The sequence below is a fragment of the Orycteropus afer genome, unplaced genomic scaffold (assembly GCF_000298275.1).
Source record: "Orycteropus afer afer isolate SDZICR_OR568_19922 unplaced genomic scaffold, OryAfe1.0 scaffold00020, whole genome shotgun sequence".
NCBI classification, from domain to species: Eukaryota; Metazoa; Chordata; class Mammalia; order Tubulidentata; family Orycteropodidae; genus Orycteropus; species Orycteropus afer.
Window position 1 is genome coordinate 7,172,032 of NW_006921607.1, and position 52,718 is coordinate 7,224,749.

At 47.4% G+C, this 52,718-nt stretch overlaps 3 protein-coding genes across 3 annotated transcripts; 1 reads left to right on the forward strand and 2 right to left on the reverse strand.

Moving 5' to 3' along the window:
* Positions 1-4,311: 4,311 nt before the first annotated feature.
* Positions 4,312-5,403, reverse strand: LOC103191704 (putative testis-specific Y-encoded-like protein 3). Its single transcript, XM_007934540.1, has 2 exons — positions 5,029-5,403; positions 4,312-4,974 (listed from the first exon to the last, which is right to left on the reverse strand). The coding sequence occupies exons 1-2, from the start codon at positions 5,401-5,403 to the stop codon at positions 4,312-4,314; spliced, it is 1,038 nt and encodes a 345-aa protein (XP_007932731.1).
* Positions 5,404-12,181: 6,778 nt separating this feature from the next.
* PLAGL2 (PLAG1 like zinc finger 2) lies at positions 12,182-16,455 on the reverse strand. The gene is made up of 2 exons (XM_007934541.2): positions 16,196-16,455; positions 12,182-13,412 (listed from the first exon to the last, which is right to left on the reverse strand). Exons 1-2 carry the CDS (start codon positions 16,453-16,455, stop codon positions 12,182-12,184), a joined length of 1,491 nt encoding a protein of 496 aa, XP_007932732.1.
* A 5,761-nt stretch (positions 16,456-22,216) lies between these two features.
* Positions 22,217-46,337, forward strand: POFUT1 (protein O-fucosyltransferase 1). The gene is made up of 7 exons (XM_007934542.2): positions 22,217-22,349; positions 24,269-24,390; positions 28,838-29,020; positions 30,175-30,287; positions 37,824-38,016; positions 42,841-43,083; positions 46,149-46,337. The coding sequence occupies exons 1-7, from the start codon at positions 22,217-22,219 to the stop codon at positions 46,335-46,337; spliced, it is 1,176 nt and encodes a 391-aa protein (XP_007932733.1).
* Positions 46,338-52,718: the final 6,381 nt, after the last annotated feature.

The window sequence follows — 52,718 nt, forward strand, 5'->3', positions numbered from 1 at the left end:
CTACAGAAGTAGATTGCCCCATCTTCCTTCTGAGGAGTGGCTGGTGGATTTGAACCGCCAGCCTTCTGGTTAGCAGTGAAGTGCCTTAGGCACTACACTACCAGAGCTCCCTGTGTGAATATACAAGTGAGTAAATGCAGGCATGCTCAAGTAAGCCACAGGAGTTGGCTCCTCCTCCCTAGATGGGCAGCTGGAACATTCCCCTCACTGGGTGTGATGGAAGGTGCCATGCAGCAGAGACAGCAGGTAAGTGCCTGTTGAGGTAAGCACCGTTGTCCAGGGCCTGAGGAGGTGCAGGGTGCCTTTGGGCTCAAATTTGGGCTGCTAGGGCCAACACGCACCTGCCAACCACCAGGTACAGGGCAGTCAAACCATGCATACACCAACTTCCAGGATCGCCAGTTGCTTAGAGATTCACTTTGATTCCCAGGGGAGTGTCAGGGACAGGTGCTTGGCAACAAAAGAGAAACCCAGAAGGTGGAGCCTGGCCAGGCGGGAGTGCCCAAAACGCTGGCTCTGGATTGTATTGGGTAGTGGTAGAGGTGGTTGTGGCCTGGTCAGTCATGGAGGGCTTCCTGGAGGAGCTGCAGCCTGGACGGATGGATTAAGGCTCAAACAGAAGACACTAGAGATCTGGAGTTGTAAACACTTACCTCCCCTTGCCTCTAGCAGCCCTGTGAGCTCCCCACTCCTCTCAATCATACCTGTACCCCTCCCCACTGTCCACAGCCAGTGGCTTGGCATCAAGTTGTTATTCGTAGAAACGGGTCTCAAACAACCCACCAGCCCTGCCTTCCCCAAACAGCCACACTCAGGGCACGTGCTATGTGCCCTGAACACATCCTGCAGTTTCATTCCCTGGTCACTTTCTCATGTTTGCTGTGCCAAGAATTCAGTTCTCCAATCCTACTTTCTCAACGACTGCCCAGTCCTCAAAGGCCAACTCCAGTGCCCCGTCTTCAGAGAAGTCTCTGATCCCATAGCACATTCAGCTGGGGTGAGCTGAATGCCAAGCTGGACCTAGTCGGGTCCTGTCTTCTGAGAGTGACCATTACCAGTTCAGGCTGCTTGTCTTGGTGTAACTATTAGTAGTACCCCCTTTTCTTTCCCAGATGTGTTCCAGCTAGATGATAAGTTAATGGTCACTCTTCATCACCCTCCACCCTTCTCCACCCAACTGAAAGCCTTTGGGCAAGAATAACCCTTTGTTCTTTGGGACAAATATTGTATTAGTCCACTATTGTAGTAAGTCAAGGAAAGGTTATATATGGAAGGAAACTTTCTTTGTTGGTTACCAGGGGTGGGGGCGGGGGTGGAATTCCTAGATAGGTTAAAGAAAATTATATACACACACACACACACACACACACACATATGAACCAAAGATTATTAGTGGTTACCAGGGGTAGGAGAGGGGGGGCAAAGGGGAAGGAAGCTTTTGTTTGCAAGGCATTGAGTTTATGCTAATGGTCGTGGAGTATTTTGGAAAAGGATAGTAATAATGAAAAATGTCATCAATGTCCCTAGAGCTATAAACATGGGAGTTGTTATGTTGGTTGGTGAATGTCTTAGTGTGTATGTGTTCACCACAGTAAAAGTGAAAATAAATAAATAAATGAGGTGCTGGACACTTAACGTGGGGCAAAGCAGCAGACAGATGGGAAAACAAGATCATTTCAGAGAGCAGCCAGTGATAGGAGAAATCATGATGGGAACGGGAGATGGAAGGGGCTGGAGGGTTATTCCAGGCAGGCGAGGTGGAGGAGCCCTCTGAACTGGGGCCTGAATAAATGGGGGAGGCAGAGATGAGGGTATCTGGAGGAAGAAAATTTCAGAAAGCGGGAAAAGCAAGTACAACACCTTGGAGGCTGGAATGTGCTAGCAGAGAGGCCTGCGAGAAGCTGACAGGATGCAAAATGCAGGGCTCTGCGGCCCTGATAAGAAATTAGGGTTTTTTTTTTTTTTTTTTTAACAGTGAAGGGTTTTTAGACAGGACAAGAACATGATCCAAATTATTTTCCCCCCAGATTTAAAGGTTTTTATTTTTTAATCATGCACAGAGAAGAACTAAGTCCACCAATCCACTTCTGATTGGATAAAGCCACCTCACAAATATTTCTGTTTAGCAGCAGAGATGTCAGTCATGGTTAACGTCATCACAACATGGCCAGCCATGATTGAATCAACCAGACCATCTGGAGTTAGACTTCTTTTGGGAGGTTTTCTCACAAAACATGGTAACAATTCACAGTCTTAAGTCCTACAAAACCATCTTCTTCAAACTCCACTTCTAAGTACGGGTAGTAATAACAGGCCATAGCATCTTAGTTAACAATGGTGAATCGTTTCCAAACAATTTTCCAAAGCACAGAAAAATTACACTGATGTTCTTGTAAATGTTCACAACTAAAAGCAACAAGCAGGCCTGTGCAGCCCAACTTCTCCAAGGGAAAAAAAAATGGGAAAGTGAGAACAGAAATAAAAATCATTCAGTTGCCACATAGGAGAGAGGGAGGGAGAGGAAGAGAACCTTTAAAGTTACACTGTCTGTTAGTGGTTTTTCTAATTTACAAACCTACTGGTGAATCACGAGGTAGGAAAACTCCAGGGCTCTCCTCTCTCCACCCCTATGGTTCTCTGCCATCCCTGCCTTTCCAGCTCCCTCTGGCTTCTGTTGCCCCTTCCCTGTCTAGAGTGCCTTCCCCGTCACTGGGCTAAAGTCTCCCCAGGTCCATGGAAAGGACCAAGATATTGTCACCAGTCCCCCAGAAATGAGACAGGCACAACAGCCCCGTAAGCATATGGGGGCTGGGAGGGCTGGAAGGGAGGGAGAAGAACATGGAGTTGGAGCATAAATTAAGTCTCAAAACAAAGCATAAAAGAAAACAATGAACTCTCCCTGCCCCCCCCCAGGGGGAGGGGCTTGGAGCTCCTGTCTCTGTCCTTTAGCCCTGCCCAGTCCTCCTTGAAGGTTCTCTCAAACGAAAACTCACTGCCCTTAAGTTGATTTTGACTCAGACTGACCCCCATTGGGTTTCTGAGGCTGTAAATCTTTACAGAAGTAGACTGCCCCATCTTTCTCCCGTGGAGCAGCTGGTAGGTTTGAACTGCTGACTTTCTGGTTAACAGCCAAATGCCTAACCTACTACACCACCAAAGCTCCTTCTGAAGGTTCTAGACTTTGTTAAAGGAGTCGAGGGGACAAAGGAAACACTGTCAACACACTTTATAGGACAACCTCTCCCTCTCTGGAGACAGAGGAAAATGCAGCAAAGCCTGTGTCATTAGCTGTTCATAGAAACCTTGCTGCTTCAGTTGTTCATTTTCCAGGCAGGCGCAGACAGGCCTTATAACCAGAAACACCCCTTCCCAGCATCCCCAGCCTGACAGGTGGAAAACATTGAGGCAGAGGGCCTGGCTCCTGAATGGGCCCAGTGACTGGGGCCCAGAAAGGGAGACTTCTGTCTCCGCCTCAAGCACATGCCCAGATAAACCAGCTTGGAGGAGTTCTTGGGAGCTGGGTTTCTGTGCACTGGCAGGTGGCCCACCTGGGCCTACAGGAAGTTAATAACGTCCTTATAGACCAGGGATCAGATGCGGGGTTGATGGCAGCGTGGGCAAAATCTGACCTTCACAGCTGCTAGCAGGCAACAACGTAAGACAAACACACAGTAGAAAGAGCGGCGTGATCATGAAGATGCACTGCTTGCTGCTTCCTGCCCTTGGCCTCATCCATGCTCAGGAGCCATGTGCAGCTCCATGTCCCCTCTGCCGGATGCCCAACAGCCCAGCTGGTGGAAGCCTGGCCCATGGTGTTCAGGCCACGGAACGTCCAGTTGTGGTGGGCAGCCAACAGCAAATGCACCTGCTTCATTCATCTTGGGTGATGAGACTCAGGGAGGCCACCCTGAGCACAGCCAACATGACAGAAAGCCCAGTGTGTTGAGGTCTTGAAGTAGTACACTCCGACGATGCACTGGTCATCCTAACAATGAATAGGTGCCCGTGTCAAAAGCGGATGGGAAGGCCACGGCCACCGTTAGGTCCAGGCCATGAAGCTGATGACATGTCCTTCCACAGCACTGGGTGATGGCATAGAAGCAGTGGCATGTGATGGCCACATGATGTTGAAACAAAAGACCCCATGGAAACATGAAGGCCAGAGTCTTGGAGCTGAGCACACTTAACGCCCAGAGGAGCCAGAGTGCACAGAAGAGAACGCAGATGGCATAGGGTCCCTCACCAGCTGAAGCACAGGTTCACAAGAGACTGAAGGAAGTGTTATGGAGGGAACATGTCCCACGGCAGGATTTAGCCAGACTGGAACCCATAAGGCCTAGGAGGGATGTCAGCGGGCCACTGAGCTACGCCCCTGGCTCTGCACAGCCTATCCCCAAGCAGGTAGTATTGCAGCGGATTACGCCACAGGTCCTCTTTAATGATCTGGGCAACCCTGTCTGCCTCCGGGAGGCTGTGCTGTGAGAACCAGCTGAAGAAGCTGTGGACGGTGTCCCGGTTCCTGTGTACCAGGGCTGGGGGTTCCTGGCCCCGGTGCCACCGGATCCGAGTGGCAATAGACACCACTCGGCCCGAGGATCTGCATTCATACTCCTTCACAATGACTTTGTTCCGGAAGTAGGGGTTGCTCCAAAACCGGAACTTGAACTTGTAGCCAGTCCTGGCATGCCTCAGCTCTCTCACCTCCAAATTCATCAGGTAGCCAAGCATGTCTTCATCTCGAGGGCTGATCATGGCTGACAACTGCGGGTGGTTCAGGAAGGCCGTGACCCAGAAGCCTGGAATGTTCTGTATAATGAAGCTCCTCCTGGCTAGCTGCAACCTGCGCATCCGCCCGAAGCTGCGCTCAAGCCAGATGTAGGCCCTGTCGGCCTCGGCCCCCACGGCCTCCAGTGGGTTCACGACTGGGCCATCAAGGTTCAGGCGCCCCAGGACCGCCTGCTCCTCTGCTACCACCTCCATCTTCTCCTCTGCCCCCAGATTCTCCAACACCTCCTTCTCCTCCCCCACCTCCATCTTCTCCTCCCCCACCTGCTGCTTCTCCACCTCCTCCATCAAGATGGCGCCCTGCTCAGTCGTCACTTCCTCGGTCTTCCTCCTGGCTCCCGCCCGAGCCTCCCACCCCTCTGCGCCACAGGTTTCTGGGGCCTCGTCCTCGTCCTTGTCCGAGCCATTTTCCGGGATCCCGCCAGTGACCGAGGGGGCCACTTCTTGGCGCCCAGGGGCAGCTGGAGCGCTCCCAGGGTCCGCGGCGGGGCTGAGGCGCCCGCGCGCCCCTGCATCTTGGGCCTGGGCCTCAGGGGCTGGATTCCCACCCCGCTCCTGCGCTGCGCCGGGCGGCGGGCATGCGGCGGCTTGCAGGCCCGTCGCACTCGCGTCCGCCATCACCTGCGGGACTCCTAGCCTGGGGTTCAGGCGCGCGGGCGACCCTGCAGGCTCTGGGGAAGGGGGCAGCGGTACTGCGGGCAGGAGGCAGGGAGGCGCGGTCTCCTCCTCCGGTGGCGCTCCGCCCCTTACGCCCCCTTTTCCGGATGTGATCTGCAAAGGGTCCTTCTTGCTGCGACGGGCTAGGGGCCTGGAGGACTAGTGGAGGGATAGGGGGCTTCCTGTGGGGGAGGCGAGCGCCGGCGCCGGGCAGAACTGGCACCGGACTAGTAGAATGCTGGCCCCTGAGAGAGAAGTGAAGGGATGAACCGAGCAAGGGGCAGCTTGGACAGGTACCAAGGAAAAAACCTAAGGCCCGCTCGTGCACAGATAGAACTATCCTAGGAAAGCCACCGCTCCAAGTGATTTCTGTTCCGCAGATCAGAGTGGGCGGGTGGGATTCGCTAGGCTTCCATATTTGACTGTGGCTGTAGGACACTTGCTCCTTGCACAGGATAAGTTACTCAGATGGACGCAGAGGGCTCAAGGGGGTAACTATCCCAAAGACTGCCCGGACTCAAACTGGAAGCCACAGATAATGGTTGGTCAGACTGAAAAAGGTCTGGGGCAAGGAAGGACTTAAAAGGTTACAAACCAGGGAGCAAGTGGGTGTCTGCCTGGTTTCTCTTATGTGACTGGATCTTTGCCAGCTGGATGCTGAAAGAAGACGGGTCTTGCTTTACACGTAGTACTAGGCTCAGGAGCTATTGCTCTGTGCCAGCCGACTCGAGAGTTCAGGGTCTGTGCTTGAAGAAGCTGAAACCCTGGGTGGGTCAGCCCCTGCAGCCCTGACCCTGCAAACACAGCAGCACTACTGTGGTCTCAGCTCCCACGCTTGTGGGTGCAGTGGGGGTGTAGGTGCTCCCAATGGCCCCATCTCTGCCTGGAAGTCTCTGAGTCTCCTCCAGAAAGCACCCCACCTTCTCTCACCCAATGGATAAGGCAGTTCCCTTATTTGAGCCTCCCAGACCTCTCCTGGGATATAAATCCCCTTCTCTAGTGGGATTTCCCTAACTGTCCCGAGGTGGACAGCTAATGTTTGTCAAGTATAATGGAAGGCCAAAGAGATGAAGGACCAGTCCATTACCTTTTACACAAAATTGCTACCTTGCCATTGAATTGGTTCTGACTCATATAGCAACCCTGTGGACAACAGAACAAAACACTGCCAGGTCCTGCACCATCTTCCCGGTCCTTGCTGGGCTTGAGCCCATCATTGCAGCCACTGTCTCAATCCATCTTGTTGAGGGTCTTCCCTTTTGCTGACCCTCTATCAAGCATGAAGCATGATATCCTTCTCCAGGGACTGGTTCCTTCTGACAGCATGACCAAAGTAGGTGAAACAAAGTCTGGCCATTCTTGCTTCTAAGGAGCATTCGGGCTATACTTCTTCCAAGACAGATTTATTCATTCTTTAGGCAGTCCATGGTATTTTCAGCATTCTTTCCCAACACAATTCAAATGCATCCATTCTTCTTATGTCTTATTCATTGTCCAGCTTTCACATGCATATGAGACTATTGAAAAGACAATGGCTTGGGTCAGTTGCACCTTAGTCTTCAAAGTGACATCTTTGCTCCTAAACACTTTAAAGAGATCTTGCAGCAGATGTGCTCAATGCAACATGATGTCTGATTTATTGACTGCTGCTTCCATAGGCATTGATTGTGGATCCAAGTAATATGAAATCCCTGACAACTCCCATCTTTTCTCCATTTTTCATTTATCATTTGTATTGCACAAAATGCCAGCACACTGATAGCTTGTTGATGCCCCACTGGCAGTTCAGTTGGACTCTGGGAGTGAATGGCAGTTTGACTCTATAGCTCTGGCTCTGTAACTTGTTCCAGACCGCAGAAAAGCCAGTTCATTCTGTGCCCTGGCTGAGAGGATCTCAGCACAAGGGACAGGGCCCAGGATGGTGATGAATACCTATGTTCAGGTCTAACCTAGCAATGCCATCAGGTGAAGCCTTGTCAGCCTCTCAACAGTCTGCTTGAACCTAATGGTTGGACACAAGTGTGGGCAAGGTAAGTCCTAACTTTGCCACTTACCAGCTGTAGCTCTTAGGCAGTAGGTGACTATGGTAGACCTTTGTCTTTTTTTGGACAATGGACATCCACTCATCTTAACAGTACCCGGAATTTCCTTTGGAAAATCACTTCTCCCCTCCCCTTAGTCTTGTCATCACTGGATATAGGGACAGGTTCTAGAATGGTACAGAACTCCATCAGGGCCAATGGAACAGATGTTTACTGGGGCTTCTGTGAACAAAAGGACTCTTCTCCCACAGCCTGGATGGGATCCTTTCTCCTCCTGGAGAGCACTGTGTGAGAATGAGCAATCTGGAATCTGGCAGCACTCAGGGGGAAGCCACTCTGTAGGGCCTGAGGTTAAAGTCACAGCTGCGCACAACAGGCCAGAGGGAAAAAGGGATGCTGAGACCAGCCACGTTTGAGCTGCTGGATCAATCTTAGAGACCGCTGACTCTACCACTGGGCATTTTCAGTTACACAAAAGCTCACTATTTAAGCTTATTTGATTTGGGTTTTCTGACCCTTGCATCCAAAAGATGATTAACTGATAAAATGATGCCACCTACATCAAAGACAGCCAACTGAGTTATTTTCATTTAAAAGTACAGTTTGCAGAAGATGCTAACGGAGGAGTTGCTACCGTCTGCCCTACACTCGCCAATCCTGTGGACACTGAGGATGTCTGGACATTCCAAGTCTTCCCATCTCTCTCCAACCCTTCCCCATCAGAAAGGTTCACAACTTCCAAACACATCATTCAGAAGTTTTTAATAAACAACTTCATTATAAATTTTTTTTTTTTTTGGAAAATGTAATTCTGTAAAACATTGAAAAATCTACTTTAACAAAGATACGCCTTGTGCATTTTTCTAATGGCACTTATATTTTACAATAAAAACCTTGTTTTATATAAAGCCAAAAATACTCCAAGAGGTTATTCACTGTGTTTACAAAGTGCTAGAAGGTTTTTGTCTTGTATTTCACTCTCTTTAAATAATCTGGCGTTACGAAGGAGTGGCTCCAGAGCCTTGACCACTGGAAGGGACGGGCATGAAAAGTGGTTTCATGAGTTCTAGTGCGGAATATTCAGAGCTGGAGGCAGTGTGAGGACAATCAGCTAAGAAAATCGGCTGACACCTGAAGAACTAGAGTGGGCTATTTCCTCCCAACCCCTTCGCAGAGGCACTAGGTGATCATAGCGAGTCCTTCCGCCATCAGGACCAGTGCCGCCCTTGCCCTCTCCCCAGACCCTCCTCCAGTGGTGAAGGTCATGGCCAAGTCCTTCCACAGCAGGTTCAGAGCTCCAGGAGAGGCCAGGGTGGGGTCCCAGAGGAATCTGGACTTTTCTGGCCAACACCTGCCTAAGGCAAAGTTTCTTATTACATAAATATCCTTGTTAAAAAGCAAAATATTGATCCTGTACAAAATAAACTGTTTAAAAAAAAATCGTGCTTAAAAACAGCTCCTAGATAAGAGGGGAGGTGTAGGGGCAGAAAAAAACAGCTACCAAAAGGGGAGGAGCTAAAGGGTTACCAGGAAAGGTCAGGGCAATGGGAGATCTTCAATTTAGGATAATATCTACCAGCAAAAAATCAATCACACCTGCTTCCCAGATTTCCATTAACAAATTGCCATTTGTAAAAGGTTGAGGGAGGGGGCAAAAAAAAACCACCTTGGTGTTCCTTTCCCTGCTTCCCACTTCAACGGGGTGGAGATCCTTTGAGCTGACACATCTGGGCATGCCACCCCCATCCCCACCAGCCCCCAGCACTACACCCACCAAGCAGCTACTGTGTAGACTGGAAGGGGCCTGCCCCTACTCAAGGCAGCGCATTACTGACAGAGGCTGGGGGAGATGGCAGGGAAAGGGACCATCACCCCTTTTTTCTGGTCCCTATTTGGTCTTTCCTACATGCCATGGCTGCCTTCTGGGCAGATACCCCTCCAGCTCTCATGGCCTCAGTAAGGGTACTGAAGTGGGTTTGAGTACTGAGTGTACAGCAAAGCTAGTCTTATCCTTTGAACAACCAGGCCAATGAGGCTTTTTTTTTTTTTTTTTTAATTTTGGAAGGGAGGTTTAAGAAACAGTTGGGTGGCCATGGTCAAAAAAAAAAGATGAAAGCAGATGTTCCTGTGCACCAGCAAGTTCACAATGATAGGGACACTGAGGGAAGAGGAGTCACAGAATGCAAGTGAAGAGGGGAGGGGAGGGGAGGAGATGAAGAGGAGCGAGGCCCCAGTACAAGGTTTTAAATAGTTGCTTTGTCTGTCCTATGAGTTTCCCAGCATCACTGATGGAGGAAAAGAATTTCAAGAGACAGTAAAGAGCAGGCAGTGAGGAGAGGACTCCTTTTACAGCCTAGGATTTTATATTCTGAGGCCCATTTGCCTCTGTGAACCAAGGGTGCAGGGAAGGTGGCAGGGAGTGGGAGGAGGGTTGCTAGGCCTAGTGGTGAAGACCAGATATGGCAAGGAGAATGCCAGCAGTGGACTCCCACATGCCATTTCCTGTAATACGAGTCCCGATAACATGCATAGCATGCAGGAGGTGGCTGCGTACCAAGGTGGACGCTATTTTTTTAATTTTTTTTTTTTTTTTTTAAATAAACCTTAATTAGTCCCTGGGACTCACTGAAAGTAATTTTTAGATGCAAATTGCCTAGTCTGATTCTAACTGGCCAGACATTTATATATTTATATATATATATATATATTTTAAGGTATCCCAAGCTACCCTGCCTAAATAAAAACATGCTTATTCACTCCATATTGCTTCCAATTAGGGGTCAGGGAAGCTAAGTTTTAAGGCTTTCACCTCAAACAAAGAGTACTGGCCTGGACAGGAACAGAAACCTGGTCTTGGACCTGCTCAGTCCCTGATGGTAAACCAAAGTGATTTCTAGATAGAAAGAAGAAAGACTGGAAGAAGGCTGAGGCTTGAATGATGAGGCAGTTCCTCGGTAGTCTGTCCTGAAACCCTAGTGGAGAAGCCAGCATGAGGCACCTGCTTAAGAGAAGTGCCCAGAAAATGCTGGCCGCATGTGTAGGAGTAAACAGTGAAGAGGTAGAAGTGTGTTTCTGATCAGAGTGCAGGTGTCTCAAGAGGGTCCCATTGTGGTGGTCCATGAGCTGCCTCCCTCCCACAGTGGGAAAAGCAAAGCCCACATGAAACTGAGAGGAAGCAGGGATGGGGCTGGGCTGGGTTCCCGGGGAAGGGCTCTGCTGTCTGTTGCAGGGGAGCCCCACAAATTAGAAGAGAACTAATCATTTGGTGCAAGAAACCTTGCTGGGCAGCTGGGGGCAAAACCGAGGGGGACCACAGGGGAAGATGAAAGTTCTTTGACCGAGAGCAGAGAGGTGACTATGTAGTGGCCGAGTCCATGGGGACTACAAAATGGAGGAGACAGGAAAAACATTGTGGATAAGAAAAGGTTTGGTATTGGAGGCAACGATGTAACCACAAGTTAGGACTCAACTCTATCTGCCCAGTCCTAACTTTCTGAAAACTCTTCTTCCAACAATCCACAGCTTCCTGAAAAAGGGACATGTAGGAGACAAATAAGGGGTTCATGCCCTCTCCCTGGCTATCCACACCAGCCTAGAACCCAGAATCCCTGCTTCCATGACTAGTAGTATTAGCTCCTGATGCTCAGGGTGGGGCAGGAATAGAAGTGATGATGGAGCACACGCCTTCCATGTCTTCCCATCTCCAGTTCAAAATGAGGATGAGGGGGCCATGATGTACTTGCAGAAAAACAGAATTTCAGACCTGTGAGAAACTGCTCCAATCTTCTTGCCTGTCTCCTGTGGACACTGCCGGGGAAGGCGGGAACTGACGCAGTCATGGAAGATGGCAGAGACTGAAGCAGTCCAAAGTCAGTTTATTTCCCCATAGGGGAAAAAAATGTGACCTCAAGTGAAGAGAAGTCAGTGAGACCCGACTCCGCCGTGTAAACAGGGCTCCAATTAACACCAGGTACCAAATGGTTCCGGCTGGTGCCAACTGGAATGGACTGGTGGGAATGGATTCACGGTGTGTAAACAACGTTCACTGCAATCATTCTAAGGCTAACAGCGCGGCAAGGGAGGTGAAATGGTATGTCTGAGGTGACTCTGTAAACGGTACCGTTGCTGAACAACACTGACTGAAAATGGAGGTGTTGGTGCAGGAGGGATGAGGTGGTGGGGAAGGACAGAGGCCCTCTTCTGCCCGGTGGCTAGGGCAGACCATGGAGCCATGTGACCCTTGGCAGCGGGGCCTGACCAACTGATGCTGTCAGGCCTGCAGGTCAGACCAGAAGGCAGGCTTCTTGGGCTATTTCTCTCGAGGTCATCTGAGGTGAAACTCTCATCATTTCTGCATCTCCAAAAGGCCTCCCTCTTCCCCAAAGAAAAGGAGGTTCTGATGTTTTGGAGAAGAGGGCTAAGTGTGGCTCCTGATTCAGATCATTTAGAAGAGGAAAAAACAAAAAAATCCTGAAGTCCTACAATATGAGATCTTTTCATGGGGTTGGGGCTCAAGGCTCCTCTTGGAATTGATGCTAGAGACTGAACCCCCAAACCAAGTGCTCCATATAGACACTGGACATTTTTTCTCTTTGAACCCAGCTCTGAAAGCTCAGCTGCCTTCATAGGGGATGAGGATGGGGGTACTGAAGCTCCCTGACAGAGCCACGGACCAAGCTGGGGGGCTTCGTTGGGTGCTACTGGAATGCCTGGTGGAAACGAGGCAGGGTGGTGGTGCTCAGGCCAGAGGTGAAGACAGGAGGCAAGGAGTGCAGCGGCCCAAAGTTCAGAGGTCCCCCAGTCCCTGGGGAATCCTGAGGCTGAGCCTGCAAAGTGGTAAGGAGGGGCTGTGCCTCGGCCTGGGAGTAGCCCATGACCAGGCCTCCTGTGGCCCCAGGTGGGTTACATGGGGGCAGGTTGAGTGGAAGAAAGCCTAGTAAGTGGGAGAAGTCCACATTAGCAGCGCAGAGGGCCTCAGAGAGGTTGGCGGGACTCTTGGTGAGCAGGGCTTCATCTAGGAGGGCCGCAGCTGCCGCCGGCTGAGGTGAGGCGGGCTGGGGTTCGGCAGATGAAAGAGACAAGCTTCCAGGAAGCTCCGCCAGAAAACTATCCACCTCCACTTTGGGCAATTTGTCAGGCAAGTATGAGGTAGATCCAAGCTGGTATTTTGGAGGGAGCTGAGCTGGGGAAGAGATAGGAGAGGATTCCAGAGGGTAGGTCATACCCATGGGCAGCGTGTTGTGCACCAGGGAGTGTGGTACACCCGTGCTGGGCATGGTAGGGATGTGGGCACCATACATGCCCATAGGCAACATGCCAGGGAAGGCTTTGGCCCCCATCATGTCCCGAGAGGCCATGCACAGCACAGGGCTCAGCTCTTCCTTTACACTGACTGTGGAGCTGCAGCTGAGCAGGCCTAACATGTCCACTGGCTCTGTCTTGATCTTGAGCAGCTCCTGCGAGTGGCTCTTCTTAACATGCCGTGTCAAGTGGTCCTTGCGGCCAAACCGCTGGGCACAGTACTGGCACAGGAAGTCTTTACGGCCTGTATGTACCACTAGGTGCCGTCGCACATCCTTACGAGTATAGAACCGCCGGTCACAGTGGTCACAGGGGTGCTTTTTCTCCTTGGCACCGCCTGCCACCCGGCGTGAGTGGGCTTTCAGGTGCTCTAGCAGGGCCTGGGTACTCTCAAAGGTCTGCAGGCACACCTTGCAGCTGAGGTCGCCACTGCTGGCGGCATGCATGGCCAGGTGGCGCCGGTAGCCCAGCTTCGTATTGTAATTCTTACCGCACTCAGAACAGTGGAGGGCCTCTTTGTTGGGATCATGGGTCTGCAGATGGTTCCGTAGATGGTCCTTGCGGTGAAACATCTTATCACAGTACATGCACTGGTGGGGTTTCTGGGCTGAGTGGGTGGCCATGTGCCTGGGGGTAGGGATAGAGAATAGGGGAGAAAGCAGAAAGAGAGATCACAAGGGCTGGCTGGACAACTGAGTATCTATCAACAGGAAACAAGATACAAAAATTATGGTAGAGCCATAGAATAGAATAGAAAACTATCGATATCCAACCATGCAAGATCATATGTACTGCTGTTTTTGCAGTACTATCTGCAGTAGCAAAAGAAAGTGGAATGTCCATCAAAAGGAAACTAGCTATATTACAGTAAGGCCATTAACACTTTTTTCAATTAAAAAAAAAAAAAAACGAAGCCACTTGTCTCTCGAAAATACTAAGTGGAAAAAAGGAGGCAGAATAGTGCATGTAGAATGGAATGATGTATATAAAAAAGGGGGAAACACAGGTACATTTGCTTGTACATCCTTAAAATATTTCTGGAAGGACATCTAAGAAAGGACAACCTGGTTGCCAACGGGGAGAACTGAGTGATTTATGGCTGGGTGTGATGGAGAATATTACTATATACCTTTTACTACCTTTTGAATTTTGAATCATGTAAATTTCCTTTTCAAAAAATTAAATTTAAAAATAAAAATGACACATTACATGAGACCCTGAACCCTAACGTAAACTATGTACTTTAGTTAATAATGTTTCAAAATTGGTTTATCAGTGTAAAAAAATATACCACACAAATGCAAAATGCTAATAAAAGGAGAAACTGCAAGAGAAGAGAGGATATAGGGGAACTCTCCACTGTCTGTACCGTTGTTTTTATAAATCAATATGGCTCTAAAAAATAAAGTCAATTTTTTTTTCAAACCATGAAACAATAAAGGGAAATTGTGTGCTACAACCCCTTTTGAAAATCAACAGAGACTACATACATATTTAAATGTCTCAGAAAAGACACACTAGAAACTAACCCCACCAGTTGCCTGGAGAGAACAGAGGAACAGTGACCTCGAGTGTGAGGAGCTCATTTTTCACCACATGCCTATTTCTACCATTTGAATTGTTTGCCATATAAACCAGTCCAGGAATTGTAACCAGCTCCACTGTACATTCAGGAGCTCTGGTAGCATAGTGCCTAAGGCATTTGACTGCTAACCAGAAGGCTGGTGGTTCAAACCCACCATCTACTCCTTGGAAGGAAGGTTGGGCAATCTACTTCTGTACTGATACCGCCTGGGAAACCCAAGGAGGGGTTGCTGTGAGTCGGGTCTGACTCGAGGGCACATAACAACAACCACCACCACTGTACATTCACAGTCAGCTCAGCAAGACCTCGAGGGCTTACTGCTTGCCAGGCCCTGTGTGAGCTGTCATTAACCTTGTTCTCCAGATGAGAAGGCTGGCATGCAGGGCAGCTCCACCCACTAGTCAGTAAGTGACAGAGGCCAGATTTAAACACAGACCTTCTTGGTACTCAGGTATGCCACAGCTATCAGCAGTGCAGCACCCAGTGATTGCCTACCTGAAGGGTAACAAACACACCCACTCCCCTCATATTCAAGAATGCTCAAGCCTATGAGGGTTACCATTAACCTCCCATGACACAACTGACATAACAAACAAGGGGGAGGTGCTGAGTGACCTACAGTCCATTCCCCTCATTTTTCAGGTGAGGAAACTAAGGCCCAAAGAGGCTGTAAGTTGCCTAAGGTCACATAATGGTTTATAGGAAGAGTCAGGACTCCTGCTTCCTGGACCAGGACCTTTCCTGCAGCCTCCCACTGCCATCCAGACTGTCACTAAGGAAGTCTAAGAGGTGAAGGAAGTCACCTCTTAGAGGAAGTCTAAGAGATGCCCTGACTAGAGCCCATCTGAGACAGGCCCACACAGAGAATCAAAGCATTTCTAAGGACGAAAGAACTGTCATGAGGTCAGTCCTAGCCACCACACTGTCTGTCACCTGTTTTAGTTTCTTCCTATTACTCAGATGATAAACTGAGGCTTTCGGTAGTCATCTTGTTCACATATTTATTTGTTTGCTGTCTGTCTCCACGATTAGACGATAAACTGGCTCACTACTCTGTCCCCAGCACTGAGCACTGTGTCTGTATGAAGCAAGAGCTCAATAATAGTTGGGTAGATGAATGGATGGCTGGAGGACTGCGTCAGGCCTACTTCATTTGTGAAGGGCACGCATGGTTCCTCTGATGGAAAGCCAAGGATAAAATCCAAGGAACTTCTGACTGGAGCCCCCAACCCACCAAGGCCACCAAAGCTGCTCTGCCACGTCTACTTTACTCTTGGGCTTTTACATTCTATTTCACTTTAAATAAGGTTCTTAGCTTCAAACTTTCAGAAAAGCCACTGACCCAGAGGGCAACAGGGACTCTACAGAGAGAAGTAATGATCTAAGTGGCAGACTGGTTTAGCAGAGGAGGCACTGCAGGACCTGGAATTGAGCTTCCACATAAGAAGCTATGTGATCTAGGGTAAGTAACTTCCCCTCTCTGAGTCTCCACTTTAAAACTGACAGGCTGCACCAGGGTCTGCTTTTCGTTCTAAAGTTCTGAGACAGGAGTCGAGAAAGTAGTATTGAAAAAAAGGTTCAGTCTAGATTATTCATGGCTGTTTGACACTGTACTCAGAGTCTACTGTTTATATATAGACAGACAGATAACATAGATAAATTTTTTTTTTCCAAGAGAATAACCAGATGGTTGGCGTTCAAGGTAAACTTATGGGACAAACTAACCTCCACTCATCTGCCACAAATAAAACCCATGTTCAGTGGGGTCTCTGGTTTTGTCCTCTGGGAATCCTGGGGCAGGAAGAAGTCAGTGAGTGCCACCTACCTATACAGCTTGTACTTGGAGGCAAAAGCCTTGCCACAGTGTTGCTGAGGGCAGCTATACGGTTTCTGCTCTGGATGGGAGAGGCTATGAGGCCTCAGCTTCTCCCCATTTGAAAAGGTTGTCCCCGAGATTTCACATTGGCATTTCACTTGACTCTCTGTCTCCCGGCCCCGAGGCCTGGGAACTAGTTTCCAGCCCACTTCCTCCTCCTGCTTTGCATCTTGAATCCAGGGGGGGACGCTGGTGAAAAATGTGGTCATGGCAAGGCTAACGGCGAAGGGCCATGTTATTCAGAAAGCCTCCCCATCAGCTCCACACGGGCTCTCTGCTGTCACGGCATCCAACGCAGCCTTCAGAAAACAATCTTTTCACCTGAAACATCAGAACACCTGGTGTTAGTGACCACAATACCAGGAAAACATGAGCTCTGGAGGCAGACAGATCCTGACTCCAATCCCAGCCCTTCCACTTAGAAGCTGTTTGACTTCCAGCAAATTATTTACTTCTCTGAGCTGTTTCCTCATTTATAAAATGGGTATAACGATCCCCTAAATCACAGGGATGTCTGAAGATTAAGTGAGATAATGAATATAAAGCACTCAGCCAAAGGCTGAGAACCTAGTAAGTGCTTAGTGAAAACTGTTAGTACTAGTACCATCTAGTCCAATAAGAAATGAGATGATCTAAGAAAGTAAAAGCCCTAAAACTCCAAACTCTTCTGACTTCACTTTTATTTACATCCTTTCCACTAACCCTAGAGACAGCAGTTCCTCCTTGGCCTTTCTCCCCCTCATACACACTCCCCACAATTCTCCTCTTCATGAAGGTGCTAAGGAGCAATGAAACGTCCAAAAGGGAAGACCTTTACTTAAGAATCTTACACCCTGAAAAGTCAGCCCCTGCCTTAGGAACTGGGGCTAGATGTGTTTCTTAGCAGCATATCACAATTAGGAGGTTCTGCCTGAGGAGGAATGACAGACTCTTAGCATTTCTCCTGAACCAGTACTGGTCATACCCTGACCTCTGTTACCTCTCTGGGTCTCTTTTTCTGGAGGCCCAGGCCATGCCTCCTAAGCAGAGCCTGCCAGACACCATGAGGTGCTAAGTGGCCCTTCCTATGGATACTTATAGCATGTGAACATTTCTCCATTATGAACAGGTAACATACTTGCATTAGAATTATTTAGTCTCCTCCATCGGACGCCGATTCTTTGAGGACTCAGATCACATCTGTTTCACCTCCATATGTCTATCATCTAGACAATGAATCTCAACATTTTTTCAGATCAATGAATTAGTGAATGACTACAACTTGATTCTCAGGGGTTAACTTATGCCCAGAAAGTTCTAGTTTAAACTGGGTTCGCAGCCCTTCCAAAGTGGGGCGCCAAATTCTTCAATTCTGAGTTCTTCTCTTATTGGGTAGTGGAAAGGCTCAAGTATAGGTGATACAACTCCTTTCCTGGCACCAACTCAGAGAGGAGGATGGGAGTTACCGTACTGATGTTCAAATGGGGGACAACAGACCAAATTTCATATTCACAGGCTCACCACAGATTACCAACTGCAATACAACCTGCTACTACAGGGGGATTCCCATCAAAGAAGTTATGCCAAAATTTGATCATGAGGTTTTTCTACGTGAAGGGAGCAAAGGGGGTGTCTGGGGTTTGTCCATGAGGATCTGGGGAGGGCTCCAACCTCATGAACCAGCTGTGGGCCAGAGAACGCTTGCTCAGCTCATCAGCACCTGCTGCTTACAGTGACCATTTCATCCAACAGACTGGCCATGAACGAGATGATGGGATCAGCGGGTTTATGACCCAGAGAGCTTTGCTCATCATTAACATGAGCTACGTCCTGTTCAGGAACCATTCCTCTTGTTGAAGAAACATTGCAATGTAATATGATAAACATTTCGCCATCACGAGTGGAGATTTACCCAGAAAGATCTGCACAAAGGAGGCTGCATTTTGCATGAGTCACGTGCCGGGGAGGGACAGGTAGCACTAAAAACTAGTCCCACTTGAGCCTTCGAGTCATCATGGCATATTTGCCTGCTTCACTCTAAACCTCAAAGGCCTCTGATGTCTGGCTTTCATTGTTTAAGCTCCCTCCTCCTTTTCAAGAGTGGAATTATCCGTTTATAATACCAGACATTACTATATACCTTGGAATTGAGTAGAGCACAAGTGTGTATATCTACTTTGGGGGATTTGGTGAGTTTCCTCTCTACCTTCAAGTCAAATTATGGTCTCCCTTGATCTCTGAAATCATGTATCTCAGCCTCCAGGAAGTTGGAAAATGGCAGCCAGAGGGAAGGCAAGCGAGTCACATCACTTTGGCTGATGTGAGGGAAGTGTAGCCCTGGAAACTCCACACAAACTCAGAAAGAGAACGGTACGTCCCCTACCTCCCACACGTCCACCTCATCTGTTCTCTTGTACAAGCACAAACAAGACACAGCAGTTTAGTGTGCTGTTACTGAAAGAGTGAGTAATGGGCTTCTAGGAAAGAGATTGGTGGTGGTGGCTAAGGCGAGCTCATGAGGTTGTTGCACTGATAGAGAACCAAAAGGAGGAGGGCAGCAGCCATGTGCTCGCCTTGATCTGCATTTAATGGGCTGTGGCTTTCAAAAGAAAACAGCCAACACCCTCATCCTACTCCCCTAAGCTTTTTAAAAGGCACAGTGAAGTCCTTACCTACCATCACTGACAGGATGTTGGAAAACCAAAGCTACTAGTGTTACCTTGGGAACCCTTTTGGGGGTCTGGTCTTTCTTCCCCTGTCCTTTGTCTGCAAACTCCTCTGAACCAGGGAGATTCCTGGCTGGTCTCATATAACCAGAAGGCCTTTTCCTTCAGACTTCTCCTTCCTCGGCAAAACTGTGAAAGAATTCTGCTCTTTGAAAGCTGCTCTTCTGGTCTCACACTCTAACCTTAACAACTGTAGAGAAGCTGACAGAACCTGTTCCCATAAAGCAAACACAATCCCTCCCATTTACTGGTATAGCTCAGAGTACGTTCAGCCTACGATTCCTTCTGGCACCTGATCTGGAGGAAGGCAGCATGGAAAGAACCTTGGACTTGCTCTCAACAAGAGCTTCCACTTACGGGCTATGAAACTATGGGCAAGCTACTTTATTTCTCTGAACCTCAGTTTCCCCAATTTCTAAAGTATTTCTTCCTACCTATAGGGGTATTGTGGCAAATCAAGCAACTCCTCAAAGTGTCTAGCATAAAACGTGTGCTGAATACATGCAGTGCACACTGTGAGGCCTAAATTGCATCTGCCTCTTTCCTGCACAGGGCCTGAGTAGCAGTACTTTTCCCCATTCCCTTAATGTCATTTCTCAGGCCTCAGAGTAAGTTTCCTTCCCTTCCCAGTATCTCCCCAGAATGTAACCTTCCCCTCTTCCCTCACAACTAACCCTCAGCACATCCCCTTTATCCAGTCTCCCCGCCCCTTACTTGACCTTCCTCCAGCACCATCTCCTGGGCCAGAGTTCTTCCACATGCTGACTTTAGGAACCTCTTTTATTGTTAAGGCTCCATTCCCAAAATAGGAATGTCTGCTAAAAACTGCGTATGGCCCTTTGGAAGCCAAGAGACACATTGCCTTTCAGTCTATCTTCTGTTATATGCCATGATGCCTGCTGACCTCTGATGAAACTAGTTTTTATGGTGTTACATCATCTCTATAGAAACTACGTTCTTTCTCCATTATTAGTCTGTTTCCTCATCTGTAAACCTAAAAATACTTACCTCACAGGCTTGTTGTGAGGATTATTTTAGTCAGGTATGCAAAGGGCTAAGCACAGGGCTTGGCCCTCTGCTTTAAGTGCCCAACAAAAGGGAGCTATTATTTTTGCCTTTGTATTGACTTGCACCTTCCCACCTTCTGATGCCTCACTTCAATTTTCCCAACCTCCCCCCCAAACTGTTGATAGTCCCTGCAGCAAGAAAAGGGTTAATCTCTGAGTGTTCTTAACAAGAGAGACCCACAGAGGATTAACAGCTCCACTTCAGTGACTACCCTAAAATAGCTTTTATCCCTCCTGCCCAAGAGCTACTTGGGGATCTGAAGAACTGGATTCAACACCTGCCGAAGAGGAAACACACCCACCCAGGAACTGTTCCTTTGGGTGGACAGAACCTTCCCTTAAGTGGAACCCAAAATAGCAACTGGGAAACTATAAATAGACTTTGAGAGAGAGAGAGAAAGATCCTGACCTGAGCACCAGAAACAAATCCAAGACACACTGGCTGGAAAACAGTGGGAAGGAAACGGGGAAGGGAATAGCTGCTCCCCCCACCCCACCCCACCCCCGCAACACACACACACACACACACACACACACAATGCAGAGTGGTAGGAGAATTAAATTACAGGGAGGCTGGAGAGTCTCAAGGACTTGCATCATTCCAAGAGACATCAAACAGGATTAACTGGGGTTGGATTTACTCTGGGTCAGATAGTTCTTCTGCCATTGTAGACAAGCCCTCTTCGGGGTCCCTTTAATTCATTATTTCCTCTGATTCCCACTGCCTCCCACTCCTGAGGCTGCTCTGAGCAAATGGCTGCTACTCACCACAGCCCCACTTTTATGGGGAGAACACCTGACTAGACAGCCCCCCACTGTCACTCCACCTGGTGGCCTCCTCCCCTTGGGTGGAGGGGGACATGAGAAATTCAAGGCCAGCTCAGACTCCATCAGTTCCAGGCTGACAGGTGGAAAAACACACAAGCCAGTGGACAGGCTACACCTGCAGGTGAAAACGCCAACAGCTTCCCCGATGCAGCTGTCCCTTATCCTCTGCCTTATAGGTCCCTTTTCCCTACCAAGCTGGAGTCACAGCCTGGCTCCCAAGCCAGCTTCTGGACCACCCCACTGGGTGGTAGGAAAGGCAATAAATTCCATTGGGGTTAAGAGAGATGGGAGTGAATGGCAGATCAAGAGCAGTTCTGGAGGGGGGTCTCAGAGATGGTGAAGAAGGGCAAGTATCGCCAGGATTGGGAGCGAATTATCCCAGTCTTTAAGGCATGCCTTAAAGAACGAGAGAAGGGTCCTAAGGGCTAGAGGGCTCCAGGGGCTGAGGACAGTAAGAAAAGAATTCTCTGAGTTTCATGAGACTCTCAGAATGGGGATCCAGACCCATGTCTACGGTTTGGTGGTATCGTCACTGAGAAGGCAAATATAGGTAGGGCTTATTGGGGGCTCTCCAGACCCAAGAATTTGAGGGAAGCCTCCAAAAAGGTTATGCAGGTCTGAGAAATGAAACAGAGAGTAATGAAGGGATTCTATGGAGTGGAAAAGAAGGGGGTATGTGGGTCTGAGTAGGCGTGTCCGAGGGGAGGGAGCAGGTGCAGCTTATCTGAGTCCCCCAGACCCGGGTCCCGGTTCGGTCAGCAACGCGTTATCTGGGTCTCCAGGGAGCCTGAGGGTCGGGAGTGGGGGACCCTCAGGGCTGAGTCTCTAGGTTTTTGGAGGGAGGGGACCAGTAGGGCTTATTCGGGTCCCTCAGACCTAGGTATCAGGTTCAGGGGTAGTTTTTGTCACCCTGGGGCGTATCTGGGCCCGGGTTGACGCCAGGGCCCCCAGTCCGGGGGGTAGGCGACTGCGCTGAGGGGCCTGAGATAAGGGGCTCCGCCGCTCCAGGTGCCGGGCGCGCGGGCGCAACGAGACTGCTCCCCTCCCCGCTCCCCGCCGTCTCCCGGGGCCCTCGCCAGCACTCACCGCGCTCGGGGCCCCGCGCTGCGGGCCGGGCCGCGCTCCGGCTCAGCCAGGCCCGCTCAGGCCCCGGTAGTGGCGGCGGTCGGGCCATTGTGCGGTGCATTGTGGGAGCCGCGCGAGCGGGCGCTCCGGCTGTGGTGGGGGCGGTGCCGCGGGTTCTCTATGGTCCCGCCCGCCCGCGGGCTAGAGCGGCCCGGACGGTGCGCGGGCGGCGCGCGGGGATCGCCGGGAGCGGGGCGGACGCTCGCGTCCCTCCTTCCTTCTCAGCCTCCGCTCAGCGGCCGGACATGGGCGCCGCCGCGTGGGCTTCGTTGCCTCTGCCGCCGCGCCTGTCCCTTCTCCTGCAGCTTTTGCTGCTCTCTGGGCTGCCCGCGGGCTCCTGGGACCCGGCTGGTTATCTGCTCTACTGTCCCTGCATGGGTAAGGCCTCCCGAGCCCTCTGCTCAGATCGGGAAACTGAGGCCGGGAAAGGAGGAGCCACTCCTCCCAGGCGTCTTTAACAGGTCCAGGAGCGAACCCCAATGTTGAGGCAAGGCCTACTCCTCTCAGTCCCAATTGCAAGGGCACTGAGGGGGGTCCCGGTGTCCAACCTTCCATTTTACAGATGAGAAAACTGAGGCCGAGAGCAATTATGTATTTTGCCTGAGACCCTGCAGTTAGTGATGGACGGAGGTGCGGTCTAAGCCAGCCCTAAATCTAGTAATTGAGTGAGTGGGGAGGACTTCATGTTACCCACGTTGGGTCCGGGAAGTCTTTAATTCATTCAACAAATATTTATGGGGTACCTACTTTATGCTGGGCTGGCGATACCAATGAATAAAAAAGCAAAACACCTTGTCTGTAGACCCTTCGTTTTAGTTGGGTGGAGACAAACAATAAAAGAGAAACATAATAAATTACATAGTATTGGTGGAAAAATAAACTTGAGCAGAGTAAGGCAGAATCTAAGGGCTAGTTGAGGGTGACAGTTGAAATGGAGCAGTAGGTCATCATTGTAAAAAGTCATGACAGCCCCACGCCTGGTCCTGTGTCATTCCCATGATCTGGTGTGGATCAGACTGTTGTGATCCGGGAGGTTTTCATTGACTGATTTTGGGAAGTAGATTCCTAGCCCTTTCATGCTAGTCTGTCTTAGTCTGAAAACTCTACTGTAACCTGTTCTGTATCACCACAACATGCAAACCACCACGACCAGATAGTGTTGGTCAAGGATCAAACCTGGGTCGCCTGCATGGAAGGCGAGAATTCTACCACTGAACCGCCACTGCCCCTGCCATTCCTTCTTGAAACCCTCCAATGGCTTTCAGTTTCCTGACCATGGCCTTCAGGGCACTGCATGGTTTGGCCCTTGCCAGTCATCTACATCTTGGCTTCCACCCCTGCTTCCCCAGCTGCAGCCATACAGATCTCTTTTCTGTTCTTTAGACATTCTTAGGTCCTCCAGCTTCTTCTATCACACGGCTATTTCCTCTGCCTGAAATACCTGCTCCTTCACCTCTACCTAACCATCTCCTTCCCATCCTTTGGATCTCAATTTAAATGTCACCATAAAGCGCTTGCCTGACCTTAACCCAAGTAACTGCCTCCTGAGTATTCTTCATCACCAAACTGTTTTCATTTCTTGCAAATGTCAATTTTTTTCCCCTATATGTTTATTTCTTTACACGTTTACTGTCTCCAACTAGGCTGTGAGTGCCATGAGGGCAGAGTCCTTGTCCTTCTTCCTCACTCCTGCATCCCAGCACCTAATACAGAGCCTGGCATAGTGTGGCTCTCAATATTTGTGAGATGAATGACTGGATGCCATGCTGCAGTTTCATAAAGAATCAGACAGCGTCCCTGCCCCTGAGGCATTCATATGCAGGGAAGTAGCCTGTGCAAAGACCAGGAAGTGGGCAAGCACATTCAAGGAAAAGTGAAGAACCATAAGTAACTCAGATCCAAGGCTGGAGGCAGAAGAGGTGGAGTGGATACTACAGAGGCTTGGGGAAAGGGTCCCAGTGAATGAAGCCCTGGAGTTCCCTCTTCATTTGCAAGTGGATGGAGGTGGAGGTGGAAGGGACTTCTTGGCTGAGGGGCAGTAAGAGCAAAGGCATGGGATGGGGTGGAGAGTAGAGAGCGTGTTTGGGAAACAGCAACCTACAGTGAGCTGAAGGGACAGGGCCGAAAGGGCCTTGAATGTCAGACCCAGGAGTCCCGACTTGATCCCATGCTTCCAGCTACCTTGACTCTCCTTGCTCTCCTGGCCTTCCCTACCCCTGACTAACCTTTCTGAGGTCAGCATAGCCCAGGCCCTCAATGCCTCAGGCCTCACCTCACACTCATTGTACCATTTCCAGGGCGCTTTGGGAACCAGGCCGATCACTTCTTGGGCTCTTTGGCATTTGCAAAACTGTTGAACCGAACCCTGGCTGTACCCCCCTGGATTGAGTACCAGCATCACAAGCCTCCCTTCACCAATGTGAGTACCACCCACTGACCTGAGCTCCTGTCCATCCTTCTCCAATTCTCACCATTGCTTTACCCCCAGCTCTTTCTCTGGGCTTTATCTCTCACTCCCTCCTGCTTGCCCTATCCCCACCCAGAAATGACTTCCTTGGCATAACAATGGCTAACATTTATCCAGCACCTGCCCTATGAGGCAAGTAGGCTATTGTCAGTTTTGAAGGAGAGACAGAGGCACAGGTTAGTTTATGGCCCAGGTCCACCTCTCACCCCATCACTCTTTGACCAATAGGCAGCACATAGCCGGAAACCAGCCAAGAGTGGAAATGGAGGCTTTAGGTTCAGATTATTGGCTCTACTTCCTTGCTTTCTATGAATTACTCAACTTGCCCTCATTGGGCTCCTTCTTCCCCACTGTGACCGTTCTCACTGAGGTCACTAGACGCCTTGGACTTGCCAAATCCAGGGGTCATATCACGGTTCTTATCTCACCTGACTTCCCAGTGGCTTTGGCCTCTTGATCCTCTCTCCTTCCTGGACTTATCTCCTCCTCAAGCTTCCAAGACAGCCCCTGCTCCTGCTTCAGCTCTGACTGCTCAGCAGTTTGGAGTCCACAGGTGGTAGGAGCGGTTAACACGCTCAGCTGCTTATCAAGTGATTGGAGGTTCGAGTCCACCAATACGTGCCTCGGAAGGCCAGGAAATCTACTTCCAAAAACTCAGCCATTGAAAATGCTTTGCTATACTGGGAGACTCTGCTTTCTCCATCTGCTGTTTAAATGCTAGTGTTTCTCTGTTTTCTTTTTAGCTATGCGATCTCAGGTGAGTTATCTGGATTCTATATGCATTGGTTTCTTTATAAGTCAATTGAAAATGGCTATGTTCCTACCTCTTAGAATCAAAATGAGCAAATAAATCCATGTCGGGCTGAGTACAGTGCCTGGTGCTGAGACAGCACTCAGTAGATAAAAGTCCTAAAAGCTTTACTCCATCCATGTTATTAAGGCGAGCTATACTCTGAGGAGGCAGCTCTTCCCTAGTCGTATTTTGAGTGCTTTCCAACCTCAGGGGCTCATCTTCTGGCACTATATCAGACAGTGTTTCAGGGATGTTCATAAGTTTTCTGGTAATATATCAGACCGTGCATGTTTCAGTGCTGTTCATAAGGTTTTCACTGGCCAGTTCTTTAGTGGATGATCCCTTCCTTCTTCCAATTCTTCTTAGTCTGGGAGTTCCACTGAAACCTGTCCTCCATGAGTGACCCTGCTGGTATTAGAAATACCAGTGGGAAAGCCTCCAGCCGTACTACAACATGCAAGCCACCACAGTATGACAAACTGACAGACAAGTAGCAAAGCAAAATCAGACTCACTGCTGTTGAGTCGGATCCGACTCATAGCAACCCCTCTTTGGGTTTTTGAGGCAGCATCACTATGGAGTAGATTGCCCAACCTTCCTTCTGAGGAGTGGCTGGTGGGTTTGAACCACTAGCCTTCTGGTTAGCAGTCAGATGCCTTAGGCACTGTGCCACCAGAGCTCTCGACAAACGAGTATTGGCAATAAATATCAGTTGCTATTATTACCATATTTGCTTTGTTATAAATCCCTGTGGACTCTTGTGTCTTTCACCACTCTCCATGTACCTCCTCTTAAATTTATGTGTGGCCCAGGTTCTCCTGACCTGTGGCCTGTGTTTTGTTTGTTTGTTTGTTTGTTTGTTTGTTTTTTATTGTGATTTGGGTGAAAATTTACAGAGCAAATTCACTTTCCATACAGCAATTCACATACACTTTGTCTCATGACATTGACCACAATTTACCATAATGCTACAGCTCCCCTCCCACTTCCTCCCAATAGTTACCTCTTCCCTATGTCCATCCCTCCATGTACTCCTGCCCCCTGAGCTCTCTCCCTGTGCATAAGCAGCCCTTCTTTCTCCCATGATTGTTCTCTCCAAGAAGTGTATCTACCCAAGGTAAATGTTCAGCTCATATGCTTGTCTTTTATTTGGCTGGAAGCCACAGGTATGGGTTCAATTCCAGACCTGAAGGGCAGCTAGGGGCCATAGTCTCAGTGGTTCCACCAGGCTCTATCAGACCAGCAAACCTGGTCCCCCATCTTTTTTTTTCTCCAAATGATTTTGAGTTTTGTTCCACATTGTTCTCCTTTTCTATCCAGGATCTCATACATAGATCTCCTTCCAAGTGGTTGACAGTGGTAGCCAGGCACCATCTAGTTCTTCTGGTCTACTAGTCATATAGGCTGCAGATTGGATGGTGTACCAGTCGCTAGGACTAATTGTTTCCATGAATTTTTGGTTTCCTTCATTCTTCTTTGCTCTGGACGAGGAGATACCCATCGTCTCATCTAGATGGCAGCTCGTAAGCTTTTAAGATCCCAGTCGCTACTGGAGTGGCCTGTGTTTTTGACTCCTAGACCCTTGAGTCTACTTAGATGTCCCCCAGATATCTCAGATTCACAAAGCCAAAACTGAACTTGGCATCTTTCCACTCAAACCTGTGTTGCTTCCTGTAGTTCCAGCCTTAGTCTTACCTCCGTGAATCTGGGTAACAAGCTGGGAACCTGAAGGTCATCCTGGTGCCTCCCTTTATGTAAGCGCTCAGACCCCACACCCTCTGCTTCGTCCTTCCTTACGTCTGTTAGCTTATCCATGCTTCTCCATCTCTTACTTGCACACATAGAGGTGTTCAGTAAGTATATGCTGAATGAATACCTGAACACATAAAGGACCATTGCAGTAGTCTCCTAATTCCTCTCCCTACCTCTATGTTGTCATCAATATATTCTTTCCTCTGCCACGAGAGTGATCTTTCAAACAGGCAAGTCTCCTATTATTTCTGCTTACAATCCTTTGGCAATACCTCATTGCTAATAGTTAAGGTCTCCAGAGTCTGCTCATTAGAATGTCAGTGGCTCATGCTGAAAGGGCCCAGTGGCTAAATTTGGGAAATTGCTTTCTCCATTCTTCATCCCACCTGCATCCTCAAACTTGTAGATTCCAGTGCACACTAGCATGTTAAAGGCCTCGAGATGTCCCACAGTAAAGAAACCAGCTTACCCCAGCATTTTTCGGGGCTGTTTGTGTGGAGCCTTTTTATCGCAGAATCCTTTAACCACATAAATGAGTGGAACATGCATGCTTGGGAAACACTGACCTATAAGATGAGTCCGAATTTTATTCTATGGTGTTCTAAGAGAAATTTTAAAATCTAGAGAAATACAGCGATTAGTTCAACCATCATCCCCATGCTCACCACTAGAAGTTACCACTTTCACATTGTCTTATCAGTGCATCATCTTTTTTGTTAATAAAAGAAAATACTATGAAGTTAATAAAAGATAAGTTCTCTTTTGGCCCCTCTTGCTAATCCTAGTTTCTTCTTCCCCTTTCGCCTCCTCCCAGAGACAACCAGTATTATGAATTTAGTATATTTGATGTGACTCCTTCCAACTTCTTTCCTATGGCTACTTTGCATAGTAGCCATGAGCATTCTTGTACCCATCTCCTGGTGCAAATTGTAAGTAAGGACTTCTGTCAGGAAAATACCTAAGAGTGGGAGGAGTGCTTTAAATCCTATTAGATACTGCCAGATTGCATTCCAAAGTAGTTGTTCCCAAACAGTCCAGCCTTGCATGAGAGTGCCTGTTCCCCTACTTCTTTTCCAACAATCAGAATTAAGCTTTAAATTTTTCTTACTCTCATGGGTGAGAAATGATGTCTTGTGTAATCGTAACTTTCCTTTTCCCAGTGACTAGTGAGATTGCCCGTCTTCTGAGGGTATTTGAATTTCTGTTATTTATTTATTTTTTGTTGTTGAGAATATACACGGTGCCACATCCCGATTCAGCAGTTTCTGCAGGTACAATTCGGTGACATTGGTGACATTCTCTGAGTTGTGCAACCATCTCACCCTCCTTTTCTGAGCTGTTCCTCCCCTATTGACATAAGCTCCCTAAGGTTCCTATCTAATCTTTCTGAGTTGCTGTTGTCAGTTTGCTCCCATAGAGATAGTTCCTAAAAGAACATAACACTTAGGGCAGACATTTTTACTAGTTAAGCTAAACTGTTGTTTGGTTTTAAGATGACTTTGGGTGATATTTTTAGTCTAAGGTTTAAAGATTCAGGGGTTTATTTGGATTTCTTTTGCTCTGAGTTGGCTCACCTCTGTCTTTGTCCTTATTTTCTCTTGAGTCATTTCTCTTTTTTCTTATAGACCAGTGGGCATTTTTAAACACATGGTATATTACTGTTTTTGTCTTTAGTTTGTGAATATCTTTTCCCAGGCTGTTTTCTTTCTTAATTTTGGTGTCTTTTGTCAAAAGTTTCTCGTTGGCATATAGTCTAAACTGTTTGGGTCTTAGAGTGTATGGTCTTATTTAATAATAAGCCACTGGGACATTGACAAGGGGCCTCTGTGCCTCGTCTTCCTCCTGTTCCTGTAGCTCCATGTGTCCTACCAGAAGTACTTTAAGCTGGAGCCCCTCCAGGCCTACCATCGGGTCATCAGCCTAGAGGACTTCATGGAGAAGCTGGCACCCACCCACTGGCCCCCTGAAAAACGAGTGGCATACTGCTTTGAGGTGGCAGCACAGCGGAGCCCTGATAAAAAGACTTGCCCCATGAAGGTGAGTCCTGTGAGGCTGGGAGACCCCATCAGCCCATTCCCTGTCTCCTAGGCCCCTGAGACACTGTGTGTGGACAATGTGGGGGAAGGCACCAGAAGGACTTAGAATAGAAAGAGGAGAGTTAAGCCCCACTTCTGGCATTGGCCACCTTAGGCAAATGACGTTGCTTCTCTGAGCTTTTATTTCTACCTACAAAATAGAGATGCCCATCCCTGCTCTGCCTCCTTCATAAGGTGTCCTGTGGACCAGATGTAAGAGTGCTTGTAAACAAACAATAAGTGCTACGTTAGTAATAGTACTACTAGCATAGCACTTACTTTGTGCCGGGTACCATGCAAGGAGCTTTTCACATATTAACTCGTTAAATCCTCAAAAACAACTCCACAAGGGAAGTACTATTAGTTCCCCCCATTTTATAGAGAGGAAGTTGAGTATGGCACAGAAAGGTTCAATGCCTTGCCCGAGGTCACATAGCAAATAAGTAGTGGAGCTGGGATTCACTCATAGGTAATTTGGCTCCATTCTCTTAATTTGTATACTTTCTTGCCTCTTAATAGGCAAATGAGGGGCTATCAGATTTTACTAGTAGATATTCTAAAGTTTCTACTACTTTGGGAATAAAACAATCCCCAAATAAGTCTTTTGATGCTTATGCTAAAGTCTGAGGAGGGTGGTCAGAAGAACTGTGAACTTTGTAAAAAGAGACCTGACTTACAGCTGCAACACTGGCCTTGCTTGCTGTGTAATCTGGGTAAGTGTCTTGCCCTTTCTGGGCTTGGTTTCCATCTTGAAAATGAGTGCATTGGATTAGCTGGTCTTGAAAGTCTGGAAGCTCCAGCCCTAGTCCTCAATCCAAGGTCCTCTTCCTCCCTAGACCCCCACAGATGCTGCTAGGTAGGCAGAATGTGGCATAGGAGGAGGAAAGCTCCTTCGGACACTACGGTGGACATCTTCCAGTCACCAGACTGGAGGCCCAGCTGCTCACCTTAGCCCCCAGTCAAGAGCTACAAAGTGACATTCCTACCAGCCCAACCAGTGAGGGCGTTTCACTCCGAGTCAGCTTACCCAGGGATCCCCCACTAGCAGTTCTCTGGTCCCGTCCCTGACAGCTTTCCCTCCCCAGCAATGAATCTTCTACTTCTCTTTTTCTGCAGGAAGGAAACCCCTTTGGCCCATTCTGGGACCAGTTTCATGTGAGTTTCAACAAGTCAGAACTTTTTGCAGGCATTTCCTTTAGTGCATCCTACAAGAACCAGTGGATCCAGAGGTACTTGGAAGGGGCAGCTTGCTGGGTTTGGGGGAAGGGCATGGGGCCCATAATTGGCCACCCATGGGCATTGAGCACCTCTGCTGGCCCTCACCCCTCTACCCCACCCTGATGTGTGAGACCGAAGGTGTGGCTGCTCTGTCTGTTGAACTTGGGATCTTGTGTGATCTGTCCCCATCTCAGCGCCTGACATGGTGGGATGTTGACCTGCCACAAGGTTGAGCAAGGGTTTATTGACTGATAAGGGATGTCATAAAAAGAACATTGTGCGGTCTCATGAGTCTCAGTTTCCTTCTCTAGGCGTGAGAATCACTCCCTTGTTACCTTCCTCTTCCCAAGGTGAAAACTGGAAGCAACTTGTAGAGAAGAAGAACTTCAGGTGCAGACTGAGAAATGATGTCATCTTGATAATTACTGGCTGTTCTTTATTAATTATGTTCCAGTAGGCCCTATTAAAGAAAAAATAGGTTAGCAGGTCACAGGCACAGACCACGAAATATTTATAGAGCGTCTGCCATGTATGAGACACAATATCCAAGGGCCAAAAGTGGTATAAAAATGAAGTAGACCCAGCCCCAGCCTTCAGGGAGCTACAGCCTGGTTATAATGGAGATAACTAAAATAGCGCACCTGACCTTGATGCTAGTGCATGACAGTAAAGAGCATGGATTTAGAAGTCAGACTTGGGGTCTAGGCAGCTCAAAAGCTGTGAGGAGCATGTGAATTCATACACGCTATGTATGTAACAAGGAGCTCTGGTGGCGTAGAGCCTAAGGCACTTGACTGCTAACCAGAAGGCTGGCGGTTCAAACCCACCAGCCACTCCTCAGAAGAAAGGTTGGGCAATCTACTTCCGTAGTGATACTGCCTCGGAAACCCAAGGAGGGGTCACTGTGAGTTGGGTCTGACTTGACAACACATAACAACAACAACAAGTATGTAACATAGCACTTGGCATTTCGTAAGCCAGAAAGAGACTCATGTAGAGAAATAAGTAGAGGTTCCCAGAATAAGACGGTCCTGAGCTCTGAGCCAGCACTGCCTCTTTCTAGCGGGGTGACCCTGTGCAAGCACCTCTAACTCTCTGACCTGAGTTTCTTCTGGTGTAATGCAAGGAGCACCAAAGGTAGCTGCCTCATAGGACATACGGTGTATAGCCGCAGTGAGTGGCCAACCAGTGTCAGCTATTGCTGTTATTATTCTCATGCTTTATTTTATTCAAGGCTTTGAAGAATTTAATGAAATGGGTATTATTAATTTCCCTTTTACAGGGGAGGAAACTAAGCTCAGTGAGGTTAAATAATTTACCCAAGATCATGTCAGTGTTGAGTGAGCAGCTGTGATCTCTATGTGAGTCTTTAATAAGACCAAAAAAAACAAACCCACTGCCCTGTAGTTGGGCCCGACTCATAGCGACTGCTCCTTGGATTTCTGGCAGTATCTCTATGGAAATAGGTTGCCCAAACTTCCTTCCGAGGAGTGGCTGGTGGGTTTGAACCACCAGCCTTCTGGTTAGCAGTCAAATGCCTTAGGTACTAGGCCACCAGAGCTCCTAATAAGAAGAACTAAGACTTATTTTTACTTCTGAAAATAAATTCCATTGAAAAACCGTATGGAACGTGGTTGTACTCTTAGCACACACAGGGTTGCCATGAGTTGGAGTTGATTCAGTGGCAATTGGGGAAAAAAAAATTTATTTAGTGCTCACCCTGTGCCAGACACCATTCTAAGCCTTTACCAGTATTAACCATTTAAACCTCCCACAAATCTGTGGCATAGGTATTACTGCCATTTGTATTTTACATATTAGGAAAAGGAAGAGGGGTGAAGTCACTTGGCCAGGGTCATGCAGCTTGAGGTGGCAGAGGCAGGGTTTGAATCCAAGCAGCCTGATTTCAGAGCACACTTTCCTAATCACCATGGAGAAAACAGCTGTGGCTCTAACAGTGTGGCTGGTTCCTGTTGGAGACTTGCCTTCAGAGCTAGCTGGTGAGCTACTGAGGATTCTCAGTCGAGGCAGATGCTAATCCCTCTCACTGTTGATCCCAAATAGGACACTCTCATTTGATCACCTACTGGGGTCTCCCATTCATCTCTGAGTGCCTTAGAGCTATTACTAAGAGACAGATCTGCCCTCAAAGAATGAGATTTGCCACTATTGCCGACATTTGCACCTATTGACGGTATGAAAAAAAAAAAATGCCACGAGCTATAAACATAGCTCCAGAAGCAAAGTTCTGAATGTTGGAAGATGCACACAGTCCTAGTCAGAAGGGAAAGGACAGTAAGGACAGTGCTGTGTGGATGCAGCCATTGGGAGACGTGGCTGAAACCCTTGTGCATTGCCCCATAGCCTTGTTTGAACTCAATGGAGTTGTAGAAATCACATGTGCTAGGGCTTGAGGGAGTTTGTGTCTTACAGCTGAGTGTTTGGGAAAGGGAAGGTGGACATTGTTTGAAAGAGTTAGGGCCAGCTGGGCAGCTATTGACTCCACACTGTCCTTTCTCTAACACATTGAAGAGCATCTCTGAAGTGTCAGGCACGGGGCTGGATGCTGGGGATTCAGGTAAGAATGAAGCAGATAAGGCCTCTGCCTTTATGGAGCTCATAGTCTGATGGAGGAGACAGTGAATAAACAGATGTATAAGACAGTTGCAGAATTACACGAGTGCTGTAAGGGATGTACACAGGTGACAGGCAACTGACAGTGCTGACACCAGAGGTAGGGCTGAAGGATGAGGAGGCAGCCCGGCAAGGAGCTGACGGAAGGAGTTTTTCACAGCAGAGACCAGCTTGTATGGGCAAGGACAGAGAGGAGGCCAGCGCGGCTGATGTGGCTGATGTGGTTGATCAAGGGGGAGAGTGGTAAGGAGTTCCTATTATTTATTGCCACGTAGTAAACCATTCCAAATCTTAGTGGCTCAGCAATCGTTTATTATTTCTCACAGTTCTGTGGTTTGACTGGGCTCAGGTGGGTGCAGTGAGCTGGGGCTAGAGTCGTCTGTAAACTTGGCTGGGTGCTTTTTTTCCCCAATTGTCTCTCACCGCCGGCAGGTGATGTTGGCTCTTGTCTGGGAGCTTGGCATGTGTACACCTGACCCCTCCATGTGGTTTGAGTTTCTTCTGACATGGCAGCTGTTCTCTGAGAGGGTGCGTCCAGAGAGTGAGTGTTCCAAGAGGACAGGAAGTAGGAGCTGCTGGTCCTTCACAGCCTGGGCCTGGGAACCAGTACAGTGCTGGTTCTGCCAGATGCTATTAGGAAGGGGCGTAGACCCCACTGAGTGGAAGGAAATTCAAAAAATCGGTGGCCATCTTGGATCTGCCAGGCAGGTGATGAGATTGGAGAGGTGAGCAGGGATTAAACCGTGCAGGGCTTTGTAGGCTGCAGTAAGATAATCTGACAAGCCTGTGAGTAGTTTATAGGGGTGAGTGTGAGGGGGTATGTATTTTAAATATTTTCTGTAATGGTTGGTGCTTGCTTGCTGAAGAAAGTTGTTCTTTCGGGGCAGGGTGTAGGGCAGAATGGAATGGAAAAGGGTGAAGCCCTTCTGTGGCTTCTGACATGATGAGGCAGATTGCCCCCTCTCTGTTCTCGCTGTTCGCTCTGTGAAATGAAGACAGCAAATAGGATCAGTGGTTTTCACACTGTTCTCAGCATCCTTGAGAAGTGTCTCTGGGCCTTCATGGGGGCAGGGATGGGGGTCAAATGGAAAGGCTCACTCCCCACGTCTCCCCCTCCTTCTACCAATAGCCCTTTTGTATATCAGGGTTTCGGGTAAGGTAAAAGAAGTTTGTAGACCACAGGTCTAGGTATATCAGGCTGAGATTTGGCTACCTGTAGCAGAAAAACCAAAATAACAGCAGATTAACAGCATAGAAATTTGTTGTCTAAGTAAAAGAAGTGCTGGGGTTTGTGGTCCAGGGATAAATGGCAGCTTCACAGTGTCGTCAGGCTTCTACTTTTTTGCTCAGCCGTCCCAGTACTGGCTTTTCTCCTCAGTGTCACCTCATAAACCCAGATGGCTGACGGAGTTCTGGCCACCATATAGTTAGTTCCCCAGACATTTGGAAGGGCAAAAGAGTGAAAGAAGGGTGCAGCCCTGCCTTTGTAAAGCACCTTCCCAGAATTCCCATATACCGCTTCTGTTTATATCCCATTGGCCATAACTAGCCGTTGGGAGCTCTGGTAGCATAGTGGCTAAGGCACTTGACTGCTAACCAGAAGGCTGGCGGTTCAAACCCACCAGCCACTCCTCGGAAGGAAGACTGGGCAATCTACTTCCATAGTGATACTGCCTCGGAAACCCAAGGAAGGGTTGCTATGAGTCAGGTCCGACTCCACATCACCTAACAACAACAACAACAGCCACAGGGAGTACGGAGAAGTATCTTTATTCTGAGCTGCTGTGTAGTCAGCTGAAAATCAGGTTCTGTGAGAAGATGGGGAGGAGTATTTCTTCACTCCTAAGTGATTTTTGAGGATCCTTCTAGCTCTGCTGGTTCTGAGTCTGTGAATACCCTGGTGGAGATTAATTCAACTGATGTTCATTGTATGTGTACTGTTGGAAGGCAGTAGACCATCATGTTGAACCATTCTTGTGACATGAAGGTGACAGCTACCTGAGCCCATCCACACATTATCGTTCTCCCAGCTTTTTGAGCTGTTCCTTGACTGGGGTGGGCGAGATGGGACTGAGGTGTAGTGGTTAAGAACATGTTCTGGAGAAAACTGCCTGGATTCAAATCCCAGCTCCCTCAGTTCCTAGCTGTGTGACTTTGGGCACACTTAACTTCTCTGTGCCTCAGTTTCCTCATCTATAAAATGAGAATAACAGTAATGCTTACCTCACAGGGCTCTGCTGAGACTCAAATGAGTGGATACACATAAAGCAATTGGAACATTTCCAATAAGGCTCAGTGAGATTCCCATATATGTACACGTAATGTATATGTAGATGTAAACACACAATTGGAGTCTAACAAGACACATGTTACATAGAGCCAGGCCATCGATGAACTCCTGCTTGTCATTTCCGTGGCACAGGCTCTGGACCTGTGTGTGTGTGTGTGTAATGGGGAATGAGAACACTCCGTCCCAATTTCACGGGGCTACCAAACAGGGAACAATATATTGAGCATATTGTTTGCAGAGGGTGATGCAGGAGAGGTGGGCCAGGGAGCCCTCCCCAGATGCCCAAGGCTTGGGAGTGGTGGCTGGTCTTAGAGGTTCAGAGGGAGTTTGCTGAGCAAGACGTTTGGAGGGGGTGTGGGAATGAGTGGCGTGTCCATTGCAGCGCTGTGGCGTGAGTGAAAGATCTCAACAACCTTATTGTTCACTAGAAGGAGAATAAAGCAGTCGGTTGTGGTTTATTACACAAAATGGAAAACGGAAAGAGAAGCTGACGTGATTGCATGATCCACGTAGTCAACATAAAGTTAAATTGAAAAAAAAAGTTGAGCTAGGTTACGTGCAACATGATGTTAATAGTCAGGATTTTCTGAGCTCTTTCTTTGTGTCAAGCAGTGCTCTAAGTGTTTTCTTTGTGGTAACCTATTTAATCATCTGAACAGCCCTGTGAAGTAGGAAACGTTACCAGCTCTGTTATACAGAGGAAACCAAGGCACAGGATGGTTACATCACCTCCCCAGTTAGTAAGTGGCCTGGTCAGCATTAGAACAGGCAGTTTGGCTTGACACTGAACTAGTACACTGTGTAAAAAGTTTTTTGATTTTTTAAAATACATGCATAAAAACACACGGGAAGGAGAAAAAGAGAAGGGGAAGAGATGGCAGGATTGAGCCTTATTAAGATATGTATCTTAAAAAAAAAGTGAAGCCAAGTATTACTATCTGCTATTTTGGTTCACAGGTATGTGAATCATTATTTTTTTATAGTTTGACACATTTCATAGTTTTTAATTGAAATTATTATTGAGGTTGTTGTAGCTGCACATGCAATTTGTAAGAAATAATACAGAGAGTTCCTGTGTGTCTTTTACCCAGTTTCCCCACATGGTCACATTCTGTAAACCACAGTACAGTATCAGAGCCAGAATATGGACATTAATACAGTTCATTTGTCTTACTCAGGTTCCTCCAGTTTTACTTGTTCTTATCTCTCTGTGTGTGTATGTATTTCTATATCATTTTATCACATGTATAGATATATGTATTCACCACAGGCAAGGTACTGAACACTTCATCACCACAAGGAATCCTGTATTGCCTCCCTGCACATCCTCCTCCTCATCCCTAAATCCTACCAACCACAAATCTGTTCTCCATTCCTGTTACAGAGAAATGTGTAACTTTTTAGCTTTGTTCCTTTGCAATCCATCCAGGTTGTTGCATGCATAAATATTTCATTCCTTTTTATTGCTGAGTAGTATTCCGCAGTATGACTGTACCACAGTTTAACTCTTTACTTGTGGAAGGATATGTGGGCTGTTTCCAGTTTCTTAGTATTACAAATAAAACTGCTATGAGCATCCATACACAGGTTTTCTGTGTGTGAACATAATTTTTCATTTCTCTGGGATAAATGAATGCAATGGTTAGGTCATATTGCAAGCACAGGTGTAGTTTTATAAGGAAGTACCACACTTTCTCCAGAGTGGCTCTACATATTTCATAATACTAAGAAAAGGATTTTGCCTGGCAGGGGGAAGGCATTCTAGGTCAAGGGGAAGAAGTTTACAGAGACCTGGGGTTTGAAAGTGCACTGCAAGTCATGGAGTGGCGAGTTGTTATGTGTTGCTAGGTATAGGCTGGGTTTAGGGAGCACAGGTTTGCTTCTCATTTAGTCAGGCAGCACTTACTTGTTGAGCTCTTCCATGTGCCAGATACTGTTCTCAACCCACTGAGGCCATTGCCTTCAGAGGCCTGAGCCCAACAGGAAAGACAGACATGAAATAATTACAGAAGTGCAGAATATGCCAAGGGGGAAGGAGAGTCCCTGGGAGGATATGATTAGGGGGTCGCCGACGTCTCATTCATCCCATGAGAGCACGGGCCATGCTTGGCTTATTCTCCCCTAGGTCCCAGCACACAGTAGGCAGTCAGTGACTGTGGGCTGAATGTGAAGTGGGTGATGTGGAAACATTCCATGTGAGCATGCCCCATCCATCACCCTCTGTAAGCAGCTACACATGCCAACCCCGCCATGTGGGTAAAAGGGCAAAAGCTTGTCCAGACACCCCACCCTGGAGTGAATTACCACCCACAGATTAGAAGCCAGCATGACATACAAAAGGTTGGAATGCTCTACTGTAAATTTTTAATTGTTAGACAAGCAAAGAGAGTTATAAATTCCATGTGGCGGGACAGGATTGCATATTATGCCTGTCGCCGCAGCCGCCAAGGTTTCTTATCAGCCCGTTGGGATTTCACAATCTCTTGTGCCTCTTGCATGTTACAGGGGCCTCTCTGCACGGTCTCTGGGGCATGGTGCAACACCATCCATTTCCCAGGGGGTAGGGGCAGCCAGGCTCTGTGCATCCTCCCTCTGACTTCCCCTTACTCCATCTCATGCCTAGATTTTCCCCAGAGGAACATCCGGTGCTTGCCCTGCCCGGAGCCCCGGCCCAGTTCCCTGTCCTGGAGGAACATAGACCGCTTCAGAAGTACATGGTGTGGTCAGATGAGATGGTGAGAACAGGAGAGGCCCAGATCCACACCCACCTCGTCCGGCCCTATGTGGGCATTCACCTGCGCATCGGCTCTGACTGGGTAATGCCCCCTCCTCTCACGGGCTGACTGAGACATATCCCTGAGCAGGGCCCAGGCCAGAGGGCATTGGAAACTGCACCAGAGAGAATTCTCTCTCAGACAAGTCCACGGGACCAAGTCCCATGATCCACCGCAGCATGTGCCAGAAGTGTGACCCCACAGTGCTTGTTTGCCAGCTCTTATTTTAACAGTTGCCATTTTTTATTCTCATTTTGCAAACGGATAAACTCAGGTTTACAGCTAGACCCCAGGTCAGGCAGCATAGCCAGGGAGAGAGCTGCAGTCCAGGAGACTTGGGCCCTAGCTCAGTGTTTAGCCAACAGATTCCTTGTTGAAAGACAAGCTATTGGAGATTGGGTGGAACACCTAAAAAATGAAGATGTCATCGGCCCAGAATTTGGAGGCTGTTTAAATGTGCAGGAATCTTACCAGATTCTCCTCCTTGTAAAAATGAGCAGGACTAATACAGACAGTCTCCTGAATTTATAAAAAGAAGATTGTATGTGTATTAGAAATGCTCGTTGTTGAAAACTTGGAAAACTACAGAAATGAGATTAAAATGCACCCATAGTCAATTGAAAAGGCAATCACACATCTATTCACAAGACTCCCTCTCTGCCCTCCAGTTTATTTTATGGGTGGTTTCCGCCAGACCTTCAAGGAACAAATAATTCCCATCTGTACTTTCGTAGAACATAAAAAGATACAGGATGCTAACCATTTTATGTATATATAGCTTTACATAAATACTAAGCTCAGGTAAGGTCAACTCAGAAAATTACCACCTATGCTCACTTATAAACGTAGGCATATAGACCCTAAGTAAAATATTAGCACGTAAAATTCAATAGTGTGTTAAAAAACATACAACACGAGCAAGCAAAATTTATCTCAGGAATGCAATGAAATTTACTATTAACACCCAAAGAAGAAAAATCATATGATCGTTTCAGTAGAGGCCAAGAAAGCATTTGATAAAAGTCAACACCCATTCATGATACCAACTTGTAACTAACCAGAAATAGAAAGGACCCACCTTAACTTGATAAAGGCTATCTCTCTGAAACCCACAGCAAACATCATACTTCATGGAGCACTATCAGAAGCCTTCCCACTAAAGTCAGCAATCAGATAAAGCTGTCCATGGTAACCACCACTGTTCACAATTCTCCTGGAAGTCCCAGATAATACAGTTTGCCTGAGAAAAATTTTATAAAGAAAACAATATCCCATCTTTGGAAACCATATATCTGAGAAAAATCTAATAACCCAGACATATATAAAACTTTGACAGCAACAAAAAGACAACCTGATCATGGAGTGGGCAAAGGCTTTGAATAGACATTTCTCCAAAGATGACATTCAGATGGCCACCGGACACAGGAGAGGATGCTCAGCATCATTAGCCATCAGAGAGACACAAGTCAAAGCTATGGTGAGATAGCATTTCATTCCCACTAGGATGGCTAAAGGAGCTCTAGTGGCATAGTGCCTAAGGCATTTGACTGCTAACCAGAAGGCTGGTGGTTCAAATCCACCAGCCACTCAGAAGGAAGACTGGGCAATCTAGTTCCATAGCAATACCACCTTGGAAACCCAAGGAGGGGTCCCTATGAGTCAGAACCGACTTGACGGCAGTGAGTTTTTTTCTTTTTTTCCTTTTTTCTTTGGTTATTGTTGTTATGTGCCATTGAGTCGCACCCGACTCATAGCAACCCCTCCTTGGTTTCCGAGGCGGTATCACTACGGAAGTAAATTGCCCCATCTTCCTTCCGGATCCTAGGTATTAGTAACCTGAAATGGACTGGTATTGGCTATTTGGAATCATACTGTCATTTGGTCTACTATACCAGGAAAGACAAATGGAAAAGGAATGGTGTCACATTCATCATCAAAAAGTACATTTCAAGATCTATCCTGAAGTACAATGCTATCAGTGACAGGAAAATATCCATACTTCTACAAGTAAGACAAGTTAATATTACTATTATTGAAATTTATGTACCAACCAATAAAGCCAGAGATGAAGAAACTGAAGATTTTTATCAACTTCTGCCGTCTGAAATTGACCAAACATGCAATCAAAATGCGTTGATAATTACTGGTGATTGGAATGTGAAAGTTGGAAACAAAGAAGTATCAGTAGGTGGAAAATATGGCTTAGGTGATAGAATTGGTGCTAGAGATCATCTGATAGAATTTTGCAACACCAACGGCTTACTCATTGCAAATACCTTTTTTTCAACAACATAAACAGCAACTATACACATGGACCATGCCAGATGGAATCCACAGGAATCAAATGGACCACATCTGTGGAAAAAGATGATGGAAAAACTATCATCAGTAAGAACAAGGCCAGGAGCTAACTGTGGAACAGACCATCAATTGCTCACATGCAAATTTAAGTTGAAGATGAAACAAAACAAAAAATGCCATCAAGTTGCATCCGACTCATAGTGACCCCTCTTTGGGTTTCTGAGGCAGTATCACTACAGAAGTAGATTGCCCAACCTTTCTTCCGAGGAGTGGCTGTTGGGTTTGAACGGCCAGCCAGCCTCTCATTAGCAGTCAAATGCCTTAGGCATTAGCTACCAGAGCTCCTGAAGCTGAAGAAAATGAAAACAAATCCACGAGAGCCAAAACACAGCCTTGAGTTTATGACCTGAATTTAGACACCATCTGAAGAATAGATTTGATGCATTGAACACCAGTAACTGAAGACCAAAGGAGTTGTGGGATGACACAGGTCATTAAAAAGATAGGAAAGAAAGAGCAGACCAAAATGGATGTCAGAAGAGACTCTGAAACTTACTCCTGAATGGAGAGTAGCTAAAGCAAATGGGAAAAAAATATGAAATGAAAGAGTTGAGCAGATTAGTATCTTGCATCCACTAAACATTTGAGTTTGGTTTATTTTTTTGAGGATGGCTAAGATTAAAATAATAACATATTTGTGAGAAATTGGAACCCATATCATTGCTGATGGGAATGCAAAATGGTAAAGCTGCTGTGGAAACAGTGTGGCAGTTTCTCAAAAAACTAGAACCAGAACTACCAATGACCCAAGCAATTCTACTCCTAGTTATATACCCAAAAGAGTTGAAAAGAGAGACTAGCAAAAGACTTGTACACCGTGATCATTGCAGCACTATTCACAATAGCCAAAAATTGGAACAACCTAAATGCCCATCGGCAGATGAATGGATAAACAAATTGTGCAAACGTACAATGGAATACTACTCAGCCTGTAAGAGAAATGAAGAGTTGATACACGCTACAGTACGGATGGTGCTTAAAGGCATTGTGCTGAGTGAAATAAGGCAGTCATAAAATTGGTGAATATTGCATGACCTCACTTACATAGAAAGACAAGAAACGGCAAATATATGGAGATCGAAGTTGATTAGTGGTTACCGGAGGCAGGAGGGAGGGAGAAAAGGAGGGTTAACGGTGATGAGAAGAGAGCATTGATTACGGGTTGGATTGCACAGCCCATTATTATAATTGCTGTCAGTAAGTTGCACACCTGTAAAAAATTGAATTAACAAAAGTTGTGTGATAGATGCGTTTACAACACTGACAGAAGAAGAAAAAAAAGGAGCTGCTAAGTCTGCTCCTTTACAACCAAACACCTTATGGGATTGGTTTGCAGGTTTAGGGTCATGGTTTCATGGGACATGCCAGTTGGCCTAACAACATGCTTACTGCTACTCTTTTACCTCCTAGTTCCTTGTGTAGTACCTGAGGTCTTAAAAGCTTGTCAGTGCTAGCCAAGGCACAGTCATTACTCTCTATTCACCTGAGACGACAGAGCAAGAAGTCGGGAACAGGAGGAGAATATGAAATGTGTGGCTAATCGCCTCTGTGAACAACTTCTTCCTTTGCCGTGAGACCAGAAGAACTGGATGATGCCTGAGTAGCATGACTCAGCATTTTTATCAAAGATCCCACAGAAGAGTCTTGAACAAAAGGGGGAAGATGCAGAACAGAATTTCAAATACTCATGGACACTACCCTTCCTGGAACCATGGAGGGTAAATGAATACCTGAAACTGTTGCCTTGAGATAATTTTAAAGCTTAAACCAAAAATATCCCCTGAAGTTTTCTTAAAACTGAACAATAAAAAACCATAAAACCAAACTCACTGCCATCGAGTCTATCCGACTCATAACGACCCCTCCTTGGGTTTCCAAGGCAATGTCACTACAGAAGTAGATTGCCCAGCCTTCCTTCCCAGGAGTGGGTTTGAACCACCAGCTTTCTGGTTAGCAGTCAAATGCCTTAGGCACTATACCACCAGAGCTCCTAAAACTGAACAATAGTTTAGGTTAACTAGTAAAAAAAAGTGCATTATGGTGTTTTAAGAACTATCTAAAGGGGTCAAATTGACAACTCACCAGCAACCCAACAACTTTTTTTATACAAGATTAGATGGGAACCTTGGGGAGCAGTGAGTTTATGTTAATGAGGGAGGAACAACTCAGAAAAGGAGGGGATTATTCACACAAAGAATGTAATCAATGTCACTAAATTGTAGAAACTGTTGACTTGGTGTCTGTTATGCTGTATATAGTTGCAACAACAAAATAAGTTAAATTTAAAGAAAAAAAGGCAAAAATCAGTATCCCACCACCCAGAAATAATCACTGTTACTATTTTGGTGCATTTCCTCCTCTCCCCTTAATACTTAAAAAAAGAAAAAAATACTGGCTGAGTGCCTCCTGTATAGCCTGCCTTTTCTGCTTAATCAGTTCTTGCTCCTGGGGTTCCAGGAGTGGTTGCTTGTCTGTAACTGTGTGCCCATCCCTGGCCCCCCATAGAAGAATGCCTGCACCATGCTGAAGGACGGGACTGCGGGCTCCCACTTCATGGCCTCACCGCAGTGTGTGGGCTACAGCCGCAGTGCAGCTGCCCCGCTCACCATGACAATGTGCCTCCCTGACCTAAAGGAAATCCGGCGGGCTGTGAAGCTCTGGGTGAGGGCGCTGAAGGCCAAGTCAGTCTACATCGCCACGGATTCTGAGAGCTATGTGCCTGAAATCCAGCAGCTCTTCACAGGGAAGGTATGCTGAGAGTGGCACGTGGAGTGCTAGGTGGGTTTGCAGTGGGAGGGGGATCCAAGAAAACACCTGGATGTCCCCACTGCTCCCACTACGTGCTTCATGCTATCCCAGCTCCAGGCTTTTGCCTGGGCCATTTCCTCTGCTTGGACAGCCACTCCCTCTCTAATTCTTACCCTCCTTTCAGACCCCACTGCAGATCTCCCTTCTCCCTCCACTCCTGAATGAGTGTCTGTGCTGAGAGCGCTCATGGACTGTAGCAGCATGTCTTATTTCTTCCTAGGAGTTATGAGCTCTTTGAAGGCAAGATTTTCAAGGGTGAATCACTGTTAAATTCCTTGGCATCTAGCCTGAGTACTTTGACCTCCTTAGGGGCAAACTCCCACCCTACCATCACCAGTGTCAGGACGGTACCTAACACATAGTAAGTGCTCAGTAAATGTTTGGTGAAGAAGCACATAACATGTGGGCCCTTAGAAGAGATCCAGCATAGTAGAAGGTGAAGAGATGGACTCCAGAGCCAGAGACCAGGGGCTCTGTCACTGTGCTACCCTGCACAGATTACTTCACTTCTCGTGCTCTGGTTCCTCAATGTAAAACAGGACTAACAATGTAGTACATGTCTTATAGCATGGTTATAAAGATCAGGGGTAAAGCAGTTAAAACAGTTTGTGGTACATAGTAAGTGTTCGCTAAAGTTAGTTATCATCAGTAAAAGAAATAAGTGCTTAAAGAATAAAGAGAAGGCACTCTTGTGCTTAGTAAATACTTAAAAACCAAAAAAACTAAACCCACTGCCATCAAGTTGATTCTGATTCATAACGACCCCATTGGGTTTCTGAGACAGTAAATCTTTATGGAAGTAGGTTGCCCTGCCTGTCTTCTGCGGAGCAGCTGGTGGGTTTGAAGCGCCAGCCTTCTGATGCCTTAGGCACTATGCCACCAGAGCTCCTTAGTAAATGCTTAAAACCAAAACCAAACTCACTGCCGTCAAGTCAGATCTGACTCCTAGCGACGCCTCCTTGGGTTTCTGAGGCAGTATCAATACGGAAGGAGATTGCCCAGCCTTCCTTCTGAGGAGTGGCTGGTGAGTTTGAACCGGCAGCCCTCTGGTTAGCAGTCAAATGTCTTAGGCACTACGCCATCAGAGCTCCCAGTAAATGCTTAAGGCAACTGTAAATAACAAATGTTCAGTCCATGAATGGATAGTAGACCGTGCTTGGTAAGTGGTTATCAGTGAAGAGTGGGTAATAAGTATGTATGCATAAACTGACTGACTTAATCATCATCATCAATAAAACTCTGTTGAGTGGGGGAAGGCCCTCCATGCACCCAGTAGACCTTAAAAGACTGACAACTGCTTCCCAGCAGTGAGTACCCTTGGGTTTCTATCAAGAGGCTCCCTTTTTCTTGCCCCAATTTATAGAGAAAGTGCTGGGTCAGTGCATTCTGGTCTCCCACCCCCTATTTTCTAGATAGAACATCAGAGCTGGGAGAGGTCCTCTAACCCCACCCCTGCATTTTATAGCTGAGGAACCCAAAGCCCCAAGAAGGGACAGAATTTACCCAAAAGGTTCCAGAGCTAAATATAGTGTGTATGACACAGAGGGGGTAAGTTTCAGAGTGTGGGTGGAGTTGTTTGGGGGATTTTGGCCAGGCCTGCGCCGGTCTGTCTCTCTGCTACGATCTAAATGACATGGGTGCTTTGTTCTATCAGAAATCTCTGTATGACAGCAAAGCTCTTTCAGCCCCAGCTCTGCCCACACCCCCCACGTCTGTACTAAGGTAAGGCATTTGGAGAGTCCCAGGGAGTTTTGGGTTTTTTTTTGGTAAGTTTATGGAATTGATGCGCTTGTGACACTTTAAGCCACTTAACTGTTCTCTATTTCCTGTTCCCGTGCCACTGTTCTCACCCTTGCTCCTCCGTGAAGCTGGGCTGGTGCTGAGCCGGAGCTACTGATAACTACTCCTTTGCAGGGTATCTGGGGATGGAGTGGGCTGGACTTTCGTCTTGGAGGTGGGGTGTGTGGGAGAGGAAGGAGCATCCAGGCTGCAGAACTGGATAAGTAGGGGACTGTTGAGTCAACACAAGCTTGATGGGGGGAGCCCATCAAGCTAAGACTATGAGAAAGATAGACTGTGAACTGAGCCTTGAGAGTAGGATCAAGACTTTAATGGATGGGTGTTTGGTTACTTCATGCTGCTGTAACAGAGAATACCACAAATGGGTGGTTTTTAACAAGCAGGAGTTTTTAACAAACTCTTACAGTTTAGGAGGCTAGAAGTCCGAGTTCAAAATACCAGCTCTAGGGGCTGGGTGAAAGCCACTTGACCTTGGGCTTCAGCTCTGCATCTTGTTCTTGGCCCACTGAAGCTGAAGGCTTTCTTCACTCAGGCAGCTGCTGGCTGCTAAGGCTGACAAACCCAAGATCAACAAGTAAAAAGGCACAGCCCCAGTATTAACCAAACCACATAGCAGGCCATTGATTCAAGTGCATTAAGAGTCCCGAGATCAGCAGACCACATGGCAAGCTGCTGCATAACAACTCGGCTACATGCAGGATTCAAGTGTGCCGTTCCTAAAGCTTCTTAACAATACCAGGAGCAGACTATATCCCTAAGGCAGCTACTCAGCTGCTCACAGTAGATTCCACCGTGGAGCTGATTACCAGTCTCATCACGGGGACTACTACATCCAGCTGCACAGCTACTCAACCAGGCCCAGCCAAGTTGACACGTAACCTTAACAACCACAGTGGGGAAAGGCATTCCAGGCAGAGGGAACAGCCCAAGCAAAGACACAAATGTGAATGAGTGATGCATTTGCAGCTGAGACTAGAGGTGGGGAAAAGGTGCTGGGGGCAAGGTGTTCTACATGGGTATGGGCAGCAGGTGGGAAACACCTCTCAGACACCCGGCTCGACATCTTCACCCCCTCTGATCGTCTTTCTGTGTCTGTAATGTCAGCTCAAGGGAAGAAGGTTGGGGCTATGGTGAAGTTGCTGAGCCGATCACCATGACTGCCGGCCACCTTGGCTGATCCACTCACTCTGCCTTTCCTTCTGTAGGTGAAGGTGGTGAGCCTGAAGCCTGAGGTGGCCCAGATTGACCTGTACATCCTTGGCCAAGCCGACCACTTCATTGGCAACTGTGTCTCCTCCTTCACTGCTTTCGTGAAACGGGAGCGGGACCTTCGGGGGAAGCCATCTTCTTTCTTTGGCATGGACAGGCCCCCTCAGCTGCGAGACGAGTTCTGATCCAGTCTGGAACCCATCAGCAGTCGGAGCTAGGCCCTCCAGCCAGGCCTGGCAGCCAGAGGTGCTCCCAGGATTGATCCCCCAGGGTGCAAGCTCCTCTGCTTGCTTGCCAGACATCGAGTACCAGGAACTTCCTAGAGAGGGAAGAGGGCCCGTCTCCCAGGACACAGGACTTGTAAGCTGCTGGGAACGGGTCTCTCCCTCCCTGTGTACTTCCTGCTGTCTCTCTGGGAATTCTCACGTCAGCAGAGCAGTCCGACTGTCTTGGTCTGCGCTGCTCTGAGCAGCTTGGAATGACGAACTCTCTTCAGAGAGATTTTTACATATAGAGATTTTTATAGTTTCCATACAAGATCATGACTACTCTATAACTCCCTCATTTTTAAAAAAAATCAGTGAAGTCCACTAGCATAGGTACCTAAAGTGACCTTGACTGTATATGGATGAGGCCAGAAGTGGGTGTATTGACTGCTCTTCTAGATGACCCCCACAGTGGCCTTCAGACCTGTCCCCACTGCCTGAGCAGAGCCATTGTCATTGCCTCTTTCCTAGGCCATTTCTGGGGCTTGGGCATGAATGCCCTTCTCCATTGTAAACACTATGCAAATGTATTTTATGAGCCCTGGTGCTGTGAAGTGCTCTGCAGACAGCCCGGTGCTGTTCACGCAGCACGCATGCACGTTCTGGCAGGGAGCACATGACTTCATGCCGGATGATCAAGGCCTTGCCATCAGTCAAAGCCTTTTTGTGGTTGATGGCCTGCTGCAAGCCTGACACCATCAGGGGTCTCAGAATGCAATATTGGGAACCAGGGCTTGCTGGGCTGGTAGACTCCTTCTGAAGACTGCCCACTCGCCTTCTGATCTCCTGCCCCAAGAGACCTAGTTGGTAGAATTTAGCTGTTAGGTTGATATCCACAGCCTGTTCCCTCCTGCAACAGAAGTCCTCAGACCATGTTCTTACGAGGGAGTGTGACCTGAGCCTGTGACCAGATAGAACATGTCCAGGAGCCATTGGAATTACCAGTTTGGACAGTTTTGCCACTTCCCATCTATCTGCCAACCCCATGAGGTTTTAGACACTGTTGTTATGTGCTGTCAAGTCAGACCTGACTCATAGCGACCCCTCCTTGGGTTTCCAAGGCAGTATCACTACAGAAGTAGATTACCCCATCTTCCTTCCGAGGACACTACAAGCCCTAAATTTGTCTCGGATGCTGCAGTGACCTTAGTGCTTTTCAGCTCTCTGGTACCTTTCCTCATCTATTATCTGCTGATCTCCTCTAACCTCCCTCAGCCTTCAATCCTGGAATGGTAGAGGTGGCTCCAAAGGCGAGCCACGCCCATAGCCCCTGTGCACACTGGCTCAGGGCTCAGAGGTTTCAGGGTGATGGGAGACTCAAATACCAGAGGGGGCATTTGCTGCTTAGAACTACTGCCCAACTCTAGGTTTCTTTAGGGAGAGACTACAGAAAGTGCTTTGAATGCTCTCCTCTTGGGCAAAGAGTGTTTTCAATGCTGGGGGGTGGCCTGAGGGCTGGCATACCTGTCCAGACTTGCTCATAAGCCCCGTTCAGAGAAACATGCCTAGGCATGGGAGCCAGGGCGCCCCTGCTTCCATGGGGAGTGGGGAGTGGACTCGCTAATTGACTCTATCGGCCATCGGCTCGTACTAGGCCATGCTTTAGAGGGTGGAGCTCTGAGGCCGTCCTGTTCATCCTGATTAGCATCAGCAGTGTTTCTAGAGGAAAGGGCACCAGACTCTTAGCCAGCTTCAGTCGTGGTCTGTGGACATGTACTTTACCCAGTTTCCTCATGTATAAAATGGTGATAAAACTGATAGGGCTGTTGAAAGGCTTAACTCAGATAAAGGCCATATATAAAAAGCATTGTAAACTTGAGAGAAACAAAGGCGATGGAATTTGACTGCCTCTTGGTACATACCTACTCTGTGCCAGGCATTGTGCTTGCTGAGTGCTCATGGGCATGGTCTTGTCTTTCTCCACCCAAGCCCTGGGACATAGGAACTGTGAGTCTCCTTCTCTTTCTACACAGGGAATAATTAGTGCTCAGAAATTCCCCATAATTTGTCCCAGGCCACGTAGCTGGTGGTGGTTAGCCAGGATTTGACATTCCAAAGCCAGTACTCTTAGCCCCCATGCTTTCCTGCCTCCACTTCACAGAATGCATTTTATTGATACCGTGTATACTGGGGAGGACTTAGATGGAAAAATGACTAGCCACTTGAGTTTCCATTGGGCACTGGCTATGGATGGGCCTTCCACTGCCTGGGGGGGGGGGACAGTCCTCCAAGAAATAAAGCCCACATGAAGCTTACGGTTTCCAGGGATAGTTACTTAGTTCAACAATCTTTAACTCAACAGGTATTTACTGACCACCTACTATGTGTCAGGCTCTAGGCTAGGTACTGTGGATACAGCTGAGAACAACACAAAGTCTTTGCTCTTGAGGAATTGGCATTCTAATCAGTGGAAAACATAATAAATAAATGTGCCATGGGAGGTGGTGACAAGTGCTATGAAGAAGAATAAAGGATATGGGAGGGACCAAACCAAATCAACTGCCGTCGAGTTGATTCTGACTCATAGCAACCCCCATTGGGTTTCCAAGGCAGTAAATCTGCGGAAGTAGATTGCTTCACCTTCCTCCCGTGCAACAGCTGGTGGGTTTGAACCACCAACATTCTGGCTAGCAGTCAAATGCCTCAGGCAGTGCACCACCAGAGCTGCTCACGAGAGGGACGGTGGTGCTGTTTTAGATAAGGAGCTCAAGTCAGGCCTCTGAGGAACTGCTCTTGAGGAAGGAGAGCACCCATCCATACATCTGGAGGCAGAGGACACAGCAGTGCGAAGGCCCTGGAGCTGGAAAGTGTGTGTGGAGAGTAGCAAGGAGGCCCGCATGGCTGGAGTGATGGCCACGGCCAGGAATAGAGTGGCAGCACCGGGCAAGCCTGTCCTCACGAGCTTCTGTTCAGAGTTTGGGGAAGCCTTTGTCAGGTTTCGAGTCCAGGAGGGTCGTGACCTGCTTGGCATTTTTGAAGGACATAGGTTGCCACATGGAGACGAGGCAGGAGAGAGGTAGGGGCACAGCAGGGAGATAAGTCGGCTGTGACAGGGATGCGGATGAGAGTCTGGGTTATCTAAGACTATTTAGATTTCAGTCCTAAGTCTTTGTATCATTTTAATCATGCAGCATTTACAACTTACGGTCCTGTTTTTCCACTTAATAGTATATCATAATATATTTTTCATGTTAGTAAATCGCTTTTATAAGCATTTTTAATGATATAAAATTCCATTAAGGGATGTCCCATAGTTTATCCATTTTGTATTACAATCTAGTGTGTTCCCAGTTTTTTACTATTACAACTATTAGGAAAAAAATATTTTTATTTGTGAGGATTTTTCTGCATCTAAAATTTTCATGAAGATAAATTTCCAGAAATGGATTTGTTGGATCAAAGACTTAAACATTTTTCTTATGGAAAAATTCAAATATACTTCAAACTGTGAGTAATAAAATGAACTCTCAGTTACAGTTGTCAACATTTTGCCTTCTTATTTTATCTGCCCTCCCATTCCCAAGCCTGTGTATTTGTTTGTTAGTGTTGTTTTAAAGAAAATCTGAATATGTTTTGAAGGAAGAGCCACCAGGATTTGCTGACAGACTGGACGTGAGAAGAAAAGAGGAGCCCAGGATGCTCCAAGGTCCAAGGTCCAAGCGTCATGGAGAATGGAGTTGTCTTTGACTTGCACAGTGACCTTGCAGATCATCTCACCTCTCTACGCCCCCCCCGAGTTACAATTGCTAATAGTCCACGGAGTGTTTCTCAGAGTGCAGTCTTGAGGTTCCTTGAGATGCTGGTGAGTAAGATTCAAGACCTAAGGGAATGGAATGTGTGCTGGGTGGTACCCAGGAATCTGCATTTTCACAAGCACCTGCACGTGATTTTGATGTCCCGTAGTCCAAAGTTTGCTTAAATGATAGTATGCAGACTAGCAGCAAAGGCATCACCTTGCTAGAAATGCAGACTCTTAGGCCTCACTCTAGACCTACTAAATCAAAATTTCTGGGGATGGGGCCCAGGAATTGGTTTCCATAAACTCTTCAGGAGCTAAAATTTGAGAAGCACTGGTCCGAAGGATGTGGAGATCCAGCACTGTGGTCAGCCTGTTAGTGCTCACAGAGGCCGTTTGTCTGCAGGCCCTTCCTAGGCAAGCTGTGAGGAGGCGGTGGGGTCATGACAACCCTGCCTTGAAGGGTCCACCAAGCTTGCTCACCTAAGTGCATTTAGGAGGTGCCCAGGGCCCAATTGGTATTATCACATTGATTTATTTCTCTTAATGTTTATTGGGGGAGAAATAACTAGATTATCAACCTTGGATTTAATGTGCTCCATTGTTTTTACATCAGGCCACAATTATGTAAGTAAAACAAAGATATTAAATAAAAGAAAAATATAAGTAAATTATGGTAGAGAGGGGTTGTGGATTAGGCAGAAATGGCAAAGCTTTTGTTCAAAGAAACCCAAACTGGGAGACACTGGCCTGGTACATCACGGATCCTCCAGAAATAGGCAGGGAGAGGGGAGGATGAAAGTGAGCAAGGAAAGAAAGGCGAGAGGGCAGAGGAAGGGAGAGAGAAAGAGCTGGCTTCTTACTTCCATTTTATGTTTGCTATAAAAGAGGTTTAAACCACACTCACTGCCATCAAGTTGATTCCAACTCATAGCAACCCACGTTGGGTTTCCAAGGCTCTAAGTCTTTATGGAATAGATCGCCCCGTCTTCCTTCCACGGAGCGGCTTCCACTGCAGCACCAGAGCTCCTTACAAAAGAAGCTCAGTAATAATAATAAGCTTATTTTCACTGATCTGAAAATAAAGATCCCTTTCTTTCCTCAATTCTTTATCTTAAGTGAAGTTGACAGAAAACCACAGCCTGAAGGCAAATTCCCCACTCTGGATTATGTTGTCAGAATTCATTCAGATTCTAGCGTGAAACCTGGTTTGTTTCAAGGTTGGGACCTTTCTCTTTAAATGCCATTATTGAAGAGCAAGCAGATTTGGTTTGTTTTCACATCTGTTCCTTTATTGATCATCAGCCTGGATGCCAAGCGGAACCAGGTAAACAGTGGAAAGGGAAGAAACAAAAGGCATTTCCCAGAAGCCTCCTCCTTTCCAAGTGCAGTGACTCAGCAGAAGAGGGGGGCAGTGCCCACCTGGGGGTAGTATGGAGAGACTGGGCCACCTGAGGAGTCTGGAGAGGTTTTCCAGACACTGCCCCACTGCCTCCTCCACTCCTCTGAAAACCCACCAGCGGAATTGGTGACACATTGGTTTAGGAGGTACAGAGACACTAGCAAAAGAAGAGAATTATCTTAAAAGTTGGTTTTTAATCCTGCTAACAATACCAACAAGAAAGTCTCAGTTTGGTGCTTCTTGTTATTGTTAGATACCATTGAGTTGGCTCTGACTGACAGTAACCCTATGTGCAACAGAACAGTTTGGTGCTAGCCTGTCATTAATACCTCTTTACCATTTATTAGTAATCCTTTTCGTGACCCAGAAAGTAGATCTCAGACCTAGGCGACATCAGCTAGCTGGAGTTTAGAAACTGTTGTACTTTCACTGTATTTATCTTGGGATACTTATTTATAGGGGAACTCTGGTAGCACAGTGCCTAAGGCACTTGAATGCTAACCAGAAGGCTGGCGGTTCAAACCCACCAGCCACTCCTCGGAAGGAAGAGGAGGCAATCTACTTCTGTAGTGATACCACCTCGGAAACCCAAGGAGGGGTCGCTATGAGTCGGGTCCGACTCGACGGCACATAACAACAACACTTATTTGTGGATTTTCATTTATAAGTGTGATTTTAAGTTTCCTTTTCAGAAATTTATTTAGGTAACAAAAAATGAGTGGTTTAGAGGAAGAAAGCAAAGAATGTGGCAGGAATTATGAAGTCTGGGAGAACCTCATTCAGCTCTACCTTTATACTGGGCCCTGAAGGTACTGGATCAGAAGACCCAGTTCACAGTGGGGTGGGGTGGGGGAGAGATGGGGGTTTACTAATGGAATTGTGCCTCAAAAAAAAAAATATGTACTTCCTAGCCTCTATGCCTGTGGTTATAATCTTGTTTGGGAATGGATTGTCTTTGTTATGTTAATGAGACAGGGTTAGTGTAGGGTGTGTTTTCAGTCAGAGATTCAGCAACAAGCTAGGGAAGCGGAGATGGGGGAAGACACAGGCAAGCCCCAGGAATATCACCCTGGAGAAGAAGCTCAGAAGAGACAGGGACCTTCCTCCAGAGCTGAAGGAGAGAGGAGCCGGCACCCTGAATTTGGACTTCTAGCCCCCAAAC

What these genes read in the sequence shown, in the direction of transcription:
- POFUT1 (XM_007934542.2), top strand. Translation starts at nt 22,217, where the DNA reads ATGGGCGCCGCCGCGTGGGCTTCGTTGCCTCTGCCGCCGCGCCTGTCC. An exon ending in AAAAGACTTGCCCCATGAAG is followed by an intron (nt 29,021 to 30,174) that starts GTGAGTCCTGTG and finishes CTTTTTCTGCAG; the next exon opens with GAAGGAAACCCCTTTGGCCC. An exon ending in TGCGCATCGGCTCTGACTGG is followed by an intron (nt 38,017 to 42,840) that starts GTAATGCCCCCT and finishes GGCCCCCCATAG; the next exon opens with AAGAATGCCTGCACCATGCT.
- LOC103191704 (XM_007934540.1), bottom strand. Translation starts at nt 5,403, where the DNA reads ATGGCGGACGCGAGTGCGACGGGCCTGCAAGCCGCCGCATGCCCGCCG. An exon ending in TGGGGGAGGAGAAGATGGAG is followed by an intron (nt 4,975 to 5,028) that starts GTGGGGGAGGAG and finishes GAGAAGATGGAG; the next exon opens with GTGGTAGCAGAGGAGCAGGC.
- PLAGL2 (XM_007934541.2), bottom strand. Translation starts at nt 16,455, where the DNA reads ATGACCACATTTTTCACCAGCGTCCCCCCCTGGATTCAAGATGCAAAG. An exon ending in TCCAAGTACAAGCTGTATAG is followed by an intron (nt 13,413 to 16,195) that starts GTAGGTGGCACT and finishes CCCTACCCCCAG; the next exon opens with GCACATGGCCACCCACTCAG.